Below are 64184 nucleotides of genomic sequence, written 5' to 3' on the forward strand. Positions count from 1 at the left end.
GATCTGAGGGGTCTTTGAAAACATAAGGACTCTGTGATTCAAATGGAGAATTCCTCACATCCTTCCGAAACTCCCCAGCTTTCCCTGCAATCTCGGGGCTCCAGCGGCCTTTCCAAGCTGTGGGATGAAGCATTTCCCCGACGTGGTTGCACTGATGTAATGGGGTGGTGAATCAGTGGGGATCTTTCTGCCTTCGCTGTGTCGTATCACCGCCGTTGATGAAGCTTTGCTATGTTAAGAGGCAGAGCCCCATGCAAACCAGTCTTAGTAAATGGTGAGTAACTGCGCCGTGTCTGATTTCAGCCCCACGAAGCGGAGAGAACAGCAGGGATGCAAAACTATTCTGGATGGTGAGACCCTGCTCCGAACAAAAGGGACGCCAGGCAATGTGTGACATTCTGAAGTGTGTCAATAGCAGCTGCAGCCCTCCATTAGGTGTAATGGAGGTGGTGGTGGTGGGGATAGCAGAGCCCATGTTTGCTGCATTGGGAAGGGAGCTCCCGGCCACTGAGGTCCTGGTGTTCCCCTCACGTGGGTGAATGAACTCCAGGGCTTGGAGTGAACACCATGTCCACATTCTTCAGCCCGAGCTGGGAATGTCAACTCCTGTCCCGACGCCAAGGGCCGCATTCCACCCCGATGCTGCTCCCAAAAATGCCAGCAGCAAACGGTGCTGTTTGGTCCGGGAGGAGGCTCGGGGGTGTCTGCTGGGTCTGCTTGGCTGTTTGTGGGTGCACGGCAGGGCCAGGCAGGGCTCAGCCCCCTTGTGCCTGCTCTGGGGGGGGTCGGCAGGAATTCAGACCCCAGGGACAGGAGGGAGGATGCGGGGAATTCGCTCTCGAGGCCGGTTGCCATGGCTGCATATTTCAGAGAAGCAAGCAAAGGGGGAAGGGGGGGAGGGGTGGGGGGAGAAGAAGAAAAGCAAAACATTTTATTGGGAGGGAGGAAAAATAGCGGGGCGAAAAAATGCAGAAGAGTAATGAGAAGAAACAGCGAGGCCAAGAAATGCATGAGGTCATCCTTAGAAACTGGTGTCTGAGGAGTTCTCTGTAGCTCAGGCTACTCTAATATTTATCGTGTGTTATTTAAACCGTGGCTCCTGGCAGCAGCTGGGCCCCGCAGTGCTGAGTGCTGCTCCAGAGCGCTGTTAAAAGAGGGAGCTGGGCTGGGGGAGAAGCCTGGAGGGGTGGGGGGGGAACCTGGGGTGAAGAGAGAAGGGATGAAGGGGTCTGTCCTTCATGGGGTGTCCCCAGGGAGAGCCAGATGCACAGGATGAGAAGTAATAGTGTGAAGCTGCACCAGGGGAGGATCAGGTTGGGTGTTAGGAGGGATCTCTTCTCAGACAGAGCCGGGCTCTGCTGTGCGGTGCTCACAACCCCCCCCGGGGCTGTTTGTGTCCGGACCCCCTCAGCTCACTCACTCCTATCACCGCCGTGTCCCCAGCGCCGCTCCGTCCCATGCCGGGCAGGCAGTGCCACCTAGTGGTCCGCTCCGGAGCGGGGACCTTGAGGAGCGATGGCTCAGCGATGGCTCAGCTCGGCACCCCCACGGTGGGGGGGGGTTTGCCTGATGCAATACGGAGTGGGAGACTCTGTCTGGTTTCGTTGTGCGTAACGCGAGCTGTGAGACGCCCTGTTACCCAAAACGAAGGCAATTTGGAAAGCAAAAGGCATGGCTGGAGGCTTGATGAGCGCAGCTGCCCTCAGGTTCTTTGCAATGTTTGATATTTGCAACACCAAGGTTGGGATACAGGGGTGATGGGGAGAAGGGTGACAGCACACCTGCCACCCCGACCCACAGAGGGACACAGTGGGGCACAACCCACAGGACATAGAGCCCATGGGTGCGACCAGCACAAGGACGGAAGCTGAAGAGATGGGAAATGCCGAGATAAGGAGCTGCTGAAGCCACTCAGGTCAGGAGCAGGGAGGGTGCTGGCATCCGGCACAGCAACGCCCTGTGCTCCTGTGCTGCCATTAGATGACTCGCTGCTGGGTCAGCGGCCTGGATAACGCCTGGCCTGGGAACCAGGGGAGCAATGAGGCAGCAAAGAAGCTTGAACCAGAGGAGGACTGAGCTGGTGATGGCACACACTACATGCAGGTGGGATCCCTGTGGGCAGGGACAGCGTGGTGGGATGCTGCCATCAGCTACTTCTGTGCTTCTTGGAGTGAAGGATGCTGCTCTGGGACATCTGGGATGGCAGGCAGGGCTGGGAGCACAGAAAGAGAACATGTAAATGGAACAGCAAATCCCCAGAGCTTGCTACTGTCACTTCTCCAAAGCATTAAGTTACTACTGAGCCACTCAAATGATGGGCATCCATCACTGCCCGTGCTGTGAGTGGCTGCAGAGTGAGTGAATGGTCCAGCAGGGACTGCAAGAACACCCAGAACAGCAGCATGGGAGGAGGAAGGCTGTTTTCAAGCTGAGGATCTCTGAAAACACAGCATCCAAAGAATGGGATTGACAAAAGCACAAAGCATTTTAACAAGGGGAAACATCCTGCTAAGTCTTTGGGTTTATTGGTGTTGAGCACGTTCCAAGCCCTAAGAGAAGGACTCAGAATGAAGCCATTAAAATAGTTGGCTTACAGGACATGCAGCATAAGCACAATTAAAACCAATCCAGGTCTAGTTTTACCTAGAAAGCTTCTCATTGACAGGAATTTGTTTTGAAGAGGTAAAAGAAATGCTTTCAATAAAAGACATCCAGCTGAGCTTATGGTGCTCGGAGCTGGGATAGGAGGCAGATAATGTTTGGCCTCATTATAGTACTGAGTCCAGCCAAGGGAATGGATACCACTGCTCCCCTTCCTCCCTGTGGCGCCTTCTGCTCTGCTCCAAAGGCCACCAGAAGCTACAGGAAGGTTCCTGTTGCCTGTAATGAGCTCCTTGGTGTCATCCAGCACTCACTGTGCTTAGGGAGGTTTGGTTTCTGCAGTCAAATGAGCACTGAGAGGAGATTGAGAGGCATCTCTGCTGCACGTCCTGCTTCGATGGGTCCAGGACTGGGAGTCAGTGAGAGTGGCTGAGTCAGTCAGTGCTCCTGGTTCACTTTGTCCCTGTAAAAATGAGGCTCAGGGCTATTTCAGAAAGGAAGTCCAAGCAGTGCTTTTCACTTCCTGGGTAAATGCTCCAATTGCCGCCTTGTATGAAAGAAGGATGAGTTACAGTAACTCTTACTACACTAATTGCCTCCATTCCTATCTCGTGTGTGGGCTCTGACAAACCCTGCTAAGCCATAAAACAGCTCAAGCTGCCAGAACAGAGGGAAAGACTTACAGAAGGGATCTGAAAGATGGGAGTGCAGGATTCTACTTCCCACGGGAAGAGGGGAACCAAAGAGCAACCAAAGCACAGCTCTGTTGGACACCATCACAGTGCTCTGATCACCCAGTTCTTGTGATGAAGAGAAACCCATTTGAAGACAGAAATGGATGTCCTGGAGACATTCGAGGCCAGGCTGGATGTGGCTCTGTGCAGCCTGGTCTGGTGGTTGTGACCCTGCACACAGCAGGGGGTTGGAACTGATGATCATTGTGGTCCTTTTCAACCCAGGCCATTCTGTGATGCTATGAGAAATGACAGAGGAGGCACAGATGTCTGTATCAACATGGAGGGACTGGTTCTTTTGCACGGTCATTTACCACCATTACTGGAGTCCTCCCCTTCACCCAGCACCCATGCACACACCGCTATATTCACCACGTCCAAATCCAAGCTCCCATCGGTGCCATTACTCCGTAAGCAAATCCACAGCTATTGCTTAGCAGCTTTCCACGGACAGGCCGTATCCTATTGCAATATAACCTTACCCAGAACGGTTTTGAAAGACTTGATCCTGCCAAAACACATCACCGTAAGATCTTTAGCGTTCGGGCTGGCTCCTGAATTGCATTTTTCCGCCTTTTCCAAGGGCCGCCCCACCGCCTGTGTGAGGGCTGTGAGGCGGGTCCGGGGCGGCGCTGAGGCGGCGTCGTGTCGCGCGTGCGCGGGGCGGGCGGCCGCAGCCATGAGCGGCGGGGCGGGGGGTGGCGGCCGCGGCGTGTGAGGAGGGGTCGGCGGGGCCGCCTCCCTCCCCGCGGACATGGTGCCGGGGAGCCGGGGCCCGGGACGCGGCGGGGGGTGGCGGCGGCCGAGGCGAGGCCGGCCCATCTCGGCTCCGGGGGAGGAGGAGGAGGGCGCGGGGTCGTGCCGGCGGGGCCCGCGCCGCCATCTCCTCCGCCTCCTGCCGCCGCTCCTCCTGCTGCTGCTGCCCGCCGCCGCTCGGGCCGGCTCCGCTTTCGGTTCCGGACCTCCGGACTGGCCTCCTGCCGGCCCAGGGCCCAGCTTGAGTTTGTACCTGAGCGAGGAGGAGGTGCGGCGGCTGATCGGTGAGCGCTAGGCCCGGCGGGGGGCGGGCCGGGATGGGGGGCTGGGATGGGGGGGTGTAGTTTTGGGGTCAGGATGGGGCTGATGGTGTCGGGGAGCTGTGAGAGCGGGTTCTAAGGAGCGATTTGGGGATCTGAAAGGAACGTCGGTGTGGCCTCGTGTCCGTATAGTGGGGGTTTAAGGGAGGAAAAGCAGCCTGGGCCGCTCCGCTGTGTCCCCTCGGCCGCAGCTGCTGGGGATGCAGGGCCTTGGGAGGGATGAGCTGAGGCTGTGATTTAATTAGCGAGGTGAGTGGCGTTCCGAGGGCACAGAGGAGACCTGGCGATAATTGGGTGCGTGTGTGAAAGGAATCTTAATTTCCAGGCAGGCTGACAATTGCTGCCCCGCTTCTTGGAGGCGGTTGGTGAAGTCCCCCATCTGGCCCGCTGCAAAAGGCTTTCAGAGCAGTTCTGTGCTTGGAGAAGGCTCCGATTGAAACAAAGATTTGTTTTCTATAGGCTTTGGCTCACGGGGACTCTTGTTTTGAGACTCCTTCCATCAGCTCTAAACAAGGATGTTGGTATCCGCAGCAGTTTGTTTTTCAGGAGGTGCCCCGTGATTCTGGAAGCTCAAAGGCAGAATCTTCTATCAGCGCCTTTGAATCTTCTATCAGCGTAAGGCTTCCATTGCATCACATAAGCAAAATAACTTCAGTTAATTTGCACGTCACTGATTGCAGTTGGGGACTCGGAGTGAATGGTGTTGTAAACATTTTGTTTCTGCTGTCATCGTTTTTACATCACAAGTGCTTGCTGCCAGATGCTCTGCTGCAGTCAGGGGATAAAGAAGTCAGCCTTGCTGTTTAGCTGAGTCTCCAAACAAGTAATTAATCTTGAAGCCCTGTGAGATCTGAGCTATCCATTTCTAGTCTGAAATGTGTATTAGTTGGGCTTCCGTTGGTCCGCCAGTGTAATTATTTGTCATTAAATATAACACCAGGAAGACTCCTTGGTGTTTTTTTAAGCTAAATTGCAGCCCATAATCTTCCTTGTGGGCATGCATTGCTAACGTGGCTAAAGCCACTTGCTCCTCAGGTTGTCTGTATTTGGTTTATGTTGTTTAAAGTATCTGGCACATAATGGTCTCCTCTGTGACCCCAGAGGCTTGGGCACATTGGAAACTAATGTGGCAATAAGATTTCTAATCATCTGAAAGAATGGAGCTTCTTTTAGGAAAGCAGTGGTCTGGTAGATGCTGTAGGCAGGAAAACTACGCTGCTTGTGTAAGTGATCTGTTAGCTTCAATGAAACTGCAGTATAAACATGCAAACTACATTGTTTTACCTGTTGTTTGCAAACAAACTCCATCTGTGCTACTCTGTTGCTGTGGTTAAAGGGAAAGCTCTCTGAAGTGTTAATAAACCCAAGGGTTACAGTCTTGCTACAGCCTGTGGTGTGTTTTCCAGCTTCTTAAGATTGCTACTGTACATCTTGAGGTCAGAAAGTTGATTTGGAAGCAATGGAAGTATGCAGCATATGCAGTATATGGAAGTATGGATTGACTGTACCCAGTGATATGATGCTGGAGCATCCTTGGGGCCTGGTGTAAGTTCTGTACCCATGTGTGGCCCCACTGCCAGCCAGGTTGTATCTATCTATTCAGGGAGGCACTGCAGTGCTCCTCTGCATGCGAGGTGAAGAAATATTGGCTTCGTGTTATTCGTGGCTGCTCTTTTCTGTGGAGCAGAGGCAGGGCAGATAGTGTGGTTTGTAGTGAAAACTGCCTGCTACTTCCCTCTGTGTTTATGCTTATGATTTCCATTGGTAATCTGCGTGATTCTGACCATATGGCTGCTTTAGGATTAGCTGTTTTGAAATCTTTAAGGCTTTACATAGAGGAGAACTGGAGAAAACTGGCTTGCCTTTTTGTGTGAGATACGTTGTTATTTTAAAAGGCTGCAGCATTCTCAGGACCCGAAGGCACTGCTGGCTGTATGGCAGACAGATGGACTCTCTGTCACAAGCATCCCTTGCTATTCCCATGGAATGGCATTCTCAGCCATCCAAACCATGAGCCTGTTGATGGCATTGATGAAGATGCTACAGAGCTCTGACCCCTGAGGGACACCCCTTGTCACAGATCTCCATGCAGACACTGAGCCTTTGAGCCGACGCACAGCTCCATGTTTGTGGTAACACTGTGTGACTGTATCACATTTCTCCAGTGTGTGTGATGTTAAATGCTCAGGACAGATGGTGTTAAATCAGTGATGAGTTATTCAGTAGAGGGTCTGTGTTTTATTTAGTGGCTTTCATTCAGTTTTTCCTGTGAAATCAGAGTGTGATGTTCATCTGTTGCAACGTTCCATCATCTGCTGTTTGCAGGATCCTGTGATCTAAAGGCGCTTGGATCCCTGTTTTGCAAGTAGCAAACTAAGATATAGGAGATGGGGTCAAAAATATCCACTATTTATAGCTATCCAGCTTTATTATGAAATTGATCTGATCTTTTAAAGTGCACAGACAGTGTTGTTTAATAGGTGCATCTCTCTTGAACCGGAGTTTTGGCTATGAGGCCTGGTACACTTTTCAGCATTGATCTTGTGGGCAGCTTCTTAGCCTGAGCATTAATGAGATTGAAGTCCCGTGGGGGAAAATACACACGTGTGGCATCACATAAAGCTAACTTGAAAATGCAGGAGAATCTCAGAGTCCCATGTCCTACGACACTTGCATTGAGCTTGTGAAGCTAGTATTCCTTGGCCTAGTTTCTTCTAGGTTATTCATACTGAGTGTAGTGCTCTGTTTGGTTTTATATCTGCTCTTGCTTAATTACGGAGTTCAACTAGCATTGGCTTTCTCTTATGTGCTGTAAAAGTTCATTTGAAACCAGCGTGCAGCTTGCTCAAATGAGTTGTCTAGCTAAGTGAGGTGCAAAAGTGACGCAGAAGCTGCTGTAGCAGAGGGTTGTTTGCTCATTTCTTAGTCATGCTGCTGTGTTCCAGCCATTTAACTTGCTGTGTTCCAGCCATTTAGCTCTGTTTTTCATGAACTCAGTGGCTGAGGTTGGAAGGGACCTCTGGATATTTCCTGGTCCTGCCCACTGCTCACCAGACAGAGCTGGTGCCTGGCATCGTGTCTGGAAGCTTCTGACCATCTCCAAGGAGGGGATTCCACAACTTCTGGGTGACCTGTACCAGTTCTCCGCCACCTGCACAATCCAGAAATGCTTCCTGAAGTCCAGAGGGAACCTCCTGCATTTGGGTTTGTGCCTGCTGCCCTGTGTTCTGTGCTGGGCGCTGCTGAGCAGAGCCTGGCTCTGTTCTCCTTGCACCTCCCTGCAGGGACTGATGGCCATGGCTGTGTTTCTACTAAGCCTCTCTGCCGGCTGAGCAGACCCAGCTCTCTTGGCCTCTGCTTACAGGAGAGCTGCTGCAGGCCCTTCAGCATCTTCCCTTTGCTGAACTCTCTCAGGTAGCTTCATTTTCTGATGCAGAACAGCTTGCTTAACGTTACCAAAGAGCTTCATGGCATTTGCACTGCATCTGTAGTGACTGGAGAACCTCTGGTCTCTGTCCATTACCTGCTTAGTTGTTGTGAAAGGGACCTGGAAGCCAGTGTGCTGTGATATACTGGATGTTAAAATTAGTGAAAGTACTTTTTCTTGTGATTCTTGAGTTGCTTCAAAGCCTGTTCACACCTGTCTGTCACGGCTTCACAGCCCGCAGCACCACCACTGCATAGCATTCATGCTATGAATGAGCCTTGTTAGTAACACCTAGTATAAAGCCATACAATTATGCTTCAGTGTATCATTAGAAAGGAGCTTAATAATTACTGTAGGTGCACACTGCTGGATGGGCAGCAAGCTTCTAACCTTGGCAGTTGCTGTGTGTTTGAATAGAATTGAGCTGTTGCTACTGGCCTCAGAATATTCACATATATTCCAGTTAATTGGGGGTGCTGCTTTCAGGCCAGTTGTTTTATTACCTCTCCCTGTACAGCCCCTCAATCTAATGACAGGCTGCGATGGATGCTTCTGAGATGGTTTTTTAGCGTTGTAGGTGAAACAGGGGGATTGAGGCATCAGGGCTTTGTGAGGATGCATGCAGCACCATCTGCTCTCTTGCAGGCTGCAGCAGGTTGTGACAAGTCGCTTGCATCACGAAGTTGAGCAATCTGTTTTCGGTTTGGAGCCTTCCAGTGTGCCTGGTTGCTTGTCCATCTGATTTACTGAGTACCACAGTTCATGTCAATATTGTTTTGAGGTTTATGAGAACAAGCTGCATTTTGGAGTTCCTCTGCCTTTTTCCATTTCGTTACCTCCCTTTTAATTTACACACTTCAAATTGCGTATGGAGAGCTTCAGAGACGTGTGTGCTCATATAAACCCCTACTTGTAATGTTTATAAACCAGCAGAAGAATCTGCTTCCAGGAGCTTCCAGTAGCCTATGGAGGCAGCCTCTGACGTGGGTGAGGATTGCTTTGAAATCTTTTCTTTTCCATGGGGCTGCTGTGATGAAAGAGGTCCAGGAAACCTTGGAGTTCTTTGCAGTTGATCCGCGCAGCAGTGCTGAGGTGGAGAGCGGGTTTCTGAGGCCAAGTGTATCACACCAGCTTGCGTGATGGAATGTAAAAATGCTGGGGGCTCGGTTCAGATCCTTCCCAATAGAGGAGGCATTTGCTTCTGATGACTGCTCCATGCGGAGGGGTGCTACTGGCAGCTGGGGCTTGGCTTCCCCATGCAGCTACCTGTGCTCAGCCCTGGGAGGAAGCAGCCATTTTGGCTCCTGCAAGGTCAAGGTCTGCTTAGTGATGCACTTGGGAACGGTCTGACCTCTAAGAATGAAGGCTGGCCTCCCAGGAGAGCAAAATGCCAGAGCTGCGTTTCTCACTGATGTGGTTTTGTGCACGCATTCTGTTTGGCAGCATCTTATTCATCATCAGTGATTGTTTGGCTTCCTTGAGCACATGCTCTCCCTCTGGTTCACTGACAGAATGGGAACAAGGAAGAGGAAGTGAAGGCAGAGCTCCCTGCATGCATGAGAAAAGCCAGCTAAAAGGGCTCACGGTGTTGGGAGCAAGGCAAGGACTGAAGCTTCTGTTAAACACCAGCTGTGATGGGGGGGAACATAGGGGGTAAGGAGCATGCTTACAGATGTGAAAAGTCCCTGGATGGCATTGTGCTGTGAGTGAGAGCTGCAGAGATGGCTGTGCTGTGCTCACTGATATGTGGGATCAGCTATTTAGAAAACTGATGTGTGGGATTTGCTGTTTTATTTAATTTTCTTCCCCTTTTCTGCTGCTTGGAGTCATGTTTTGATACTGGAGAAGCTGAATCGGTGCTTAATTCCAAATATTCAGAGCTCTAATAAAAGAGGATTTCTTGATGACTAATTCGTACCCAAACATCCTACTGAAGCATCACGTTGCCACCATTCCTGCAGCAGAGTGCCCTTACTTAGAGACTATTCCTTTAGTGAGTTAGTGTGCACAACTGAAGCTGCACTTCAGGTCCCAGCTGCAGAGGCTGAAGTGCTTTTAATCAGATGTGCCTCATGAATTGTGTGGGTTTTTTTTTCCATGCTTTCCTGAATGGCTGCAGTACCAGCAGATCCCATGTAAGAATGAATGCTGACACTCTCTGCAAAAGCCTTGTGGCAGTACAAAGGGCGCAATGGTAGAGGCTTCAAACACATTATTTCTCTTCCATCTCTGCCTTTGTCTTTCTTTCAAGCGGATAACTCACATATTTGCACTGACTGCTTTGGAGATCTGGGAGCAGAAGCAACAGCATGAAACTAATGCGATGCTTTAGAATTTCACTGCCACTTAACTGAGTGTTGAATAGCCGTAATTAAATTAACCAGTATATTGATTTCACTGGGCTGCTTGGGAAAGATCAGAGCAGCAATGTAAGTGCTGGAGCTGCTGTTAGCTGGCTTGAAAAGCTGCAGCACACATAACACCAGCAGGACTGATGGTAAGGCTATACAGACTGATAAGCAAAAAAATATCCTCTGGAATCTGCTGTGGCCTTTATGAAGTTAATTGGTGGCCGGTAGAGTAACTCCTAGTAGAATGAAAGCAGCGTTAATGGGTAATTGTTCCTGAAGTTATCATGCCTGTGGCTGCTGGCAGGGCCACTGCTCAGCAGGTGGCTCACACTGCCCCGCTGCCCTGCTTTTCCTGCAGAGGTAACTGGGTCAGTGCACGGGTTGATTGCTGTGACTAAAATAGGAGTTGCACATGGCACAACTTCCGTGGGTAGAGGGTGCTGAAATATTGCAGGTACACTCTGTGCTTGAGTCCAGATGACTCCTGGCATACTTTGGCCAGGTGGTTACGCTTTGGTTGGGAGTATTACAGCAATTCAGTCCGAAGAGATGTGCAACACAACTTTGTTGTGAATCATAGAATAGTTGGGGTTGGAAGGGACCTTTGTATGTCATCTACTCCCGCTCGCTCTCACCTCAGCCCCCCAAGGAGGTGGTATTTGCTTCCTGCCAGGTGCCTGCCCCGTGACTTCCGCAGCTGCCTTGCAGTGAGAAAAACCTTGTGTGCCAGCGATGTTGAACTTGCAAATTCAGCATCATTCAAGTGAATTGCATCAGTGAAGGTGAAACTGGCATAAGTAAGGTACGCCATGGGTGATTGTCAGTGAAGAGTTGTGAGGATTTAATGAGAGCTCTCAGCTGGGAGCTTCTCTTCCTGTTTGTTAGCTGCTTCCTCTGAAGATTGCCTGATATGGAATCTTGGTTGGTTTGCAAGAATGCAGTCATTGCCTTGAAGTTATGTTGGGTATTTCCTCAAATTGAAAGCCTTGCATATTGTGTTCCATCTCCTGCTGCTGAAAAGTGAACTCTGCATAGGTGTAGCAGCCCTCGGTGTGAATAAGCAGAGTCTGTGTGCTCTGTGGCTTCCAGAGTGGGCTGAGCTTACAAATCAAGCATGATATTGGCAGGGAGGTGTATGGAGGAGCATCCCCCAAGTGCTGTGTCTTAGGAGGAGGGCTGTGACAGTCAGGGAAGGGAAGTTTCTAAGCAAGGGTAGAAAGTGTATTAATGAGTGCTGATGGATTCTGCCTGATGATTTCTCTCTCAAGCACAGGGTCTCTTGACTTCCTTTAGCATCTGGGTGATGAATATGAAAGTCCACCTCTACCTTATTTCCACATTAATTAAGACTTTACTCTTTCCTTCTTTCTGTTGTTTGTTTTTTCTGGAGACTCATGACCAGCAAGATGCTTGAAAACAAACATTTTGGCCTGAATTCCCAATGGACATCCATATCTGGCAGGCTATAACACCATGGAGAAATACAAATGCAATAGGAGATCGTCATCTATTACTTACTCTAGTGAAGGAAAGCCTGCTTTCTTTGTTGGGTATATTGGATCTGTATAAATAGGATGTTAGAAACATTTGTGTTTTCAGATACTTGGTGTTAAATTTAAAGAAATGTTCTGTTTTCTAAATGAAATCACACGTGTGGAGTTTGTATTTGATTTTCTCTTTATTTAAATCTCCCAGTTGTGTTTTCAGTCTTGTTTATGTTGATTGCTGAATGGAACTAATTAAATCCATTCGAATTAGAAATAGCTGCTTTGGGAAAACATTTTCTTTCCCCGCTAAAGAGGCTTCTGTAACCAATAGCTGATTTCAGTTCTTCAACCACGTTTTCTTGTGCTTATCCTGATGTTTTGAAGTGTGTCAAGACCTTGAGCACCTACTTGCCGAACCCCTTGCAAAGGAAGGAAGTCCCTGGCAAAGCTTTGATCATAATGTTGATATTTCAGATTTTTGGTACATTTTTTCTATTTGGAAATGGGGAGAGAGGATGAAAGGACACGTTCCTTCCTTGATGAAGTAAATTGTTCACTGTTGGGAGAAGCCTTTGTTTTTGAGGGGTTTGTTGCATTGACCAAAGTAGTGGATGGTGATGAAGGGGTATCAAAGCCTGTTGGTTGTGTGGATGTGGGTCTCAGGGTGTCAGCCTCTGCTATTGCCAGTGGAGATGCTCAAGAGTGGAGGCATCATTCCCTGAAACCCATAAAGCTCAGAACAAATGCAGTGTTTATACAAAACGAGTAAGCTGTTTAAGCATGTATCCCTCTTCAATTAATTTATTTCAGAGGCTGTGAGTCAGGAGCGGGAGCAGCTCGCTTTGTGATGGCTCTGGAGGTTTGACATCACTCTGCAGAGGTTTCTCAGCTGTTTATATACTCTTAAAAATTACAGACCAGCACGTAAGACAACTGGCATTCATTTCAGTCACTCGTGTTACACAGACAGCAATCTACCAGAGGCAGACAGGTGGGAGGGCCGGTGATGTCAGCTGCTCTTACCCACATTGCTCTTAGGGCAATACTACTTGTTGCAGTATGAGTGCTGGTCTCGTTGCAGTCTCACCTAACTCTCGCATTGTGTGCTCGCTTTAAACCCCTTATGTTGTAGGCAGGATCTGTCAGTATTGCGCTGTGATGATTTAAAGCCTGTTGTTTGGGGGTTTTATCTTAAAAGCTGTCGTTGTCTTTGAGAAACTCATGCTTCTACTAGTGCGTGTTGTAGGACAGCTTTGCTTTATAAGAATAAACTCTGCTTTTTCCCATGCTGACAGAGGCAAACTTCTTTTGTATGTCGTGCTTTTAAAAAGGGAGGGGGGAGAGACTTGAAGCTAGACTGCTTTTGCACAAGGGCACTTGAAAAGAAGTGTTTTGTTAGGCTTCTACACTGACATGATCCAATTTTGTCAGAACACAAGGGCTGCCCAGCATCTTTTGCATTTGGGAAGGAAAATCGGCCTCTCCCCTTCCTTTTTGAGCTTCTTCAGATGTTTTGTTATGTTAAACAGTGCAAAGAATGACACTTTCTCTGTGGTGCTGCTTAAATTCACCTTTTTGTTTGTGCTTGTTGGGAAAATTTTTTCTCACATAGGCTCGCTTGAGAGACAGAGGAGAGTCTTCATCTTTATTCAAATAAAAGGAGTCTACAGGGGCATTTCCATGCAGGATCTCTCAGTTCATTCCTATCTCCTGCCCATTTCCTCACTGTTCCAAAGTACTTGCAGGCAATCTAACACATGTGCAACCTCCCTTTGCATCATGCATCATATGTGCAATGAACTCCAACTTTCTGCCACCCAGGCTTAGTATTAATTAGCCTATTAAGCCTGCATGGTGAGCCCGAAGTTTATAAGTTCAAGTTGTCTGCTGGCCTTCGTAGCTGAAGCCTGATGTGGTGGGAGTTTACAAAGTAAGTACAAGTGGAGGGGATTTAGCAAGGCTCTGCACAACTTGTCTGCAAGGACGCCTTGTTGGCAAGCCTCTTTTATCTCATTTTCAACTTCAGTTTATTCTTTCAAGCTTGAGGAAGATGTGGAAGTTAATAATGAGATGTATGGGTTGCCTGGCCAAAAGGCAGCCTGTTTTGCCTTGAAATGAAAGCAAGGTATTGGCTTTACAGTTCACGGGAGTTGGTGTAGGTTCATCAAGTCTGAGTAATGAGAAGCTGGATCCCTTTGTTTTGTGCACTCTGCAGATGGGCTTATTTAAGGCTGCTTGGTGGAGCATTCTGTCGCTGATGTTTTACAGTTGTTCATTGATTGCCAATATTCTGCTTAAACCAATAGAAGCGTTTGCTCTGCAGTTTGTAACATAACCATTTTTGCTGTTTCTTTAAGATTCTTCTCCTTTATGTTTTACTACTTGGACTGGAAAATCATTACTGAAGAACTTCCCAATTTCTTCATCACTTTGTAATGCATCTGTTTATTCCTCCTGCAGCTGTCTGTTTTCTCCATGTATCTCTTTATATATGACAAAATATTACATACTTATTCCAGGAGTTTCTGTGTGCTCTGCTATATTTACATCACTTAGACTACCAGGCAGAGAAAATGTTTAACATCTTAGAAAGAGCCAGACACCTTGCAGAATAACACTTATTTTTTCCACATGGTACCAGTCAATATGATTGCAGGGAGCATGGTGCATTCATGAGCTCTGAGATGCTTGAGAAACTGATCTTGTTTCTGTCTTCTGCTACCTGGGCTGATTATACCTTAGATTGCTTTTGTATTTGAGAGATGTAACTTTGTTTTTAGTATGTTCAGGCTTAAGCTCTGCATTGACTCTGACTTGCTGTATTTGATGCTGTCAGATGTAGCTACCTCTGCCCACAGTGTTGTCTAGGGGGCTAAAACAAACCCTGTGCTATCTGGATAAGGTCACAATAGCATTTTGGTGTAAGCACTAAGTGCTGCTGCAGTCTTGCTTTCCATTTGGGATGCTCCTGAGCACCTTCGCTAATTCAAGGGGTTAAATAGACTGAGAAATATTCTTTCACATTCTTTTTATTCATTTATTTATTTATTCTGTGTTAGCTTTTAGCTGGTTTTACTCCCTCCATTTGGCTTGCTGAACGTTTGACTGAGTAGCTTTACAAAGCAGAAGTGAATATGAGCATCTGAAGAAAAAGTGAAGTAGTTCAGAGTTGCCTTCATTCTGTAATTAGACTTTAAATGTCACGGTAATGGAGCCTAGAGTGTTTCCTGCAGACTCAGAATCAATTTAGTGTTGGCTCTGGACAGACTTAATGGTATCACATAATCAGTCTGGAAATGTAAGTAGTGAGGCCAGTGCAGTTTCTTTCTGTGGAAAAGGGTATGTAGGTAAGAGGAACAAAACTCCTGATGGGGAGCAGTTCCCAGCCAGTACTCCATCCACATGAACCTGTTTGACTCCTTGAGGCTGATTGTTGTCCTTTTAATTGGGATCTGTGGGAAGAGAATCATCATATCATAGAATGGCCTGGGTTGAAAAGGAGCACAGCGACCATTTACTTTCAACCCCCCTGCTGTGTGCAGGGTCACCAGCAACCAAACCAGGCTGCCCAGAGCCACATCCAGCCTGGCCTTGAATACCTGCAGGGATGGGGCATCCACAGCCTCCTTGGGCAACCTGTTTTGAGAGAGGTGCTGGTTGGGTGATGGGGAAGGTGTGCTACCAGAAAATGTTTCAGTTGCTGGTACAGTGAGGGGGGGGAAAAGCACCACAGAGAACTGAAGCACTGACATTTTCCAGATTGTATCTGTGGGTTTCAGAGTTTGGGAGTGCATTTATCTGTGTTCACAGACAAGAAATATCCTGTGGGAGCTGTTGAAAGAAGCTGTCTGTTATCTTAGCTGGGGAAATTTATGATCTGCAAACATCAGAAGCTAGGAGGATCTACTGTAAAATGCCACAACGTGTTTGCTTTGGTCTTAAATTCTTTCCTGGGCATCTTCATTTAGCTCCTGATAAAGGCAGGGTGCTGAGCCAAGTAGATTTCTGTTGGTTTTCTTTTTTTTTTAAGAGTTAAGAGCTGTACTGGAAAAGCTCTTAAATTATTTTTATGTGCCGGTATTTTAATTGAAGTGTAATTTTCTTGAAGCAATAAAACCTGACATTCTCATGCTGCCCTTCCGTAATGCTGTTCAAAATCATGTAATTAACATCACTTGTTTGTATCTAGATCTTTATGGAAGTACAGGCATTAAAATACTGGTGGTCTGTGTAATCAAATTACTCAGTATTGTAGCATGCTGCTTCTATTAAAGCTTAACGATTTGATTGATCTTCTCTAGGGTAATTTATTTCTGTATGCCTTCAGATACGACTGCACATGAAACTGCCAAGCAGAAATACGTCCAGCCTTTTGTCCTAATGGCAATTTTATTGCTGTGCATTGCTCATCTTCTATGATTGGTTTCTCTACAAGAGTTATACTAAATCCAGGGCTGTCCCCTTGATAATCTCATGGTGTTGGAAGTTTGAACATTGATCATTGGCATTGATGAGACCCTTCATCAAGCAGGAGAAGGTGGTTTAATTCCCAAAGCAATTTTATTGTTCCACTTTCATTGTTTCACCTGCTCATCCTTCTGTCCTGTAAGTTATTCCAATAGCTTCCATGTACTGAGCTTGTGACAGAGACTTAGCTTTGTTGATGCCTGTATGTTTTCCTATCTTGTTCAGATCTAATGGCAAGTGTCTGGTACCTGCGAGCCCTTCTGCACACCCCTTTCCATGTGTCCATGTCTGATGCAGGTTCAGTACATGGTACTAATTAGCATGTAATAGTAATTGCCCACATAATAATTACCTGGGCAAGTTGTTTTGAAAGCTGTCTTTAGACACTGTCAGAGTTCGTATGTTGGTTCAGTGTGTGTGTATGTGTTTGTTCACCCTGCTCTTATTTCTTCCCATTCATTCTTCAGTGGAAAAAATGGACAAACTGGAGAAGTGTAACCTTGATTTATAGTCTATTTTTAATACCAGCTCATTCTGACTGGAGTCAGCACTTAAGGAACCACATGCATCTTTTCCTGTTCAGGATCTTGTTTCAGCACATGTGTCCCTGGGCTTGCCCTGTTCTGTTGATGCATTTTGTACATCCATTCTCTAGGGTTCTCAGCCCTCCCTCCCTCCTGTATTTGTGATTGTATACTCTTGGGTTGCTTATGTTTCAGGACATTAACGAGCCAGCAGGGAATAAAAGGAAGAAGAATATCTTGGCTGTAGTTCGATGTCTTGTGAAAACGAGGCGGATTAAACCAAGTGTTGGAATGAGAGAGCACCCAACACTTCACACTGACTTGCATCTTGCTATTGCACATATAGCGTTTCTCTTTGAATACAGCATATCTATGTAGCCTTTTCCTATTTTCTTGTTTATGTAGCCTCAGTAAAAGCAGCTCCATTATTTATGTTCTCAATTGCACTGTTGGTACTTCAGTTGAACTCTTCCTGCTGTGTGGCTCATGGCTGAAGCCTGCACCTGTGTCTGGTTTGCCCACTGCTCTCCTGCTGTGTCAGGTATCCTGTGCTGGTTAGTGTTTAGTGCAGGCAGTGAATGAAATGAGACTAAATGGCATCGATTACAAATACAGTATAGTTTCATCCTGAGTATATAGAGCTGAAAGTAATTTTACGGTGGCAGGGAATGGGGTTAATATGTAGTGACTGTTTTACTACAGATTGCTGATAATATCCAGGGCAAGCTGTTGAGTCCTGTCTTGTATTCACTGCATCCTTGTGCAGTAAATGGTAATAACAGCTTAAGTAATGGTAATATCAGAGTGTGCATCTTAAAGAAAATACCTCATTGCTCTTCAGCAAGTAGTTCTGTGGGCCTTTTAGTTTTCTAGGTGGACTGAAAAGTTGAGAAAGCAAATTGTAAACACTAAATATTGGTATTAATTTGTGTATAAATGTAACTTCTCTCATTATGTGCTTTGTGTTCTGATCTGATTGCCTTGAACTTGATTCCGTAGTGTATGTGTCTTGGCTCGAGTAGTTTGGAGAGCAGTCAACAAATGAGCTGTTCCAGGAGGAACTGACTGCAATTAAAGAGCTGATAGTCCATATATCAGCATATATCAATACTTTGAGGGGACACAGTTGGATGCATGATTCCCAGTGATAGGTGTGTTTGTAGGAGTCTGTAACAGTTCTTTTGGAAGTAATGAACCCCATGAAGAGTCTTGTTTTCTTCCATGACGTTCCAACTTCTACCTGTTTACTTGGGTGTAAAATTGTTGCTTTCCCAGGAGCTTGGAGCACTCTTGTTAATGCTGATGCATGAGCGCTGATTTCCGAACCTGCAATTGAATTTGTGGACTTGAGGAAGTATTTGCTTAAAGATTCAAATAAGAAGCAGAGCTGGTGGTGCTGAGAGTTGCTCTGTTCTGGTGTGTTACTGCTGGTTCTCTCCTCTGTCTTACTTGTTCTCTTCCTGTTCTTATTACAGGTCTAGATGCGGAGTTGTCTTACGTGAGGAATGATGTTGTTAATCATTACGCATTGTCCTTCAATCTCTTAATTCCCAGCGAGACCAACAATCTTCACTTCAGTTGGCATGCTAAATCCAAGGTAAGCAGGCAAAGCTTCTGCGTTCCAGTTCTTACTGCATGATCTGTGTTGCTTATTGATCACCTGTTGTATCACCTGCTGTTATGATTGTTTTTTTCTTTGCGGAAAATAACATATGGTAGGTGCAAAAAATATTATGCATTGTTTTAGCTACTTTTTTGTTTATTTGATTGCAGAAAATAAATCGTTATGTATCAAAACTGCCCCTTTCTTGTTTTAGGAAGGTTAAACGCTTCTTGTGAAGCATTCTGTATTTCTTTTGCCAGAACAAATAAAGCTGCTTCCTGTGTAATCTCTGCTGGTGGTGAACTGAACACACAGAAGCAGCCATGAAACGAGGCTTCAGCCCTTGGAAATCAAATGTAGAACAATTGTGTTTTAGAGTTTGCTAGAAACAGATTCCTGGAGATGAGGAGTATCTATAAAATTAGCATCCAGTATGTTATTACTGAGTCTCAAGTAAATGGAAGGGGCTTTTTATTTCAGTTAATTACTGCAGCTGGAGCGCACAGCAACAACTGTCATAAAGATCGCGTATGCTTTTACATTTTGAAGGCTTTCCAGTTACTTAATTTATTTTTGTAGGTGAAATGATCTGTTTAGTCTCTGCCAGACTTTCTTTTTTTATAAGTCTGAGCAATGGTTATTCTTCTGTTCTTAAACAGGAATGACTGAAATCAAACATTACTGTTTTTATAACTTCACCGGTGCAATTTCTAACCATTCCATCTGCCAGCATTCTTCCTTCTGAGGTGTCACTTCTTACAGGATGTGATTTCAGACCCACAAAAGCTATTGCATGCCCTTGTGCTTCATACCATGTTCCATTTTCACAGGCAGTTCAGTCACTTGCCATTTGAACAGGATCTTTGAGGAAGTTTCCTCACTGTTACAGCTTCATTTAGGAGCTACGTGCTTTGCTGTCCTTGCCCTGAGCCTCCTTGTCACTGCCTGTCCACTTGGAATAGGATTATTATTATTATTTTTTTCACTGAATTGCAGACTAGTTGATGTTGGAAGGGACCCGTGGAGGTCCTTCAGTTCCACCTCTGCTCAGTCAGGGCCACCCAGAGCAAGGTACCCAGGACCATGTTCAGAAGCCTTTGAATGTCAAGGAAGGAATCCCCCTCCCACCTCTCTGGGCATCCTGTGCCAGTGCTAGATCACCATGTAGCACAGAATTGTTTCCTGGTGTTCCAGTTTGTGCTCTGTGCCTTTTGTGCTGTCAGTGGGCACTGCTGAGGAGAGCCTAGCTCCATTCTCATTGTACCCTCCCTGCAGGAATTTATTGACATAGATGAGATCCCTCTGAGGCTCTTCTTCTCTAGGCTGAGGAATCTCAGCTCCCTCAGTCTTTGCTTATAGGAGAGGTGCTCCAGGCCCTTGAGCACTATGTCCAAGTCTCTTGTACTGGGAGGCTCAGAGCAAGATGTGGTACTCCAGGTGCAGTCTGACCAGTGCTGGGCAGTGTGGAAAGATCACTTTTTTTTTAACCTACTCTTAATACTTTGCCTAATGCAGCCAGGAATACCAATCAACATTGCTAGCACATTGCTGATTGGTGTTCATCTTGTTGTCTACAGGGACTCTAGGCCCTTTAATTCTAGGCTGCTTCCCAGCTGGGTGTCCCCAGAATTCTCGGGTGCTTGGGGTTGTTGCAGTCCCCTTCCTTCCTCCTCCAAAAAGCAGGATATGGGATTTTATTTATTCTTTACATTGGGAAAAAGTATCAAACAGTATATAGAATTTCTTCTTGCTGCTTTGAAGATTTCTTACGTGTTTCCAATCTCCCAACTGTTGTTACAGGTTGAGTATAAACTGGGATTTCAGGTGGATAATCCCATGGCTATGGCTATGCCCCAAGCCAACATTTCTTTACAAGGAGAAGTTCCTCGCACCCTCTCAGGTAAACAGTACAGCTAGTACTGACAATACTAGATTTCTGAGCCTTCTCTGTTAAATGTTTTATGCTTACAAGTCTTCTACAACAGTTATAACATTGCTGAAAGAGTTTTATACATTGTGCCTGCTAGCCTGAGAGTAAGGTCTTTCCCTTTGTTTAGTGGAGGATAGAGATCTGCTAAGGAAACACGACATTGTGTGTGTTTATAGACACACACACAAGCTTCCCATTCTCTTTCAACAATAGTAATTAGCAGTTGCATGGGCTTTAGAGTCCATGCCTTTGAGTTTTGCTAGCCTGCAGATACATAATGTCAAGATGTATGGGGCCTGTTAACACGTGGAAGTGTTTATGATAAGTTTAAAATTGAGAAAACCATTTTGAGTATGTACTAGGTCTTCTGTAGAATTTCTCATAGAAAGTGTTTCAGGAAGTGGGCAGATGATCATGATTCCTTGCTGATTCAGTGACAGTTCCTCATTGCTTTGTGCTCCATGGGGATAAAGTATTTATTTTAGTGTTGGCTTTGGACCACTTCTTTGTGGAGGCAGAGACCAGGGAATCAGACTTGTTGTGTCTGCTCTGCTGGCATCAATAATTCTGGTATGTAAGCTGGGAAATAAATACTGTCAGATTAGTTCAAGCTCTGATTGCAGTCAGACTTGCACAGGCTGAAGTATTTAAACTTAACTATTGTGCAAGAAGCTGACTTTCATAGTGTCTGAAAAAACAACAAGGAAAATGGAATTTTTTGGTTTTGGGTGATGAGAGTTTTCTGTTGTGAGAGTGCTTCAGCTCCAGAGTTGGTGGGTGGTTGGTGGTCATCTGCCCACAAGGGAAAACCGTGAGCTGTAATGTGACACATAATTAAGTTCATTGAAAAATACACCCTTCATGCTTTTGTGACTGTCACATGATGTCTGAGATGTGCTCAAATGTGATTGTACTGTCTGTTGTCTGTTTGCAGTGTTTCGTGTTGAACTCTCCTGCACTGGCAGACTCGACTCTGAGGTCACAATATTAATGCAGCTCAACTTGACAATAAACTCATCCAAAAACATCACAGTTTTAAATTTCAAACGAAGGAAAATGTGCTACAAAAGTAAGGCACTGTTTCAAATACTCGGCAGTTTTTAGCGCTCATGCAGGGTAGATAAAGGGAATGGGAAGGACTAAGGACACGAGTAGCAATCCACGAGAGTAAATTATGGAGGGAATTGTAATAACTTGGCTTCCAGACAAAAAATATGGATTGTTGGAAGAAGCATAAGGTGATGAAAGAATGAATTCCTCAAGTATTATGTTGCATTGAGTCCAGCAAATGTCCAAGGATGCAAAAGTGTGTGTGAAGGTGTGGCTTTTTAGCACTTCACACTGATTCTCATGCTCCTTGGCATTAATGTTGTGAGAAAATTCTTCTTAATTCAGTATGTATCGTATCTCTTTCTAGTGTAAGTGGAGGTCTTTCTGAAAATATTTTAAGGACAGAATTTCTTCACTTTGTGATTTCTTAGGTACTTTTTTCAGGTGTTTTAAGTGGAGGAAGCTTAGACTGCTTATGCATTCATACCTTTCTGAGTTGCTGAATGAGCTGAGGGGGTTTCCATAAGAATTACGTGGTTATCAGGGTGTGTGAAGTAGAGCCACATCCTAAGTTACTCAGAAGTAATTCTTAAAAAGATCACGTTTCTGTGGGTTCATAATCATGTCAGTAGCTTTTTTTGAAGGTTGTGCATTGAGTGGTGTAGAGCATCTGGGGATTTCTAATTTAATTTAGTGCGTAAGGTAGCTCTATGTGGGAACTTGCAAGTGGTTTTGCTCAAGGCGTTCCTAATAAGTCCTTGGAAGGTTCAAAAAAGAAGCAAAGTTGTCAGATCTTTCTTTTTTGTATTTTTTTTCCTATTTTTTCTTTTTCTGGTTTTCCCTTTTGCAAAGTTGATCAGACTGAAGTATCTCCATAAGGAGTTAGTAGGGGCTGCACTGGGGCTGTTTGCAGCTGGGAGCAGGAATGAGGATGTGGGTCTGGGTCTTTGCACTCACAGAAATCCATTACTTTGCCTCAGGTGTATGTGGAACCTCAGTGAGTTCGACTGAAGTGATCTCTGCAGCCTGCTTTCCTTTGATTTGCACTTTCAATAATTAGAGTGACCAATAATAAGCTTAACAAAGACTTATCCCGTTTCCAAAAGACCATTTTCACACAAGAAGCCAAGCACGTCCATGTGGCTTTTGTTCTTTTTCTTCCCAATAAATATTTAAACAGACATTGTCATCCTTCAGTTTTAAAACACTCATGATTGCAGCTGAGAAGGCAAGGTGCCCAGGGCTGCACCCCTTAACTTCTTCATAGATAAGTTGTTAGAATCTGAGTAATATTCACTGAACGTTCAATTAATAAAGTCATTGTTATCCTGTAGGAGCTGATTCTGTAGGGCTTTTATTTAGTGTACATACATTCAGTCACTCTGTTCCTGTCTTTTCTACTCTCTGCTGCTTTGCACTTTCTTGGACAAGCAGAAGGGTAAGTAGATCCAGTGGGTTCAAACATAGCCTCAATGGACATACATGTTAGTGGTGAAATACCTGACACATGTGTCTTGAAGCAGTGTAATTTCTATTATTATTACTTTTTAAATACTACTGTATAGTGGTTAGGCATTTTAAAATGGAAATGTAGAAATAACTGTAGTCATAAGGTCAGCTCATCTGTTTGGAAAAACATTTGTTTTTCATGAAGTGAGGCGATTGATTTCCTTTGAAGGACTGCAGTAATTCGTGTTCACTAAGCTTAATGGCTTTCTCTCATCTGTTTAGAGCTTGAACCAGAAGTCAAATCTCCAGCATCTGACAAAAATAGCAGCAAGGCTATCTGTAAGTAATCTTAAATGTACCACTTACTCCAAGTGTAAACAAAATAAAACCTGGGGTTATTCTTTGTTTTTGCAGCTTTCCCTATGAAAACAACCCCTCAAGTTGTTTCTAGTAAACCCAGTATTTTAGTGGGGTTTTTGGTGATGATTTTATCTGGTAATATGCTCTAATGAGGAAGCAGAAAACTACACCTACTCTCACAACAACTTTTTTCTAAATCACGTCTTTGGGGGTCTGTTTTGCTGCATATTACTCTAATCAGTCTCTTGACTTAAGGACCTGTCTGGTTTGCAGTTTTGCCTTCTGTTCATTTGTTTCTGATAGTTAGTTTCCTTTACTCTCATTTCCCTGCTGCTCAGAACTATAATTGACTGACTGTGCTCATTCTGTGGCACCTGAAACACAAACACTTCTGCCAAAATGCTTTGGAAAGCATTGGATAGTTGCTCAATTTTCCTTTCTCTATTCACAGTCTCTTCCAGGGCCATTGTTATCCACAATACTATGATTATAAATTAGAAGTGGCTAGGGTTACTCAGAAGCTCTACTGATAAAATGTGCCTTCTGCATCCAACCCTTGGGCTTATGTTCCTTCTCAGCACGGAGGGAACCATAGTGCCCCATAGTTGAGGGGACACCCTTGTCTGTCTCTGTGCCAGCCCCTTCAACTGCCGGACGTTGGCGGTGGTGATGTTTGGGATGAGTCTTGGAGCAGTTCTGTCATCCTGCTGTGTCAGCTTGTTGGGGAATACCAGAATATCTGTGTTGTTGTTTTTTGGGTTTTTTTTTTTTTTTGAGACCTATTCAGAAGCTTTTTGCCTTTGTGTTTCAGTTGATCCTGTAAATGCAGCTCCCACCACTTCTACCCGTGTGTTTTATATCAGCGTAGGCGTGTGCTGTGCTGTTATATTCCTGGTGGCAATAATACTAGCTGTCTTGCATCTCCACAGTATGAAAAGGATAGAGTTGGACGACAGGTACGTGATCAGAGTTTTCAAGGGCTTTTTTGGGGATGAATTTATGCAGGCTTTGGGGATTTCTGGTCTCGGATATAAGCTTATATTTGTGCTGAGCTGCAGCAGCAACTGGTATGTAGTTATGCTAAGTGCTGTACTGCACTAAGGCAGCAGTTGCAGGTGATAGTGTGGAGGGTTGTGGTTCACTTTGATCTTGGTGTCAGGTATGGGAATTACAAGTGTTTGGTTACAAAGCTGAAAATCTCTTTCCCAGATGTATTTTTCGATTCCTTTAAACTCAATTGGCACGTAGGAGAGAAGACCTTGTAATGCATGCTCAGGGATAATACATTTGACACACATCGTCTCCTTTTTAATGTGTTGAGTGTGATTTTTGCTGAGTGGGGAATAAACAAGAAGCATACTGTGGCTCTCCTGTAGGCTATTTGAACAAGCTGCATCGGGTACAACTGTGCAGGAGCTGGGAGTTTTGAAGCTGAATACTTTGGAAATGCAGTTGGGTGTGTAGGTGGTTTCCCTCTTCGAAAGGATGTCTTCTGTGGATTTTGTTCCTGCATGCAGCCTCTCAGGGTAGCTGTCCTCTGCCTTGGACAGATGCCTCCCTGCTTTTCTTTCAGCCCTCTGCTACTTCAGTGTTCCCAGATCACTGGGATTCTGGGGGATTAGCTGTACTAAGTAGCAGTAGTACCTGAAGAGTTGTACTCAGTGTGAGGTCATCTAACCAAGTGACCAGTCAGTTTTCCTCAATTCATTTGTTCCTAAATTGTCTACTGAAGATTTTTAAGTAACAGAGAATGTTGAAAGATGCACAGCTTCGTTTGCTCCATAAAAGAAAAGCATTAAATTTAGTATATGTAAATATATTCTTCTAAGAGGTTTTGAGAATCTGTGCCTCAGTCTAGCAACGTGATCAAATTGCCTTTTCTTCCACTATATTAGACTTGATTTTTGCAGTGTAAGAGCCAGCAAATTCCCTGCAAAGCGATATTTCAGTCCTTGGCTGAGAAACTGCTTCAGTGTTTTAATTTAACCTCAGTGTTACACACTAGTAATATATATGATCAGTGACTGCCTGATGGAGCAACGAGTCCAGGAATGCATGGGAGAAGAAACAACTTCTGATTTGGTTTTGAATAAGAAGCTCAGAATGTTTCTGCAGAGGGGATCTGAATCAAAAATTATAACGTTGTGAGGGTTAACAACCACCCACGAGGAACAGGGGTAAAAGAAAAAAACCTGCTGCTGTTGCCCTTAATTTCAAAAGGCAGAGCAAATAAAAACGAGATTGTTAAATAAAAGTTAAAAATGGGCAGCTGAGTTTATGGGTTGCATGTGGACTATTTGAGAACATTGTATTGAAAGTTCAGAGCAAATGCTTACATACCGTCTATCAAAGGCACTTAAAGTGCCAAAGAAAGTTGGCATGGCTTAACAGTAGGATAATGGGCGTAGTTAAAAGCAAGAATTAGTCCTTAAAAAGCTGAGATTGCATGCGAGTGAGAAGACGAGGATAATAAATCCAGACAAGCTGAACCTAAAAATACAATAAAGTCAACCAAAAAAGTTGTTTCTCAAACTTGCCACAGGCACAAAACAGTTCTTTTTCAGTCTTGCCAGCAGCAAGAAGCCAGCCAGAGAAATGTGTCTGGCTGGTAGGTGATCAGGTTACAAAAGGAGTTTTCAGGTAAGGTAAAGCCATAAGAGAAAACAAAGCTGTATGGTTGCTGACTGTGATGGCTGTGTCAGAACACTGCTTCCTGGGGGACTTGCTGGAGATTGAATCACTGTGGGGAGCTTTGAAGACAAACTTCAAATAGCAACTTAACTATCATTCGTTTTTTTTTTTGCTAGCACCAGTCTTTGAAAGACTCTAGAGGAAGTTAAGGTGGAAGGACGATCAGTGAAAAATAGCAAGGCAGCTTAATGTATTGATCTGCAAAAGAGAGGTGGATAAATTGGTGTATAGTTGGTGTGGGGTGAGATGTTGGCACCAAGAATTAAAGACACAATATATATTGTAATATAATGGTTTTGCTGTTTCTGGCATGGGAGGATGTCTTTTGCAATAAATGTTTTGTCAGTTTTGTATCTCTGATTTTTCAAAGGTGGGGAAAGCAAACCAGAAAATAGACTGTCGGCACAAATATAAGGAAAAAGCCATTCACTGTCCAAGGACAGAAGTGCTGAGGTTTTTTAGTTACTCAAGTTCAGTCTGGAAAACCTTCATTATTTAACTTTAATAGATGAATTTTGAATTGAGTGCAGTAACACACAATCATGTTCGTGTCCAATTTTGTTTTTAAAACAGCATTAGCGACAGCAGTAGCTCGCAAGGTTTATCCCAGCCTTCCACACAGACGACACAGTACTTGAGAGCTGATACACCCAACAATGCAACACCAGTAACCAGTAAGTGTTAATCTAATTACAGACCTTTGCCTTGGACACAGCTGGAGTATATGGGTCTCGCTTCTTCTGAATTAAGGAAGACAGAAAAGCAGGAATAATCTCCTGGCTCTGTCACTTTCTCTTCAGAGTTATGTGATGTATGGTTTTATCCATCCTTGTCATTCATATTCAAGATTGAGATCTACATATGGTCTGGGATGCTGGAGTCATCTTAGGAGTGTGATAGTGTTACAAGGGTGAAAGGGTGAAGTGACAGTGCTTTATATGCTTTCTAATAGATCAGTCTGGGAACGGTTACTAGCTACATTCTGTGTTAATTCTGTAATTCCTGAAGGTATTTGTTATCTACAGAGAGTATTTACTCCTGCAATTACTGTTCATCAGCTTTAGTGGCAGGATATCTATACAGCGTAACTCTATTAAAGGGACCTTTCCTACATTCAGGGTTTGAAGACAATAACATGATTCCCTGGCAAATCAGTCTCATTGAAGGCTGGACTGACTGTGAGCCTTTTCCCTTGTGCTGGCACTTAGGCAGCTAGACTGTTAACCAGATCAGGGAGCGGAGCCAGCCAAACACTGATTTCTTCTGTAGTGGTTTGTTATTTGGTTAGCTGGGATCTCTGAATTGGTGTGTAGCCTAGTGAAATGAGCACCACTAGTTTTGGTGCTTAAGGTGGGGTATAGATCTACATGACTGGACACTGAAAGAAAGCAGGACTTAGTCCGGACAGAATTGACTCAAAATACTGCTAAAGCCTCCTCTAAAAGATCTGAAGTAAGGTAAGAGTGTATGTTAAAAAGTGAGGGAATAATAGGGGGAGTCTGGCAGGGGAATGAACATTCTCTTTGTTAATCTCAATTAGTTGTTTTTCTGAATAGAGTAGGAATTGCCAAGCTTTTCAAACGTCTCCTTTTGTCATCTGCTGTCAATGATTCTTTATTCTATAACACAAAAGTTTTTTTGTATTAATAACCCGAAGAGACTTTTTCAGCAATCTAATAAGTAGAAATATCAGTGTCTATCCTTTATACAGTGCAATATTTGTCCTTTAGAGCTAGCTAAATAATGATTAATGACTTGACTATTTTTTTTTTAAGCAAGCAGTAAGACCCAAAAGTCTCTTCTATTTTCTCCTGGCTGCACTCAGCACTGATGGTAACCATTCCAGTCAACAGTGGAGCACTGCATGAGTACTGTAACTACCGTTCAGCCTCAGTGTCTGTCCCACTTTTCTCCCCAGGTGTGGGAGCAGGTGTTTACCAAGACTGGAACTCCTGCAGCTTTGGGAAAGTCTTGGCTTTCTTCTAAATTTAATTAATATCTCCCTAAACAAAAGGGATTTTTGTCATCTGAGTTCATCTGTTTTGGAAACAGCTGCCTGGAAACTTTATATGGTAGAGGCATTAAGACAAATACATCTATTAAAAACTTATTTTCCACATGGTTTGAAAGAGACCATAGCATGCAAATAATTTTTAAGCTGGTTTTCCTGGTTACTGTCCCACCTGTCCCTCTTTTCACCCACCAGCCTTTTTGTGTACCACTTCTTATCCCAAAGCACAGTGTGGTGTTGATGTGCTGTCAGACTTTTTAGCTTGGCTCTCTAAGCAGTGTCATCTAGTTAGAGTGATCCCTGGATATTTGTTAAAGAGCCTCTTGCCAAAGACTTGCCATGAAGATGTCCATGTCCTTAGTGGCAATTGAGCTGTTTACCAAGATGAGCATGGACGCAGCTGTACCTCAGTGGCACTCATTTGACTTGCTGTGTTCAGTCTGTATTGTTTCAGAATGCCTTTTTTGGGAATGAGGGTTGCATACCACCACTATCATGGGGAACAGTGTAACTGAGCATAAGAAGAAAAAAGTTTAGATGCAGAAAACAAAGAGGAAGAATGCTATTAGGCCTATCACAATTGTATTAACCTTGTTTTCAGTGACCCTTAATATTTATCGTATAAGTGACTTTCAAACTTTCTCTAGTAATTCAAGGTCTTGCTACAAAAACACTCAGGCCTTTTTGGGTATGTTGGTGTATCTAGCTAGATGTGTCTCATGCCCAGAAGAGGGCACTGATGATTCTGGTTGTGCTCCTGATGCAGTACCGGGTAAGGCGTTTTCCTGATTCCAGCAAGTCTGCAGCAGTTTCTAACCTGAGTCTTTATTTCCCTGTTGAGAGGGAAGTGCAGTGTTATGTTAATCCGCTTCAGTATGCGAGAAGGAGCTTCATTTACTTGGTGTTAATACTGAGTCTCAGTTGTAGAATGTTATATATATCTGTGTGATTACTACGTTTGGCTTCTCTTGTGCATTTTTTTTGTTGTTGTTTAATATACTATACATAATCTTCCTTAGTACACACTGCTTGCATGTCTTTGTACCTGTAGGTGGTGCTGAGGTGAAGCAATATGCTTGTGGTCTTATTATAAGGGTATTTATATTGGTTTGTTTGGCTCTGCTGGCTCCTCAGGTTATCCTACGTTACGGATAGAGAAGAATGATCTTAAAAGTGTCACTCTAATGGAAGCAAAAGCTAAAGTGAAGGATATAGCCATCTCCAGGGAGAGGATAACTCTAAAAGATGTGCTTCAAGAAGGTATTTACAGCGCTTCGGATGCTTATTGGTTACAATATTGTGTTATATATATATGTATGTAGTATTCTTTTTGCAAGATTTTTCTGAAATTAATCATGGGTGATGTTGCTGATCTTTATAACTTTTGTGGAAGTAAAGAATGATGGATGATGTTTGCATTTAGGGTGCGGGGGAGGTGTGGGGAAGCAGCTTCTAAAATACATTAGAACATGGGAGCGACTAATTATGCAAAGTAAATAATTGTCTGTGTTAATAACCTGGTCGTTTAAAAAGAAAAATAAATGAAAGGGTGAGATGGCTAAGGAGTGAGGTAATCAGCTGAGGCTGTAAGTGGTTAAGTAATTCAACTGCAAAGTTATTGCAGGAGAACTTCACTTAAGAGGGGGGGGAAGTGCCTCTGTCATCTAAATCCAGCCAGTCTCCATTTAATAGCTAATATGGAAATATCTACAGATGCAAAATTAACAGTTTTGCTATGAAAAAAATAGTTTACAGTTTCTTTTATTGCTTAATTTTCAGAAGTGTTCATTTAAAACAGTAATTGTTTTTACTTGATATTGAATTTAGAACATAGACTTGAATATCTAGGCTCTTGTCACTAATGGTTAGTACTGTAACTTTAAGTCTGCATCCCCATAGCCAGAATAAGAAACCAAATTTCCAAAGCTAGAGATTTAAGGTGGTTATCCTTTAGAGGCAGAACTGTTAAGTGCTTTACATTACAACGAGAGGTAGCCAAACATTCTGATTTAATGTATGGGTTTAATCTTGAAGCTGATAGCTTTGTTCTTCAGTCCAGTGGTTGTGCAAAAATCTTCTTACATGTGGAAGATGTGTTTTGGATCATAGAATTGTAGAATGGTTTTGGTTGGAAGGACCACTATAGCCCACCCAGTTCCAAACCCATGCAATGGGCAGTGGTGCTGCCCACCACGTTATGTTGCCCAGTGTTGTCCCCACCAACTTGGCCTTGAATGTATTCAGAGATGTGGCTGCAATGAGATCTTCCCTGTGCCTTCTCCAAGCTGAATGCACCCAATTGTCTCAACCTTTCTTCATAGGAGTGGTGCATTCAGCTTTCTGATCATCCTCATGGCCTTCCTCTGGATCTGTTCCTATGGTCTGCATCCTTCCTCTAGAGGTCATCTAGCTCAGATCATCTCCAATGAACAGCGACACCTTCAGCTATATCAGGCTGCTCAGAGGCCCATTCAGCTTGCCCTTGAATATCTACAAGGATGGGACATCCACTACCTCTTTTGGCAACTTGTTCCAGTGCCTCATCACCCTTATAAAAAAATAAAAGTTTTCCTTATGCCCATATTAAACCTACTCAACCCCCCCCCCCCCCCTCCTTTTTTTTTTTCCCTTTAACCCCATGCACTTTTCAGAAGGGCCGTGTTCCATTCTTACATCTCCCACCTTGTGCTGGTAGCAGAAATTGCCACAATGCAGATGCAGATCTTGTGCTCGGATTTACTGAAACTAATGAGGTTCACCTGGGCCCACTGCTCAGCCTGTTTGGGTCTCTCTGAATGGTGTCCCATCCCTCAGGTGCACTGACCACATCACACTGCTTGACATCATTCGCATACTGCTGAGGATGCTCTTGATCCCACCGTTGATGTCATTGATGAAGATGTTAAAGAGCACCACTCCCAGTGTTGACTTCTGAGGGACAGCACTTGCCCCTGATCTCCATCCAAACACTGAGCCATTGTCCACCACTCTCAGGGTATGATCTTGTAACCAGTCTCTTGTACATCAAACACTCTCCCCATCAATCCATATCTTTCCAGTTCAGAGAGAAGGATGTTATGGGGACTGTGTCAAAGGTGTTATAGAAGTCCAGATAGATGATGTCAGTGGATCTTCATGTGTCCACAGATACAGTTATGCAATCATAAAAAGTGACAAGGTTGGCCAGGTAAGACCTATCCCTGGTGAAGCTATGTTGGTTGTTCTGTATCATCTCTTTCTCTTCCATATGTCTTAGCATAGCTTCCAGGAGGGTCTGTTTCATAACCATCTCTGACACTGAGGTGAGACTAATGGTTCTTTAGTTCCCTGAGTCATCCTTTCTACCCTTCTTAAAAATGGGTGCTATGTTGCCTTTCTCCTGTATCTGGGGTTGCTCCAAATGAATTGCAGCACCTTGTGCTCGGCCTTGTTCAACTTCATTATGTTCCTGTGGGCCAAATTTTCAAGCCCATCCAGATCCCTTTGGATGGCATCCCATCCTTCGGTTGTATCATCTGCACCACTCAGCTTGGTGTCATCAGCAAACTTGCTGAGAGTGCGTTCAGTCCCATTATCCAGGTCATTGATAAAGGTGTTGAAGGCTGTTCTTGTTTATACTTTCTTGCACATGGCTGTAATGTTCAGATCCATCTGATGACTGCAAAATGGGATCATAGATATCTCACAAAGTTTACATGCAACCTCGTGGTAGGTGATAAAAAGTATTGCACTCATCCTGATAAGTACCGAGGAATCAGATAAGAGATGAACTTTATGCTGGGATATGTACAACTGTTCAATTTAGTTCTTTTTCTTGGAATAATTTTGCTAAAATATGTGAGTGGAAAAATTTTGAAGACTGGGGTTGGGAAAAAAAAAGCCAGAAAAAAAGTGAAAACCAAAATAATCTTTGAAGAAAGAGTATCACATTTTGATAATGTGATAACTGTATTCACAAACTGTACAATGTAAGCTTTCAGTCTTTGCTATGTATCGCTCTGAATCCAGTTCCTGTAGATGGAGAGGTGGTTATGTGTTTCAGTACTCTTGTTGATTCACAGGGGCATTCAAGGCTTAAGCTTTACCTCCCATTACTCGTAACTTTCTGCTGTGGCAGATACATTTTAAGGTAGTGGGGTTTTAATGGGTATTTAATTCTGTTAGCTTTGTCAATGTGTTTTAAGCATATCGTGCTTACTGATCTTATGTTCTCTTTGTAGGCACATTTGGGCGCATTTTCCACGGAATTCTAATAGAGGAAAAAGATCCCAGTAAAGAAAAACAAGTTTTTGTGAAAACTGTTAAAGGTATGTTTACCTGAAGAACTCCATTTTGTCCAGTTGTTTGGCCTGTGTTGCTTGCTGAGTATATCAAATTTGTCTTTAAAAGCAATTAAGCAAAAGCCTTGTGAAACATACTGAAGAGCACTACTTAAAAATCAAGCATCCTCAGTTAAAGAAAAATCTGCTTCTTTCCAGTATTTGGGGAAGTTTTCCTATTTTCAGCTCTTCTGTTTTTCCCTACCAGACAGTTTGGGGTTTCATTTTATTTCATGTAGCTGGCAAAAGTTTTATCCTGTGTTATGTGAGCCTGGTGTTCCTCTTGTGTTACACAAAGCTCTTAAAGTTGTTGCTTTGTTCACCAGTTACTTTAACTTGTGATCCCCTTTGCTGTGTTGTTTGGTTCTCTGCACTGATGGAGAATCAACAGACACTGGAGTAATCCTGTAACATCTAAAATTGTTGTGATCTCAGGCACTTTGACATCTGTATGCTTACTTGATAGCATAGAAATAAGACAACATCTGCATAAACATGTCTTTGTTGAGCTGCTTCCCAGCACTGCTTTTCTGAGCATGAGCTTTCCAGTCTGCTCTTAAAGAAACATTTTCCCCTTGAAGTAGCTTAGATACAGTCTGTCGTTGATACAGTCCATGTCCTTCTTTCTCCTGATGTTTTGCTTTGTGGTGAAAGGTTTGCTAGCTGCAGCTCCATACTGCACGATAGTCTTTACAGAGCAATGACATTTGTATAATTGTTGTTACTAGAGAATTTCTTAGCTTTAATAAGTATAAACTAATTGTCTGCATAGATAATAGATTCTGTTCATAATTGTCTGTGAAATAATACGGGCTTGGGCAGCAGAACGTTGCTAGGAGAATAACTAATAAACATCCCCTCTTCTCCTTACAGGAGTGTATTTGTAGAGCCAATATTAAGCAGTTTCCTCTTTGCCTTGGCTATGATGGCTGCATGTGCAGCTGGGTCATGTACTAAGTTAGGAATTTGATCTGCTTGGAAAAAAAGAGAGCGTGAAAATGCTCTTAACCTGAATTTTCCTTGATCTTCTTTGTCCTGTGGCCACACACACTCTCCTATTTTGACACAAACACAGAGTAGGGTCGAACTGCAGAAGAGAAAATGAGTGTAAGATCTACTGCACTAGACTAAGTATTTCTGGAGGCAAAAAAAGGAGCCTGAAGGTAATGGAAAATAAGGGAAAAAAGTCTTTCTAGCTAAGTTATCCCAGAAAAACATACACTGTATCTTAATTTTCCCCCCCACAATGTGCTCTGATGTTGGTGGAGTCCAATGATACTCTCAGTTGCAAAAAAAATAAAAATTAGTGAAGGGGTTCAGACTTTCTGAAAAATGGGAATTGTAACTTTTTCAACAGGTGTTATATGGGGAAGAAAATGTAAATGATCCAATAGCCTTCCTGAGAGAAAAGATCACTTTCTTATCAGGATCAGAGCTTAAGGCATTGCATTGACTAGCCTGTTGTTAGAGTAGTTGCTGCAGCTTTAAATCTGGAATTGCTAATAGAAGAAACCCTTTGGAAGGATAGTACCTGGATAGGTCAAATAGAATCAGTATGTTTGTTTCCAAACTAGAATTTCTCTCATTTATTTTCTCTAAGAACAAGGTTTTAGTAATAAAGTAGAAAAGATTTTATTAACGGGGCTAGACTGCTGTCTGCAATATTCTTACAATATTCTCCATGAGAAACAACTTCTAAGATGAATAGAACTTTCTCTTCTCATTTATATACTGAATTATTTGATGCTGTCAGCAAGAAAAGGCTTAAAAATTGCCTTACTGATACATCTAATGCCTGTACAGGAGCATTAGAAACAATTAGACTGTCTAATTTACAGGAAAACCTTTACTGTATTTAAGCTTTGGCTAGAGGCATCCTTAGTTGGTGTAGCTGTCAACTGTGTCACTGGATATATCCTGTGAGCCCCAGTATACTGGTGTACTGCCACACAAGTGGCTTTGTGACTGGGTGTTACCAATAGAAGCCATATTAAACATAGCAACTTACAATGCAAAGCAAGAAAGCTATAGTGAGTAAGTGATTATCCTCCAAATATGTCCAAGAATGTCTTGCAAACAGTACACTGGTGCCTGGAAGGCCTCTTTGAGCCGTGGGCAGCTCACGTGTTGGCTTTTAAAAGACCTCTGTCGTACTAAGGAAATCATTAAATTGCTGTCAGGACTGTTGCTTCTAGTTCCTTTTGAGAGACGTCACAGAATTTGTCACTGAGACTGAACTCCTCATCATCTTGGGACTTCTGTCCAAGCAATTAATGAAGCCACCAAAGTGCTTTTGGACTAATTCAGTGATTTCTTATTGCGTACATGGCTTGTAAGGTGGTAGGACTGCAATTTGGAAACACTTTTTTTTTGTTATAGCTGTTATAAGGATACAGTGTGAAGGTAAAGTTAATCCACAAGTGCTAGCAGTTCACTCAAGATCCCTTAGAAAATGTTTTTTCTTTCATCTAACTGTAGGATGTTCCAAAGCAAAGTTGTAACATGCCCAAGATAGTGACAAACCTTCTACCTGTATGTTCATGAAATACAGTAATTTATGTCCTTTTTTTTTTCCCTGATGGTATATCATCTATCATTTGAGAGCGTGTCTGGGTACATGAATCTTTCCTTATGCAGAATGCTCTGTGCCAAAAAAGAAAAAAGCTTAAGAGGAACAACAGCAAAAAAAAGAGAGAGGTATCGGTTGGCAAAATTAGAAGCGACTTTCTGGAAGCTTTAATAACTTTGGGAGTATGAAGGCTGCACACCCAGGGAAAAATGTCTTTTTTTAATATGCCTTCTCTAAATCCTTCATGTAGGTCATGCAGTTTTCTAGTTACAGTTTGGAGTTTCACTGTGTGTTAATTTCCTAGTCGTCATTATGAAAGCTTCAGCTTTTTTCACATTCAGACTTATTTTGGAGTAATTTGCTTCCCTTTCTTTTTTTCTTTCTATAATTGACTTTCATGAAGATAAAGGATGTACGTCATTATCAGTAGGAACAAGGATATATGTCTGTACTATTTTTGGGGTGTCAGAATCCATGGATCAACATGACTTGAATGGGTTCTTTGTGAGGAACGTGAGAGACCTAACTACTGACTTCTCACTCTGTTTCTTGCCCTGCAATAGAATTGTTTTATGTAGTAGTAATGCTTCAGTTTCTTTTCTGATGGATGTTTTCCAACCACTCTAAACTTTAGGAAGTGTCTTGGGTGGGCTGTTTATCAGTGCTGGAATTACGTTTCTTGCCTGTAATTGTCAGATCTCTTGTGCCTTTACAGTGATATGAAATAGACTTTTTTGGGAATCTTTAGAGCTTTGTTCCTCAGAAAAGAAGGAACGCTGTTACGTATTTTGACTTAAGGAATACATTGTTTAATGGTGCTTTTCCTGCAAAGGAGAAAAATCTTTGGAGAACAAACGGAATTGTATTATTCCAGGAATACATGAGGTGAATTTGAGCTATACAGAACCCTGACTCATATTCTGGCCAAGGTACATTTTTAATAAAAACAACCAATCTTGCTGTTTAAGATAACCTGCCTACTTCCATTTCATGTTCTAACCACTTAACATTTTTCTTCTGTACAAGAGTGGAATTTTTGAAAACAATCCACCCATGAAAAGCCCTGGAAACAAAGACATGGCGTCCATGAAGATTAACTCTTAGGACTCCTCTTTTCACTAACTTTAACAAAGCTTTAATTTAGTTCATGTCATCATAGGTTGCTAAAGGACTCATTTCTCAGCAGCATTGGCTAATGACAGCATTACACTGTTAGTTGGCTTTTATTTTTATTTCTTGTCAATCCAGCATGGAGTGGCTTCTCAAAGAACACCCCACAAACTCAGCATAGGTCACGGTGGAAGCTTTGGAGGAGCTTAGTGAATTCACCTGCTACGTCTCAGGACCACAGCTGGCTTCAGAGCATTTGTACTATGCAGAGCTTCTCTAGCATGAGTTAGAACAGAACGTCAATGCAAGCCTGTGCTGTGTTGTAGGCACAAGGAAACCCAGTGGATGTTAAGCTATATGTTGAAGTCATCTGACTGAACTGTCCATAGCTTACAGATCTTTTTCTGCTCTTATTCACTTGATGTCTGTTTTGGCCTGTCTGTGACCTGAGTACAAGCTGGGGATCTTTGGGGCTTCTTCATTACCTTTAGGAAATTTAAGAAAGTTTCTGAGAACATAGACTGTGCAAAGTGGGACAACAAAAGGTAGAGTTGGATGAGATGTATGTTTAATAAGCTTTGCATTAATAATTGAAGGATTTCTTATTTCCATTTCCATTATGCATACTATGTACCACAACCTTGAGCACACACAGTGGTTTCCCAAGGTGCCATTTTTAAACTGCATTTTCTTTACATTTATAAACAGTTCACTGTTAAAATTTGTAAGGTCGTGCCTTAAACATGTTAAACACATACACAAACATCTTCTTAAAGTAACAGGTATTTAACCACCCCAATTCAGAGTGCAGGATCCTATGTCTTTAGAAGAAAATATTATAACAAAAAAGTTAAGGAAAATTCTGCTTGTATTCTGGGTTTTCTTATCAGTTTTTTTCATAAAGGAAGGATGTTTGAATTTAAAGAAAAATAGCAAATGCCTGTAAGATTATATAAAAATGCACAGTGTCATTTAGGCCCAGTTCATTAAGAAGTATGCTGAGAAACCTTATCTACGAAGATCTACACTTAAAAAAGAGAAGCTTAGTAGTAGTAGGGGATGCCTGAAGTTCTACTTTGATTTCATAATGTAAATATCTGCTATTTTATGCTTCTACAGGGGGGAAAAAAGCTCACATTCCAGCATCTGCCTTCCTTTACATTGAGTTAAAACCACTGCTTGTATTTCAGTTTTGTTACCTGCTGCCCTCAGCAGGCACTGAAACATTCAATCAGTTCTCTTCCTTCTCCTGATCTATTTCATGCTCATTTTTACTTTCACATTTATTTGGAATAGATCACTGAGCAAAGAGCTGTCAATTTGTTGCTGTTTGCTGCTGCAGCTCCAGGTTCCCCTCTTGTTGATAGGAAAAAAAACATCATCCCCAAATCATGCTTCTCTGCTCTTATATGTGGCTTAAAACATCTGTTTTGATATTGTTGTCAAGAGACGTGTTCATCAGAAGCCTGGATTTCCTGGCTGCAGTGATTTGTGTGGATACTACTTATAGCAGTGCTGACAGAAACTGCCCACAGCAGGCTGTAGAAGGGCTCTGGAATAACTTGCTTGAATTTTGAAACCTTTGGCTGTGTTGCCTTTAAGATTCTGCTTTATTTTCTTGCTCTTTAAAGTGATCTGTTTTAATGACCAAGCTGCAATTTAAAGCCTGAAGTCATAATGCGGCGTTTGCTAATTTGTGATTCTGGAAGATTTGACCTATAATGTTGTTCTTGTAAGTCATCCAGCTAATCAGATAACCACTGCAGTATTCAAGTAATTGCTGCTTTTTCATCTCTGGTAGGTAATTTGAGGTGTGGAGCGACTCTTTCCTGATGTACTACCACCCAGTGAATGTAGGGTATGATGCTCAGCAATTGATAGAGTGCCTGGTCTCCTAATGAGCAAGTTAGTGCAATTTTGTGTCATCTCTGAGCTCCTCTTGAACACGTCAGGTGTTTTGTGAGTTTCACGGTGGTTCACATGACTTAAGAGAGCTGGTAAATGAGGATTTAAAACACGGTAGATGAACTTCTCTAAATGGGTAATGGTTGCTCTCTGGCCTTGAACCGGGAAGGGCCTCAGCAGATCCAAGTAACACTTGCCAGAGATTAGCCTCATAGATAGCAGCAGTAGTGCTAAGAGCCCCATTGTGCCTGGCTATCTACAAATAACATAATATAATGAGATAAACTTGCAGCCATATCAAAGCTTCCAGAAATCCAAGTCTGTTCTTGTTCTCTGCCCCAAGGTAGACTGTCAGAGTCATTGCCATGTAACAGGGAAGGTAAAAGCATCTTCCTACATCTGTCTTGAAGTTTGCAGTCTTGCTGTTAAGCACCTTCCAAAAATTGAGCCCTCTTGGTCTTAACTCAAGTTCTGAATCGCTCCTGGCTCTTAAATCTGTGCTTTATTTCATGTCGTCTCACAGTTTTGCTCTTCAATTACTCAGCTATTGGTGTGTAACAGCTTGGAGGAGAATAGATGATGATTTGTCAGGGTTGAGCAGCAGCGACTCGACTAAGCAGGTTGCAGCTGCATGAACTGCTGAGTACTGAGGTATTTCTAATCCCAAGTAGCAGTAATATCTCAAAGGGTAGTTTAGCGTTTTTAAGGCTTTGAAGTGCAGCAAGCCTTGTTTTATCCAGGAGTATTCAGCTTAAACCCAGTGCTGTTTGCTGATGGTGAATTTAGTACATGGGAGACTGTGGCTGCTTGCTGCCACTTTGAATTACTGCTCTAATTTAGGAGGTTTCTGGACCTGTGGGAAGTTTCCCTTTCTTTTTCCCAGCTCTCCTCCTGTTTGGTTCTATGTGTGGCTGTGTTCAGGACAAGTCACCTTGCAGATCCCATGCAGGAAGAAAACAAGCTGCAAAAGCCTGAGGGCGTTCTTGTGCATTTGATGAGATCATTCCACAGGTCTTGTTTTGTGTGGCAAAACACAAAACAAACAGTAAAATACTAAAATATGCCTGCTTACATGTAATGCATATATATTTGAGGGATGCTTTCAGTAGAGTTTGGCCTAGGCAGGAAAAGGAGATCTGTGGAATTTTCCTTAGTAAATTTGCACCTCACCTAGCTGGAATTGCAGTGTAATAGCAACATTACAAAACCATGACACTAGGTCAGGGCTGTCATAGATGCTGCCCTGGCACTGCGTGTTTCCCATATCAGAGACAGAAATGCTCTGATTGTCTGAATTGCTTGTGTGGCTTTTCAGTGTGGGGTGGTCAAACTCCCCAGACAATCAGTACCTCTACAGCTAAATGTTCTATTAGCACGTTCACCTTTGTAATCTATGTAGAACTGTCTGCTGGATGTTCAGAAGTGGTGTAATCTAATAAGAGTTTAAATGTGCTTTGTGTTGTGTAACCCAAGAAAATGGCCATAAAACTGATTTTCATTGCTATAGGGACTGTTGGAATAGCATTACTTTGATTTTTTTTTTTCAATTTTTGACCCCTTTTGACTGAAACCACTGAGAGAACTGTTGAAAGTGATGATTTATGTTCTGTTTTGAATTATATCTAATGAAGCCACAATAATAAAACTGTGGTTCTTCTATATTGGCATGGATCTAAGTTAGTGAAGGATTCGTGTTTGACTGCTATTGTTTGTTCTTTGTGTGTTGGTTTGGTTGGTGTTGTGGAAGCTTTTTTCCATACAGAAAACAAGGAAATAGTATTGATAAGAAAACACAATGCTGATTCTGGGACTGTTCCACAAGATAAGATTTAGATTTCCATATGTACTTGAGCTGGAGTCAGTCATCTTTTGGGTGCTCTGCAGCCCTAACATAGTTTCTCTGAGCTGAAAAACACCAATGAAGCCTAGCAGTGACCTGCTGCAAAGCACCCTGGTGATGGAAAGGGAAAGGCATCAATAGGACAGCATTACCTGTAGCAGCATTAGCGTGAAGAGGTGAATAGGTGTGTTGTCTGAACCAGATTAACTTGTTCTGTAGATTTTTCCAAGCCAGGTTTAAGTAATCTCCGATTTAGCTCTTGAAATTATTACATGGTAGATCTTGCAATTAAAAGTAAACCAGTTAAGCAAGCACCGAGCCATAGAACATATGAGCATGTTCATCAACTTAAACTCACACCTATTAATCTCTTTCAACCCTTCATTATACACTCGGATGAAGAGGCTATGTTCTTTTTAAGTGAGTGGTTCATGCATTTAAAATGGAAGCTTTATACAAGTAGCCTGCTGCCAGTTCTTCCAGATTCTTGTAATGTGCTTTTATGCCTTTATTTTTTTAGTTCTTCTTGCCCTTTATAACACCTGGATGGTTCAGCCATTCACGTCTGTATAACCTCATTGTAATGTGCATCTTGCTTTTTTCTCAGTTGTTTACAAAAACCTTGGAAGTCTGTCTCCTTCATATTAAATTTGTCACACATAAAACACCAATTTCAGTTGAGTCCTGTTGCTGTGCAGTAGGTAGGGCCTTCTCTTTGTCATACTGTTGATGTGTTTCAGACCAGAGATACTGAAGGAATGCTTCTAGGAAGGCATGCCTTCTTTTTATTTTCTCCTGAGCTAAGACAGTGAAAAGGCTCTGTCGTAGTCTTGCCTCAAGATACCCTTTCTTTCCCTGGCTTAGGCAAAGTATCCCAATCCAGTTGCTATTTTGCAGCTTACATGTTACATGATTTCTCTTGATGAGCCCTTCCTAGGTTCATTAGGAGGGCTGTGTTGTGCCCAAAGCTGCCTGTGCTTCCAGCAGATCTGGAAAGTTGTTTTTTATTGCAGTAAGAGCCCATCTAGTAGGTTGCCATCCTCTTGACAAGGAGGCCACACTCCCTTTAGACCTTGTGCTTTCTTTTTCTACCTCATGCTCATCTATGCTGCCTGCATGCACCATTCATCCTCATTCAGACAAGAGTCGCATTGTTCATTGCAGGGTTACAGTTCAATTAGGAAAGGGTCCAGCGAGGTGTTAGAGCTGGTTGTGAGGAAGAAGGTAAGACCATAAAGGGTAGATGAGTTCTTTCTTTGCTCTCTTCCTCTCTGCTCTCTTTCTCAGGACTGTAAAATGTTGGTTTGACTCATCTGAGATATGTAAATTCATCCTAACGTGGCAGAGAGCTGGTTGGCTTTCACTGGGCTCTCTCCTGTTCCATCTTGCTGCCTGGGCACACAGATGCTAGTTCTAACGTGAAGGAGGGACAGAAGAGTGCACCCAGATATGGGGGGGGTGGGTTTGTGAGAGTCCTGATTTGCATTGCTTTAGGCTTCCCAGTTGCTCCTTGCCAGCAGAAAAGTAGACCGCAGAATGTTTGTGGGGAGGGGGGATGCAGCCAGTGCTGCTGTCTAGTTGGTGTTCTGGTTGTTGGAGTTATCAGAGATGCTTGGGTTCCAACTGACAGCAGTGATTTTTTGTTGTTGTTGTTCTTTTGGAAGGCTGAGAAGAGAACTGCAAACATTTCTAAGGTTACCAAGAGTCAAGTGTTTCAAGTAGAGAGAGCACTGAGTGAATGACTCTAGGAATAAATGGTCTCCATCAGTGTGGATGGAAGTAAACTGCAGAAGCCCATGTTGTGATTCAGTAGCAAATCGGTGTCTCGTGCTTTTGTGAAGTGCCTGGTGTGTTCCCCCCTTTCAGCAGTGTAGGCCCTGGGTGCAGGATTTCGCCTATGCTGCCAATACAGGCATTTGATGCGTGCCCAAAAGCTGTCAGGAAGCAGCAAGAGTACATTCTGTCAGCACCTGGAGTGTTTTTTTCCTTTTCAGCTTCACCCCATTTGTTTAAGCAGAAATATGCCCTAGAACTTGGCTTGCTTATGTGGGTTTTTAAACTCCATTTAAAAAAAAGATGTAAGTAAACAGAATGTGTTTGTGCACAAATGACCTTAGCTGACTTATAAATCTGGACCAGATTTCAGATAATAGATTGGTTTGTTTCCAAAGCTACATCTGTATGTTCTTATATTTTATTTTTCATTAGATCAGGCCTCAGAGGTGCAGGTGACAATGATGCTGACTGAAAGTTGCAAACTCAGAGGGCTTCATCACAGGTAAGCCAAGCTGTGTCCAGAAACTGCACTGCATCTGTGTGAGCCGACAATACCTGTTTTTAAAGCTGTCTTGGTTTTGGTGTGCCAGGCTGAGCAGTGACATGTAGTTAGGTATTCCTTTCATTTTCAGTTACTGCAGAAATGTGGTGGCTCACACTGCTCTTTTTGCACAGGCTGGTTGTTCAATGTGATATTTCAATGATAATGAGGAGAGTAAGTATATATGTGGGTTGATTTTGCTGATTTATTAGTCTGGCTTGTATTATTTGTGATTTTCTACACGGCTCAGGAGGCTGAATTTGGCCTTGAAGAATTTTGTTGCTGGCAAGGATGCAGGACAGAAGAAACCCACATTCACCATCAGGTCTCGTGGCTAATAGTAGTTTGTGAAGGAAGTGAAAGTAGTTAAAAGAGAACTGTTAATGCTACACTGGATTTAGAAGCTGCTTTTCTAAGAATTATTACAGTTAAGACCTTGCTTAAAAGACAGAATTGTATTAAAAGGAGTAGCAGCCTCTCAAGGAAACATTTTAAGATGAAAATAAGGTGAAATAACCCCTCTCCCATCATTCAAAATTGACTGTTATCCTTTTACAAGTAGACATCCTCAAATGTCCCACCTTGGTAAACATCATGCAGAAGAAAAGTTATCTCTTACTGAAGATGAAGCTAAATGGCTATATAGAGTTCATGGATGTAATGCCTGACAATCAGACTTATGGAAATGTGGATTTTCCAAGTTCCAAGCAACAACAGAACTCACTGAAAACTTCCTACTATGCTTTCACTAGAAAATGCAGTTTCTTAAAAATGTTTCATGGAAATTTTAAACCATATAACGTTTGTTTCAAGTTTCTGTGGGGTTTTTTATGTTGACACTACAGGAAGGTGTTTATAAACAATGCAGGGGGAGGTTATGCAGTCTGGAAGGAGGAGAGGAAATAGCCCTGGTAGAACTTTTAAATTATTTCTGCATTAATAGTACGCCCCTAAACCTCCTGCCACTGCCCCCACAATAAGGCCTTCTTTTTTTTTTTTTTCCTTTTAAATCCTCCTTAGTGTCTCCTCAGCTACTTGGAGTCTTTGTGTGCTGCAATCTGTAACACAAAGCTTTTACCTGATATTGAATTACTTTCAGTTAGTGTGTTTAGGTATCGAGAAGATTTTTTGTCAAATTACAACTCTGTGAAACAAGAGATTTCTGTCCCTGCCTTACAGGAATCTGCTGCCTATCACTCATGTTTGTATAGAAGAAGGAGAGAAACCAATGGTGCTGCTGCCGTATATGAACTGGGGGAACCTTAAACTATTCTTGCGACAGTGCAAGCTGGTAGAGGCCAACAATCCTCAGGTAAGCTCTGAAATCTGTCACTTCCTGCCTATTCAGCTTTTACTCAGAAGCCCTGGTTTGTCATCTGTATGTATACCTTAAAAGTAGTAGCTGCACTATTCATCCTGTCCTGTGACAATGAGAGAACTGACAAGCAGGTCATTAGGAAGCAGTAATTTTGATTCATACAAGGAAAACATTCTTGGCTGCCTTTATTATCTCTGTTGAGAGGCCGTTCAGCTGAGTTAAACTCTCAGTCAGGGTAGGAGCTGGTATATATCGGCACATCTAAAAAAGTAGAGGAAATGATACATGGTAGTGGATTCAAGTTACAGTACACAGGGAAAAGTTGTGTACAGGAAAAAGTCATATTAAATGTTTTTTTGCAGAATAGACGATCTCTTAGTGCATGGTAGTTTGTTGTTTCATAATAAGCATAAAGCAGTTCTGTTAAATATATGACGTACTGCTGTATATTTGCTTTACAGTAAAACAAATGTATTTATTTACCTTGATGATGGAAGTGGTTTCTGAGAATTGGTTTGTTTTCCTGCTGTTGGTTCTCTTCAGGTTTTGTAACACTTTACCGTGTTTTCCATAGAACTTCACGTGTTTCACAAGAAGTGAAAAGGAATAAAATAATTAGATGAGCATTAAGTTTTAAATATGCCCTTACAGCAAAAATGATTTTAGCAAATTGGAGAAGCTGGAAGGAAATCTGACATGTTCAGCCATGGATTTGTCTGTATTTTAGAACCATTCTTCTTGCTGGGATTGCTTCATCTTTCCTTCTCTTCAGCTTTACCTTGGTTTGTCTCTTGTCTTTGAATTAAATTCTAAATGAATTCTGGTTTGCTGAGGTGAACGTTTGCCCATCACGTGCCAAATTTGAAACTCTCAGGGTTACCTCCCTCTGTTAATTTACAAAGCCAATAAACTATGATAAATATGATCTTCCAACATTGATTTATCTGCTTTACTACTTAATCTGGGTTATAAAACTCTATTCAGCACACAAATATCCCTTTCCAAGAATTCAGAAATGGCATTTGTAATCTGTGTTACGTCAAATAGGAGTTGCCTCTCAGTGGTATCGCCGTGCTTCCTACTGTACCGAAGTCTGGAATGTTTGGTGTTGTACTTATTCAAAGATGAACATCTATGGAAGTACCAAAACCAAACTTTTGAGTTCTCTGAAATAATGCATTGTTCTTATTTAGAAGCCAGTGTATTATTGTTAACAGCTTCTTAATTTAGCTTAGTATTTGGCTTTATTTTATTCCCCAGTCTTGATACTCTTGTATCTACCTACATACTGAAGCTTCAGAAATACTGTAGAAATGGAAAAGAGAAACCAGGATATAGATGTAAGGCAAGAGTTTTATGTAACTGTGACACTGGTTTCCAAACAAAACGAAATGAGAGTGTGGTGTGCAGGTACAAGTGACCATTTTTTGCCTGCATTCATTGCCAATCCAAGGAAAAGCTACATAGCAGTGAGAAAACTGCAGATGCAAATACCTGCCCCTGCCATGTCAACTAGGAAAAAAAGGCTAAGAAGTTAGAATAAGGAATCTCCATAACTTTTCAGAAGATGGTAGTGTATTATCAGCTGCTAGAAAATCACGGGCTACTAAAGGTTAAGAGAAGGGAAGGGCCATTAGGCTACAAATTAAAAATTAGCCTGTTCTGTATTGATTGTTGTTCTGTACTCTTGCAGGCAATTTCCCAGCAGGATCTTGTACATATGGCTATCCAAATTGCCTGTGGAATGAGTTATTTGGCCAGACGGGAGGTCATTCACAAAGACCTGGCTGCTAGAAACTGTGTGTAAGTACCAAACAAGACAGAGTCATTGTGCAAACAGTGTTATGTCAATAACTGGGGCTAAGATGGATTTCCTTTAACCAACCTGATCTCTGCTTCAAAACCAATACCACCTTTTTTCCCCCTTATGTTTTGTGCAAGTGGTTCCTTTAGTGTAACTTTCATCTAGGTATATATGTAGTAGAACAGAATGCTTGGTTTTTAAGAATGCAGAACATCCTATTCTGGAAGATTTGTATTGGATTTTGATTTCCCTTATTTTTTGCAGATGCTCACCTAGCCTAAGCGTTTTCCTTTAAATTTTGATGGTAAATTGGAGCTTCTTTGGCAATTTGCTAATGGACAGATTTTGCACCGGGAAGCAGAAAGACCTACCCCATAGCCATCCCTTGTGCTTTTGAATTGATGCCACTGAGCCCTTTTAGCAAAATCCATTATGGCGCTTGCAGTGTGTAAGGATGCTCAGTTTGATATAGTTTCTTGAAGGTTCTTTTCATCTGTTCTTGTTGCTTTTTCTCTGTGGTGAATGTATTAAAGAAGTGATACCACCGAAGGCGAAGATCACAAGCAGTGCTCCAGGGAAGCTGCCTTGTGACAGCCTCTCATTTCAGTGCAGCAAATGAATTTACTTGTGCCCTTCCTGGGCAAGGTTGAGCATTCTGACAACTTTACTCCCTGCCCTTACAGGGCAAAGTTCAGCTTTGTTTTAGTTGCCATATGTGTGATCCTGAGTGATGTCAATATAATTCAACTCATAGTACATCTGGCACTCCTTCTCCATGGCAAATGCAGGCAGGAACTGAGCTACTGACCTGTTGTGTAGTGCAAGAGTATTTGGACTAGGTTTAGCTTTTTTTACGTAGAAAAAGAGATTGCAAGTGGCCAGGATTCCATGAAGGGCTTTGGTCATCTGCCATTCCTTTCTTTCCAAGGTTTATTCCTGAGAGTACCTCCATGTGGGAGAAAGCTGGGAGGAGTTGGTATGAACTGTATTGGGTCTGTGTGTCTGTGCTAATATCAGGAAGGGAGCCAAGATTGCAGTGCTCTTGGCTGGTTTGTGAAGGGGTGAAATACTTTCCTTCTCAAGTGTCTTGGGCCCGATTGGAATGGACGTACAGATTACACAAGTCAGAGCTCAGCAGTCACTGGAACGGTATCCTTTGTACTTGTTTATAGGCAGATCTTCTAGGAATTTCTCTGAACTTCATCTGCACTTCTTAGGAGTGATTACATGTGGAAATTTCCTGGTCTGTAAATTTTGAAGCCAACGAACAGACCTGAAAGTGCATAAATATGAGATAAGAAGGAACCTGGGACACTGAAGCAGCAAACGCACAAAATGAGCATTTATATTTATTTTTTTCTTATGGAAATAATATCAGACTAAAACAGAAGGACAGCAAACACTGATTTAAATATAAAAAGTAACTGCGGTATTATTCATGGTTTTTTTTTCACAAGATGTCAGAATTAATGTCTTGCCTGTATTCTGAAGACAGGTGTTTGAGCACCCTGAGCTTTGAGTTTTGTTAAAGCTTAATTCACACTCTTTTGAAAACATCCCTGGAGGGCAGAAAGGTAGTAGGCAACTTTACTCTGTTAAAAACCTGCTAAAGGCTCCTTTGTGCTAATGAAGACATCTCTTGTTGATTACAAGTTGTCTTAGATTAGAGTTGTCTTGCTTAGTCGGTGTTCAGCTTCTGACAACAGTCATATCTTTTGCTGAGGCAGCGTTTGTGGGAATAAATATTTTATTAGAGCAAATAATCACTTGATTAGGGACAAGACTTTAGGCCACAAATGATAGTGGTTGCTTTGACAAGATACTGCTAGATCTTGTTTATCCTTGGTCTTTAGTTTATTGTTGGTACAGAGGTATCATAGCTAAAATAATTTAATTCTATTGTGGGTCTCCAAGGGAGCAGTAATAATTCTGGGAGTTGTTTGTTTGCTTTAGCTGTACTTTTCTGCATTTGTAAATGTTTGATTTTTATTTAATCTAAGACTTCTGGTGCTTACCCACTGGCATAGAATAAACACTTCCTTAAGTAACATTTGATAACCACAGAGTAAATGTGTCTGAGTGCAGAAGAACACTAACTCTCTGCAGTATTGAGAGCGTGATCAGTATTCCTCAGTGAAATTAAGGTAGGGCATAAGTATTTTCTGTGAACGGTAGTGCCAAGTTTGCTTAAATACTTCTGTTCTTTTAAATCAGCATTGATGATGCACTTCAGGTGAAGATCACGGACAATGCGCTATCTCGAGACCTATTTCCTATGGACTACCATTGCCTGGGAGATAATGAGAACAGACCAGTTCGGTGGATGGCTCTTGAAAGCCTGGTTAACAATGAATTTTCCAGTGCCAGTGATGTGGTAAGTTTGGTTGGTATGTGAATTAGATGTGTACATTTATTTTGACAGTTTTTCCCTGCAAAGCTTCTTTCAGCAGTTGGAGAATCAGAAAAGATAGCATTGGCTTATACAGAACAGCAGCTGTTCTCCTGCTTCTTCTATTTGCTGTGTAGGATAGATCATTTGAAGGTCAAGCAGATGCTTCTTGCATAGAAAAATTCTGTTGCACCCTGTCCTACTTGAAAGTGTTAGCAGAAGAGGGCATTAAATTCAGTGAGAATTGAATTGTATTGGCTCATGTCTGCTACAATTGACAAGTCTGCTGAAGATTGAAGAAACTGTTTCTTGAAAGCTTTCCCCCTCTGGGAGGTTGGCTTTGAAATTAAGATCAACAGATGAAGTTGTCAGTGTTTTCTCTTGCACTGGGGAAGCACCAAGTTGAACGAAGTACTTGTCAGATAGGGAAAATATGGGGAAAATAATTTCCCTTGACCCACTGATTACTCTCATGCTAACAGAACCTAGAATTTGGGCATCTTTTTGCTTCAAGAACACACAGCCGATACAGTCAACTTAATTACTAGGACCACCTGGTCCTCTTCTACAAAGCTACTTTTCATGTAGTCAGCCTCAAGCCTGTCCTGGTGCATGTGTTTTTCCATCTCAGAAGTCAGATTTTGCGTTTGCTTTTCTTGAACTTTGTAATTCGGTCAATTTCTCCAGTTCCTTGAGGTTCTTTTGCAGAAGGCTTGACCTCCAGCCTCCTCTGCTCTGCCCAGTTTGATATCATCTACAAACATCCTGAGTGTACAGCTTGTTAATGGAGATGAGACAGTATTGATTCCTGAGCAGTGATTCTTCTAATCAGCTGCTAGTTGGACTAGTACTGCTAATCACAGCAAAATGAGTCCAGAAGTGCAGCCACAATAATGGGTGCAACTCCGTAATTTATCTTTAAGATGCTGTGGAAGATGGTTTCAGAGGCCTTGCTGAAGTTAAGGTGAACATGCATCTCACTCCCTAAATTTACTTTGCTCTTAGCTGTGTAGCAGTCAGCTTGACCTAGCAGTTTACCCTTGGTAAATCCACACTGACTGTTTCCAGTCACCTTTAAGCTTCTTGTGCAAGGGAATCCAGCATATTGTGCTCACTGCCCAGCACAGGTGCAGGTGTTCAGCAGCCTGGCCTGGAGTTCCCTGTGCCTTACCTCCTGAAGAAGTTGCCTTTTGTCCAGTGATCAGCAACCTTCCCCAGCTCTTGTGGCCTTTCAGCAACAGTGAGACCATCTGAATCAGTGGCCTCGTGTTGATGCATTTTATGAGCTTTGGTTTTCCAGACTCCATCCCTGCATACCCAGGCATTCTCACTGTATTTCTCAGGCAGCTTTGTCTTGCATCTACCTCCTCTTTCCTTCTTTTCCTTCCTTAGCACCTGAACTTTGCCCCTGCACCCATGGAGGTCTTGTACTATACTTGCTCAGCATTCTGCACATCAGAGCAGACAGTTCTGCTAACAGAAGGCAGTCCTTGAAGATCATCAGCCTTTGTTGATTTGAGTAGTAGTGGTCTGAACTACTTCTAAGGGGATGTTTCCTTTGGTAAGGATGCTCTGCTTACAGTGGCTACATCCATAGACTGGGATCTACGTAAAACTGGCTAGGTTACGAAACTTCTGCAAAGCTGTGGTTGTGTTTTTCCTCTTTGCCATTCTCTCTGTCCTCAAGCCTTACAAACAAACAAAAGCAAGGTGAAAGAAAAAGGAGTCAGCTGTGCTCCAGAAATACTTGTGAACTCATTGTACTCATATGGAGTTTTGTTACACCAAACCAACCAGGAAATGGAAATTGCTTACAAGTGTGTGTTTTTATAATACTAAATGAGATCAGTGAAAACATTAATTTCTTCTTACTCACTTCTTAAAATCTGGAACGCTGAAAGCATTTGCTGTCCATGAAGAATAGGCTTGGAAATAAGTCTGTGTAGCACTGCCAGTACAATCTTGCTAGGAAGTAGGCATCTCAGTCTCATAACCGCTTCAGAAAAATTAGTGCAATTCAGTATGTGTTCTGTGGTATCTTAACACAAAACTCCCATTTATATCACACAGAGATAAAGGCAGATTGGCTTCTGATATGTGGTTTTTACATACACAGTTAGTGAATTTTACAGCATGGGAAATCAGACTTTTTTCTTCCAGGTACATTCAAAAATAGTATGTTGTTTGTCCTCTCACTTGGAACAGCTCTAATATCAACTTCACATGACTTTATTGGTGATGTTGCAAACAATTTTAGGTGTTGTCTGTTAAGATGCAGTTAGTGCGTGTTCTGGGCTTGCTTTTTTGGATGCGTTTCTTTAAAATAGTTCTCCTGGCTTGAAACCTTTCTAATGCATTCTTCCTGTGCCAGCAGTTGTACTAGTCAGCCAAAGCATATACAAACAAAATAGAATTCCTGTTGAATTTTAATCTCCTCTCTCTAGTAAACATGAAACTTTTAACTTTTTTTTGTCATTCATGTGTGCTTCCTTTATAGATTTAGAAGTAGCTATATTCTCAAAATAGTTTTGCTTGGATGGCTTTTGATGCGGCGTTACTTGTTGCTTGTGAGTTTTCTTAACTGCAAATAAATGCATCCACCCATGCCTTCCTCCATGGCTAATAGATAGCTGTTCAGAGCCAGGCCAGATCTGTGCACTTGCCATTCTCCAGCACAATGCTTCTTATCAGTGTCCGCTGGCATCATCTCTCAATTTAGAAATCCCCTGACTTAAGCCTTCTTAAAATTTTTATTTTAATGAAAAAGACTGGGAGAAAAGGCAGTTCTGCCTCTTTTAAAATAGATCATGGTGGTCTTGGCACTTGTAACCTCAGCTATGAATCTTCCGTGTGCAGTATCAGAACATTCTGTTTTTATTTGGTCTCTGGATACCAAGTTGTAAACCATTTTACTTATACTGTTATTTGTTTTGACTGTTATTTGATTGATCATATTATTTCATAAGCACCTCTTAGTAGGAGAGGCTGAATGGTGTGTTGAATGCTGATCCAGGTGCCAGGTTTACTTAAATAAAATCTTTGTTTTTCTCAGGAGTCGTACTCCTGAGCCTGTGCTCAAAATATACTGATAATGTTCCTTAGATTTGTTAAGTGTTCTGCTTGCTCTCTTTTCAGTGGGCCTTCGGAGTAACACTGTGGGAACTGATGACTTTGGGACAGACTCCATATGTTGATATTGACCCCTTTGAGATGGCTGCTTATTTAAAGGATGGCTATAGAATAGCTCAGCCAATCAACTGTCCTGATGAACTGTAAGTGCACGTCCCTGGGGAGTGGGTAAAATGTCCCTGTTGGAACCAGCATCTTAAGCCAACCTTACCAATGAAGCAACTGGGTCTTCCTCCTCCTTGCCTGTTTATCTGACTTTATGGTGACCCTTGTGTATTTGTGTAGCTCTACAATGACCTGTCTTGAGGAATGCAAACTCAAATTTTTTGTTGTTGAGTTTCACTTAATTCCCACCCAGCTCTCTTCCTTATTCTGACACGCTGATGAGATGGTGTTAATCAGCGAGATGAGAGGAGGGAGGTAAAGAGGCTAGAGGCTTTCTGCTTAGTTTTTTTTGGGCTGCAGTGAGAAGCCACTAGTTTTATAGGCAGAGGAAGTTTAACTTCTCTTGGCAAGACTGAAGAGAGAAATGCTCTGTGTAGTGGAGCTCAAACAGCAACACTTGCAATGTTTAATCGTGATCTTAATGTAATGGAACAAAAACGCAGGCACCACCTCCTGCCTCTCATGTTCTTCCAAATCCCCTTCCTGTAAACCTACCACAGAAATGCTTTGAGCTATGTTTCTACAATCTTTTATCAAATTCCAATGAATTGTGTATTGCTTCCTCCTGAATTGCCTTTGACTTGTATCCTAAATCAGTATCCTAAATCAAACCAACACCTCCAGTCGTAGTACTTTTATTGATCATTCATGGTGTCTGTCTTCTGCAGGAGTGAGTCAGCGTAGTGTATAAGAAGAGGCAGAATTCTTTTTCTGATTTACAGACTTGCTGGTGCCAAATGGCATTTTTCATTTCCAGGCTTGGGACTGTTTGCCAGGAGTACGTTCTCATGTCTTCCATTTTACCTTTGTCTTTCAGATTTGCTGTGATGGCCTGCTGTTGGGCCCTAGATCCTGAAGAAAGACCCAAGTTTCAGCAGCTGGTGCAATGTCTAACTGAATTTCATGCAGCATTGGGAGCCTATGTCTGAAACTGCAGGAAAAGATTCAGCTCACCAATTGGGAAGAAGGCATGGCATACATTTGCAGCTCCATGCATCAACTCGGACTCACACACGTGATGTGTATAAAGCAACACTAAAGGGAGAAAGCACTTCTTCCAAAACACCGTGCCTTAGGATGCTTTAGTAGTCTGAAGTTTTTTTGTAAGACCTCTTGATGTTGAATATTTTCTAGATATCACTTTTGCTAAGTTAAATCGAGACCTTTTTATTTGCCAGCAGGATTTTTAAAGTGTAGTGATAGTGAACTTGAACACAAGGTTTGGATGAACTTTGCACTCTTACAACAGACACGTGATTTTCTTTTTGAAGGGTATAATGGAACTGGTAGAAAAGTGAGGGTGGGAGAATTAATGCAAAAAGAAAACCCAACACTACAAAAACAATTCCCTGCTTTTCAAAGATGTTGAAACTGAATCTTTCTGACCAGCTCTAGTGTTTGTACTTTGTATGTATCTGGAATAGCTTTTTAGTATCAACTACTTCTATTTTGAGACAACAGCACATTGTGGTTGGATCCACAAGCGGCATCTTTTTGTTTGTTTTTTTGTTTTAAACCCATTCATGAATGTTTTCTTGATAAAGCTGGTCTTCAGGATGCAATATCCCCTTTTTAAGGCAGGAAGGGGTGATGTAAAAGTGATTCCAGTTTACCTCATTCAGAGAATAGTAAAGGGGGAGGGGGTAGGGGTTAAAAATGGTGCCCCTCCTTTGCAGATAAAAGGCTGATGTCATTTTTAAGATGGTTTTATGTGCTAAATAGAGGCCTTCAGAGAAGTGCCAAAGCAGCCCTTGTGTTGGGAGTCTTTCACCTTAGACTTCTGGATCACGGTTTCTCTTGTTGAAAAGGTACTGGTTGTTTTTTATGGGCTTTTATGGCCTGAAACGGGCTTAAATATATAAATATATATTTGTAAAGACACTTGCAGAGTAAAGAATGTTTTTCTATTACATCTAATGTGAAAGCTTGGTCCCTCATATTGCCCTGTCTCTTGAGCATGCAGGTTGGTGGTTGGTGCTGGGGTAAAGTTGGCATGAAGACAAGGTGAGTTGCCTTTCTCCCTGCAGAACCACTTCCTGAGACTTTATATTATACCATCCCGCCGCCTTTATTAATTCAGATATCCGTTCCATCCCGGGTTATTTTGATTGAATATAAAGAAAACTGAACAAGATATTCCAGGGAAATGTGTGGTGATGCACTGACTGTCAATGACTTTCATATTCTACATAACTAAACTACATATGGGATAACCTTCAGTTCTCCGTGTGAATGATAGAATGCATCCTCCTTGTCTATTGTATGCTGTGCCAGGAGACAGGTTGCGCTGTAGTGCAATGTGAAAAATTACCTTTTGTGCCATCTTCAGAGTAAAGCACTCACAGTGTGGGGTGTTTGTGCAACTGCGTGTTTGGGAGCATTGCCCTGACAGGCTCCATATTGAGTGTGGTGTTTTAGGAGGCTCTGGTCTGCGAGTACGAGCAGCTGGATTTGGCTGAGTTGTGCAGGTGTGCAGCTTTTGTTCTTTTCAGGGTTCTGAAAGCTGAACCTAGTTGAAGGCAATTAGTCCTTTGCAATTAGTACTGCAGACTGTTCTCATTCTCACAGGCTTTGCCTTGCTGAACGAAAGCGGCATGTCCTTCAAAATGTAGGAGCTTTCCTATCTGGTGCTATTTGTCCTACTGATCCAAGTCTTGCTTTATCCTGTAAGGAAATTTTCCTGCTGGCTCTAGTGTAGCTCGAGTTTGGGCGTGTTGTGAGCGGCTGTGTTTACCTGAGTGAACTGTAACTGCTTTTATTTGGTTGGCGTTGGAGGGCAGCAGTAAGGGTTTGTTTTTGTGGCCTTCTGTGGTCTTTCTCCTTTCTGACCCTGGAAAACTACCCTGGTGTCATGATGTCAGTACTTGCTTATGATGACTTTGTTGTTAAAGCTATCAGTTATTTGAATCCAGGTCTTTGCTATGATGGGATCTAAAGTTTACCTGAGATTAGAAAACAGCTCAAAGTGAAGATGGTATGCATTACACAGGACAGCGTGTGCTTCACTGACTGCACTGCAATGGTCACATGCAAGATGTGTATCTTGCAAGATGAATTCACCTCTGATAGGCACATGAACTGACAATTAACTGCTGTGGTCTTAAGATGGGTTATGGATGAGCTGCACTTTGAGCTTCTCCACTTGCTCAGCGCTAGCTGAGGGTATGATGAAGTACGTCAGCAGGCAATTTCTTATCTTCTCTCAAGTGAGTGTGGACATCAGTAGAGACAAAGAAGTGTTTGGTATGACGTAGAGTTGCTAAAACAACCTCAATTTTCATCCAGATGTGCTTCTGCGGGAGAGGAAGGTAAGGTATGCATTTTACTGACAGCAGAAGGTACTTTGAGTAGGTGCTGTGCAGGCACTAAGATTGCAAATAGCTTTCATAGCAACGTTTTTCTTCCCTGCTGCATGTCTTAAATCTTAGCTCCATGATGTTTTAGGGACACTCTGAAGAGGAGGTCATTTAGGTTGAAGACTGAAAATACTGGCGTTTTGGATGGAGAATATTGTTAGGAGCTGCTGCTGCTTTAGATGAGAAGTATAAAGATGTGTAGGAGGGCTAGGATGTGCTGTGAGAGTTTCTTTCTGCTCACCTCTGTGGAGCACGGCAGCTGCTTGATGTGGATTTTCTGTAAAATAATATCACTGGAGACCTGAAAAAGCCATTTAAAATGAAATATTAGTGTTGAAATTGTATGGGAGGTGTTACACAGAGGGCTGGGGAGGCTCCTTAGGGACAAATGAGTAAACTTAAGTGGTATGAATTGGTTTTGGAAGCTGTAGTGTTCCTATCTTGAAAAAAGCTGAAGGAGAGGCTTAAGAGAATTCAGTTTGTCAGCAGTGACAGGTTGAGAGCTATGGAGATGATACATAAAAAGGATACGTGATACATGAGAGAGACCTGGAAAGCAATGCCAAGGGAATGGCTGCTCCATGAACAGTTTTTCCATGCAACTCAACCAAGAGAGACCTCAGAGGATTGAAGTGCTCTTCTTACCTGTCCTGGCCAGCCTTCATGTTCACGTTGTCCTCTGGTCCCACCACGACTGTTTCTGGGTTTTCAGGGCAGGGTGAGGCTGACATGGCAAACAAATGGAGCATGTGAAGGTGTTGCCACTTGTTTCTACTGGATGTGACCTTGTTTTATTGAAATTTATTTCATTTTCTTCTTGAATTTGGCACTGGGCATCAGCACTCCACCCCAACGTGTCTGTCTGTCAGCCTTTGTCCTAGGATTTGTGAATAGGTTTTCAACTCTTTTGCTGGGAAAGACGTACGTGGTGTACTCTAAACTTGCATGCATGGGAAAAGGCTTGAGTCAGCTTGTGCTTTCAGAAGAAAGGAGAAAAATTGCTGGGACTGTGGAATCTGTGTAAGGGTGATGAGTTTTGTGGGTCTTTTGCAGCAGCTGACAGGTATGAATCACTCCTGGGGGGGAAAAAAAAAAGCAGGAGTATAAAGGGGGAATTGGAAAAGCACCATGCAAAGAGTGGTGTGAGTGCAGTGAGTGCAGCCATCTATACTACTTGTGCTCCTTGCAGGTAAATCTGCATGCTGGAATGCTAAAGCAGGCAAGTCATGCCACACAGAAATACCAATGCTGACTTTAAAACTCTCACTTGACGTGAGAACTGATGCGATTGAGGTTTAGTACAAATAGTTCACCTGATCCACAGAGCATCTGATAAGGAGTGATCTGGCAACAAAAATCTGCAGCGTGGCTGTTAAGGGAGTGAGACTCCTATACACTTGCGTGTCCAGGTAGTTAAAAGCAGATAAGGACATTCCTCCAACCGTTTGTGTGTTTCATGTGGTGATGCTCTTGGTAATTTCTGCCTCCTCCCTGGTAAAGATGTGGACAACCATATCTTCTCTCTGCAGAGCCTTCATGCAAACAGCAGAATGAAATGACCTTGCAGGGAGAATATGTTCTGGGGGTGGAGGGACTGTGCTTCATTTCTGATGGTTCATCTATCTTCTGTATTGTAGCTTTGTTTCTGCATGGAGCAGACCTTGCTTATCATGACCTGTAACTGTATCCTGCCATTAACAATAATGGCAGTTCTGTTAGTTCTGTCTTCTTCCTTTCATGGCAAAGAAACTGTCCCCTCTTGCATAACTAAATGAGCTTGGACTCGTTAACGCTAAGCGAGGTCTCCTTCCAAGTCTGCTCCAGATAGCAAGTACCCTTTTTAGGGCTGCATGGCTGCTGAAGCAATTGGGCATGTCAAGCTTATAAAAGCTCCAAAACATTTTCCACTGAGAAACCCAAGAAAAATGTGAAGTTAAACCTCACAACTACCCCAAGTGTATTTCTGATTCAGCTATCTTGCTTCCATGCATTCCTGGGGAAGGAGAGGCTGGGTGCATCAAATAACCCTGTCCTTTCCTCTCCTGCCCCCCAGCCTCCTTTTCAGCTCAGAAGACTCATCTGTAATCTCAGCTTCCACACTTTCCTCATGCTCAAACAAGACAGACTGCCTTGCAGGTGGCAATTAAAATGACTTGGACCAAAAGGCAAACACTTTGTGGCCTCCATGTTTGGTGAGGCTTCTTCTACAGGCTGTATTTTAACTGAGATGTTATGGGCTCCATCCTGTCTGGTTAGCAAGTGGGTGGAGGCCATCAGTGTTGTTTATCTCAACTCCCCTTGCACCTTGGAACCCTTCTTTAGGGTACAGTGAAAGCCCCATTGGATTTTGGCAGCCCCTTGGGACAGGGGCATGCTGCAATCTGGATGAACAGGAGGAGGGACCTGGGTTATCTGCTCCAGGTCAACTGCATGGGGCTGCCCTTGGGGAGCTGTCCAACAGTGCCACAGAAAAAAGGCATTTTTCAGTGTTTTTATTCTGGAGTGGATTTTGAGGGGTGTGGTTTTGTTATGTGTTGGTGGTGGTGGTGTCTTTTCTTCAGCCAAGTTTTGTGTAGATCCTGGGCTTGCTTGCTTGACAGAAGCTGATCCCTAAGGATAATGAGTAGGGATTAAAGATGAGACAGTGGTTGCAGTATGTTTGTCCTGCTTCTTCCTATGGAATGAGCTTAGGGAAGGCTGGAAGCTGAAGGTCTGGGTGCAAACTACTTTTCTGCAGTGAGGCTTGGGTGTAAGCAAGTAGGAATCTCTTCTGTGGATGCTTGGCATGCAATCCCCTGTGCAGATGTATTGTCTGACAGCAGTCTTTGTGTTTACTTGATTGCTTGGGGCTGCCCTGCCTGCTGCACTGTCCTGCTACACATCTCCACCTCTCACCCCTGTCCATACTCCCTCAGTCTTGTGCTGCTGTCACCACTGTGAGCACTCTGTGATTGTCTGAACCCCTTTAGCCATACATTTGCCTTCCAGGAAGCAGATTGGTTCCACGGGTGCCCTTCTCCTAAACCAAAAGGAAGCTGAGCTGGTGAGACTTAAAGTAAAGCTGTCCTCCAACCCTTGGTTTTGAGCTAAGAGAAACCTGCAGATATGGGAAAGTGAAGCTGGGGATGATTCATGCTCTAGAAGGAAAACAAACAAATTTTCTGTCCTCGGTGATGCAAATGGCACAGAAGCTGGCAACACCTTCCTAGGAAATGCTGTAAAGCAGACTGAATAATAGTATTTGACTGAGACAGGGCTTGAAAGAACAGGGAAGTGGACTGACTAAACTTGTCCTTGCACAAATGTTGGAAGTCTCGGAGGAGGGGAGGCAGAAACCTGACTGTGAATGTGAATATTGATTTGATGGGTGTATGAGAAGGATGATAAATGCAGCAGAAGCAGTGAGATAGGCAAATAGCAGGTGGTGACGGGAATGTTGACCTGACAGGCGACTTCAATCTCCTATATTGGGCAAATGTCACAGCACGACACTGTCCAGAGTTGCTTTTTTTTTAATGCAGGACCCTGCACAAGGACAGAAAAGCAGTTCTGCTCATCCTGAGCAGTGCAATGGGCCAGCCATAAAATTGCTGAAGAGCAGTTCATAAGCTGAAGAGCTGCTTTGTGCCAGTGACCAAACTGTGCTGCATCTGTGCAGCAGCCCGTTTGTCTGCACAGCTGTTGCAAAACGTGCTTTGTGCTCTTCATCATGCTCGGACTGGTGCCACCTGCTTTGTAGGGCTGGAGGAAGGGTCTCGGGCAGGTTCAGCAGCATCAGTTCTGCTCCTGCTTGTGTTTAAAACGTTTTGCTTTGAAGAGGAGGATTTTGAGTAAGAACAGAGTGCAGCTGATGGGCAAGCTGCTGCCTGTGTTGCAGTATTGCCAGAGAGTTGGTAATAGCACAGGGAAACGAGCGTGCAAAGAGGGATTACTGGCAGGAATGGGATGTTGAAGGGTCCAAACATGGTCACTGTCAGGCAGTCCACATCGTGGGATTAAGTTAAACCTAAGGCCACTTCAGGTCAGTCACCTTCTCTTTCCATGTTATTTTAAGTTGGGATGTCTCAGCCCTATCTGGTGAAGGCTTTATTTTGGCAGTGTCCATGTTGGGATATAGCAGAGAATGTGAGTTCTGGGAAGAAGCTGTGAGTTCCAGCTCCGCTCAGTATTTGGAGAAAACAAGAGTGGCTCTGACGTACAATCATGTTGTGTTTCTGTAGGGAGTTCTTGTGCCTCAGGGAATCTTGCATGATGTGTGCTCCTGCTCCTTGTGTACCGGCATAGCTCAGGTTGGAGTTGGCCCTTACCCAATCTCCTTTCTTGGTGCCAACTTTTGCACAATGTCTGACCACGCTGGTAACTCCAGCTTTGACTCTTCATTGCAATTTCTGCAAGTTCTTATCCAGAAAGGAGAAGAGCTGGAATACTTGGAAGCAGCTTCTTTCCTAGAAGTAAGAGGACTTGGCTGGGTCAGAACAAACTGCCCTTGTGTTAACGTGTGTTGGATCTTCCATGTTTGCCTGTTTACGTGAGGACCATCTCTGGAGCTGTTTGATGCACCTGCTGCATGAGGATGGGTTTCTGTCTTGCAGCAGTGCTGGTGGGACTTCATGTCCTCCACCCTTGCAGTGGCTCTGAGCTCACTTCCTCAGGTCCATTGACTCCAAAGTATTTTCCTTTTATTACTTGTTTTTATTACTTTAGCCAGCAAACCATACAGCACTAGCAAGATACATGAGGAGTCATGGACTCACTGAAGTAGGAAAAGACCCCTGAGATCCCCAGCTCCAATCCCAGCCCACCCCACCCTGCCCACTGCCCACAGCCCTCAGTGCCACATCTCCACAGCTCTGAACATGACTCCCAAACAAGTTAAAAACACTATTATTATTAAAGAAAACTTAATGACCGTAGTTGTGCATGCGAAGCTCCAAGTTTCATTACAAGAAGGGACTTGCGGATATTGTCTGAGTCTTTGTAAAAATACATCACTTCCAAACCTCCTTTGTTCCTTTGGATAGTAAGAACCATTCTGGGTGTGTTTCTCTAATCTTGAAATCTATGAGCTTTAAGGGAAAAAAAAAATCAAGTTAATTAAAACATTTTTTTGCACATATTCCTTCCTATTGTGGTACCAGACTGTGCAGCTGGCTCCAGGACAACGAAACTTCCATCACATTCTCCTGGCTCCCATCCCAGGGCAGTGACCACTGCAGGAATCTTGTGCTATTATCCTTAAATCTCTGCTAGAGTCGGACCGGGGCAGCTTGAATGCTAGCATGTAGCTTTTAGTGGATAATATCTTATTTCTCAGTGTCTCTGCTCAATAGAGGCTGAGTCCCAGGGGACAGATTTGGAGCCATAGGAAGGAGGGGTGGGTGGGAGAATGCATTAAGCTGCCTTCCCTCCCACAGCTACGTTTCCTTTCTGCAGCCCTTGATGAGATGCTCTGTAGTCCCAGGGAGCTCAAGTGCTGCCACTTCTTTTTATCTTGTTCCTGTGTTCTGGCAAACTTCATCTGAGATTAATTGGCACGAGGCTTGTGCCTTCCTCTCCCTCCATGGAGCACAAATGCTCCCCCTTTACTCTGCCCTCGTCAAACTGACAAACTATTATGGTTGGAAAAGACCCCTGAAAGTCATTAAGTCCAACCCCAGCCCATCCCACCATGCCCACCGTGTCCCTCTGAGCCACGTCTCTGTAACACTCCAGGAATGATGCGTTGTAGCATTTTTTTCTTCATCTGCTTTCTTAGAACACCCCCATGTCTCGTAATCACATCAGGATGTGAATCTTACCCAAGAACCCCCAAGGTTCTGGCCCTGGACCAGTTCACCTCAGTGGGGAGCGAGTGGGTGGGCAGGAACCCGGCTGTGAGCATCCCTTGGGGCAGCACATAGCCATGCTTGGTGCTGGAGATGTCTCACTTCTACATCCACTCCATTTTTTCCATATAGGGGGGATAAAACCAAAGCAACAACAAAAAGGATCATTCCTCCTCTTTTGGAGGACTGTTTTTCAGTTGTGCGAAGAGCAGATACCGGTAAGACGTAAATCCTCCAGCAGTGCCCAGGTCGCTTGGACGGCGCAAGCACAGGAACTCAGGAAATTGTTGCTGCTCAGCGTTCGGCTGCAAAAATACCGTATCTTTTGAAACCGTTTGGGAGAGGAAGCGGGTTTTAAGCGTTGATTAATTGCTTATATATATGCTTGAGCATTTTCATTTCCCAACCTCAGGTTTTCATTCTGTCTCTGTCCCTTTGCTTCACTCCATTCGGTGGCTGCAGAACCCCCCAGCAGCCCCTGTGCTGCCCAGGGAGCATTGCTGGGGCTCTGTGCTGACAGCAGGGTGCTTGTCCTGGGGTTGTGCCCATGGCAGTACAGCGAGGAGCTGCATGTGGCCCCAGGCACATACATTGCTGGCTGATGGAGGGGCACCAAGTGCCATCTCCTCAAGGACCGTGTGGACCTCCTGCAGGATTTGGCTCTGGGCAGCCCCCCACCAAACAGTGAGCTCCTACTGCTGTCATGAGCTTGGCTCTCTACTGGCAGAGGGATGCTCCAGCCCTGCAGCCCAAGGGATGATCATGCTTGGGTTGTAGCAGAGCTGGTAAATATCAACCAGGTGGCAAACCTGGGCTGAGGAGGCCTCCCGTTGTGTGTCACAACAGTGTGGTCCCAGGCAGGTTCATACCACGCATCGAACACTGCGTCCCAGCTCCCTTGCGGAAGATGGGGCTCACGTCAGCGGGATGGTTTCACTCTGCGTGCAGAGATAAGGCAGAGCAGCAGAAAGTCCTCCCAGTTAAATTGTCGGGTGACTATTTTGTTTTATTTGCTGACAGAGATAAGTCTAGCGTGAGCTCACCAGCGTGGGGCGCGTGGGGTTTTTACAATTGCCCAGGGGACGTTGGACTGTTGCACAACACCCCAGCACATGAAAACAAACTCCATTCCTTCCTCTTTTCTTCATCCTCATCCACGCCATTCAGGGGCAATGCTGACTTGTTTTGCTGGCTGAGGTTGGTGTTGCTGTTGCATTTGTCTGAGCTCTTTCCAGGAAAGCTGCGCACTTGAAGGATAGAGAACGCAGCAAATGTTTGGGCTCTTTTGGGGGAGGAGAAGGTGATAGGAGCAAGAGCAGGAGCTGCTCCATCTCCTGGGGCCAGCAGGCAAACTGCAGCCTTAGGGCTGGGATGGAGGGAAAGTCAAGCAACAATCATTTTGTTAGTCCATCTTTACAGGATAGAAACCTGGTGGGGAACCTGCATGGGAAGTGCAGAGCTGGGCAATGGGTGAAACCGCAGCACAGAGGGCACGTAGAGGGCTGGGGAGCAGCTGACATGGCATCGGGCTTTCGGCGGCCATCTGCCACCTGCCCACGCCGCACCCCGAGCTGGCAGCACTGGGATGGAGCATTGTTTGCCAAAGCACAGGATGAGACTGTCGGGATGGCTCACCCCATTCCTCCCTGCAGTCGCTGCACACAGATGGCTGCAGCCAGGGACGGGTGGGGGGGCTGACAGTCTCCTGGGGTGCTGAGGAGGGCAGAGCTGGGCTTGGCATGGAGCTCTGCAGGTACGGTGGGTCCCACTTGCAGTTCTGCCATGGCGGTGGGTCAGCATGTGCCCTGCGTCTTTTTCCTTAGAAATATCTCATCCTGGGCTTCCCATGACAGCTGCTGTTCCCTGAGCTATAGATATCCTGGCCTGCTGGTACCACCATGTGTTTTGTCCAGTACCACTCTGTTCTTGGACCCTTACTGATGGCCCCAGTGAATTTTCTCACTTCTCACAGCCCACCCTGGAATCTGAACATCTCACCATTCATGCTGTCCCTATTCCCTGTCTCCTGTAGGTGTGCTCCTGCAGCTGGTGAGCCAGCACCCAAGGTGTATGGTGCTTCTTTGCATCATCTCTGGAGGTATAGCAGCTGTGACTGTGTTAGCAGCTTCATCCTCCTGCTATTGGGACACCTCTTTAGTGTGGTGGTGGTGGTGGCTCTGGATATTCTTCATTCTAGGAGGGACTGGAAGCATCTTAGTGCAAAAGGAGCAAAAAACTGGGAGTCAGTGTTACTACTTCAACTTGGCTGCCTTAGCAAACGCCATCAGGAACTTCTCAGTTCAGTTTGGGAGCATCTTGAGTGCAAAGCCTAAGGCGAAATTGAAGCTGCCATCACTGTGCTTCAGCAGGTGAGCTGTCATTATTGTTCCATCCAAGCATCACTGGTCAGATCTTTCTCCTTGAGTGGCTGCTTCCAGCACAGCCCCTCCGAATGCACGTCATGCTGTGGATCCCCTTGCTTGTTGAAAATAGAACAATGACCTCAAGAGTTTTCCTTTGAACGTGTCTTGAGGGAGAACAAATGGGAAGGACTCGATCGGGCCATCTGCTCCCCTCCCATCCGGCTGTGTTGGGCCAGGCCCTGCGATAAGGTTGGGTGAGGGCAATGCGTGCCAGGAGGTTTGGCTGCTGAGGGCTGGGTTGGGGCTTTGCAAATCCCATCGGCTCATGGACTGGTCTTAGGGTGTAGAAGTCAGTGCAACCTGTGGGCAGCTCCTACCCTTCCAGCCTGCTGTCCCTGAGCAGCTTGGACTACTGAAGCCCACCCTGACTGGGCTGTAGTGTGGGGCTCAGCAGACACAGACAGGACCTGGAATCTCCACAGCCATGCTGATCTCTGGAGCTGGGCAGAGTGTGCCTGGGAGGGGCCCTTGCTCCTGGCTGGGTGTTTGTCTCTAAGGAGCCAGGTGCTTTCCTACAGACATCCCTGCTGTGCAGCAGATACCTGATACAGAAAGATCTTCCCAGTTCAGCAGGGCATGAGCCCAGCAGGACTTGTAGTTTGTGCTGGAGCTGTCAAATCCTCATGTTATATATCTGGGCGTAGTGGATCATGTTTCTTCCATGACCTCAGGTGCCCTTGTGTGTTTTCTTGTTTGGGTAGGAGCTACGGTCAAGAGAAACAGTGGTTCTCTGCTCTTATTTTGGGTTCAGCTTTGGTTCTGAGGCTATTGCTGCATGCCTCTGTGACTGAGGACTGGGTAGGAGCATGTTAAACCCAGCCTGGGAGCTCAACCAGCACCAGGACTCTGCTCTGCCCCTACCTGCCATTGCAGGGGGCTGAGGTGTCCTCACTGAGCAGGGATGTGCGTGCAGGGACCGCAGGCCCTGCTGTCTGCCCCTGGGCATGACTTGGCCGGTGCAGAGGATCAGGTTAGGTCTTGTGTCCAGGTGCAGGCGGCCCGATTGCTGCAATGTGCCTGTTCCTGCTCAGAGGGGAATGTTGCTCACCTGCCTGGGGAGGCACAGGCACTCGCATGGCTTTGCACAGCCTGCCAAGCCTTAATCTCCATTGTTTGACAGCTGGCGTGCTGCTGACGTCAATCCCATGGCTCAGGGGGCTTTTTGGGGAGGAATGGGCAAGTCTCCGCATACGCGTGCTTGCAGACATACCAGAAAAACAGCACCGAAACCACAGAGGGAGAGGGAGGTAAAGGAGAAGACGACACAAAGAGAGGAGTGCAGCACGAGGGCTGCTCCTGTGCAGCATGGCCCTGCCCTGTGAGCTGCTGGCTGACTCACAGCCAAGCCTACCCTGCTGGGTGGCATCCCTGATGGGATGGAGAATGCTACTGTACACCTCCAGCTTGCTGGGAAGTGCTGCTTGGTGCCTTCTGCCTATGCTAAGGGTCAGCGTGTGTGTCCTGTCAGCATCTCACCTGCCTTTCTGTTCCCTCTCCATCTCTTCCAACAAGCTGAGGCTGCTGCTTTGGGGAGCTCGATGCTACTCTCTTGTTCTCATCCAGAGGCCGAGGACAGAGGTGCGGTTTTATCCCTTCCTTTATTATTAAAGAAACTGTTGTTCTCAGAGGGGGTTGAACCAGCCCTGTACGTCACTGTCCTGCCTCGTGGGACTGTTTCAGGATGTTCCCTAGCAGCCATGCCCAGATCACTGTTGGTGTTGGCCAGTGTGTGCCCATCTCTGCTGCTTTGCTCCCACAGAATGAGCTCTGCAAGCCACAGGAGCACCACCCTGGCCATCCTGCAGGCTGACCCCTGTTCCATGCATCAAAGGGTGTGAATGGCGATCTGTAATGCCAACACTGCTCCAAAGAAAGCTGGGCGTCCTTTGTGCAGGAGTGGTCCAGCTCCTCTGTCCATCTCACGAAGCTGCACCACTTGACTTTGGAACCTCAA

General features: G+C 43.8%; 1 protein-coding gene across 6 annotated transcripts; it reads left to right on the plus strand.

The window, feature by feature from the left end:
• The first annotated feature begins 3981 nt into the window (after positions 1-3981).
• RYK (receptor like tyrosine kinase) lies at positions 3982-52507 on the plus strand. Of its 6 annotated transcripts, none has more exons than XM_015871176.3 (15): positions 3986-4375; positions 18143-18264; positions 20071-20170; positions 21135-21269; positions 22982-23038; positions 23871-24015; positions 26324-26424; positions 28887-29021; positions 31982-32068; positions 41713-41782; positions 43001-43133; positions 44833-44942; positions 47158-47317; positions 50468-50604; positions 51444-52507. In XM_015871176.3, the coding sequence occupies exons 1-15, from the start codon at positions 4090-4092 to the stop codon at positions 51553-51555; spliced, it is 1890 nt and encodes a 629-aa protein (XP_015726662.1). In that variant the 5' UTR covers positions 3986-4089; the 3' UTR covers positions 51556-52507. The 6 variants fall into 6 exon arrangements, 5 of the variants coding, with proteins under 5 accessions (XP_015726664.1, XP_015726662.1, XP_015726663.1 ...); XM_015871177.3 differs by having other exon boundaries at positions 28896-29021; XM_085512720.1 differs by lacking the exon at positions 3986-4375 and adding an exon at positions 7384-7615.
• Positions 52508-64184: the final 11677 nt, after the last annotated feature.

Source organism: Coturnix japonica, chromosome 12 (assembly GCF_054131305.1).
Source record: "Coturnix japonica strain WE chromosome 12, WE-NBRP24, whole genome shotgun sequence".
Classification (NCBI taxonomy): Eukaryota; Metazoa; Chordata; class Aves; order Galliformes; family Phasianidae; genus Coturnix; species Coturnix japonica.

Bases quoted from the DNA above. Each gene is read 5' to 3' on its own strand.
- RYK (XM_015871176.3), top strand. From the start codon at position 4,090: ATGGTGCCGGGGAGCCGGGGCCCGGGACGCGGCGGGGGGTGGCGGCGG. The intron at 23,039-23,870 runs GTAAGTAATCTT...TTTGTGTTTCAG, and splicing joins AAATAGCAGCAAGGCTATCT to TTGATCCTGTAAATGCAGCT. The intron at 44,943-47,157 runs GTAAGTACCAAA...CTTTTAAATCAG, and splicing joins CTGGCTGCTAGAAACTGTGT to CATTGATGATGCACTTCAGG.